This window comes from Haliotis rufescens, unplaced genomic scaffold (genome assembly GCF_023055435.1).
Source record: "Haliotis rufescens isolate VD_foot unplaced genomic scaffold, xgHalRufe1.0.p SCAF_24, whole genome shotgun sequence".
Classification (NCBI taxonomy): domain Eukaryota; kingdom Metazoa; phylum Mollusca; class Gastropoda; order Lepetellida; family Haliotidae; genus Haliotis; species Haliotis rufescens.
Genome location: NW_025963935.1, coordinates 8,940,022 through 9,012,110, shown reverse-complemented (window position 1 = coordinate 9,012,110; position 72,089 = coordinate 8,940,022). Strand labels below are relative to the sequence as shown.

General features: G+C 38.8%; 3 protein-coding genes and 1 long non-coding RNA gene across 5 annotated transcripts in view; 2 read left to right on the top strand and 2 right to left on the bottom strand.

Annotated features, from left to right (window-relative positions):
* LOC124120447 overlaps positions 1 to 5,185 on the bottom strand; it is an 8,279-nt gene extending 3,094 nt beyond the window's left edge. Inside the window, exons 1-4 of the mRNA XM_048402150.1 lie at positions 4,677 to 5,185; positions 3,804 to 3,888; positions 2,942 to 3,141; positions 2,285 to 2,370 (exon numbers count right to left, since the gene is read on the bottom strand). Coding sequence (XP_048258107.1) covers positions 2,285 to 2,370; positions 2,942 to 3,141; positions 3,804 to 3,888; positions 4,677 to 4,982 — 677 coding nt within the window. The 5' untranslated portion in view covers positions 4,983 to 5,185. The remainder of the gene's footprint in view (positions 1 to 2,284; positions 2,371 to 2,941; positions 3,142 to 3,803; positions 3,889 to 4,676) is intronic.
* Positions 5,186 to 15,032: 9,847 nt separating this feature from the next.
* LOC124120446 lies at positions 15,033 to 31,327 on the bottom strand. Its single transcript, XM_046483270.2, has 6 exons — positions 30,895 to 31,327; positions 25,652 to 25,736; positions 24,017 to 24,222; positions 22,605 to 22,690; positions 17,876 to 18,065; positions 15,033 to 16,904 (listed from the first exon to the last, which is right to left on the bottom strand). Exons 1-6 carry the CDS (start codon positions 31,195 to 31,197, stop codon positions 16,791 to 16,793), a joined length of 984 nt encoding a protein of 327 aa, XP_046339226.1. The 5' UTR covers positions 31,198 to 31,327; the 3' UTR covers positions 15,033 to 16,790.
* A 13,135-nt stretch (positions 31,328 to 44,462) lies between these two features.
* On the top strand, positions 44,463 to 46,826 carry LOC125383586. 2 transcript variants are annotated; one of them, XR_007222832.1, is made up of 3 exons: positions 44,463 to 44,612; positions 46,316 to 46,417; positions 46,724 to 46,826. It is a non-coding gene; the product is annotated as an uncharacterized LOC125383586 (long non-coding RNA). The 2 variants fall into 2 exon arrangements; XR_007222831.1 differs by lacking the exon at positions 44,463 to 44,612 and having other exon boundaries at positions 45,694 to 46,417.
* Positions 46,827 to 63,057: 16,231 nt separating this feature from the next.
* On the top strand, positions 63,058 to 68,714 carry LOC125383536. The gene is made up of 3 exons (XM_048401884.1): positions 63,058 to 66,370; positions 67,233 to 67,309; positions 68,658 to 68,714. The coding sequence occupies exons 1-3, from the start codon at positions 63,058 to 63,060 to the stop codon at positions 68,712 to 68,714; spliced, it is 3,447 nt and encodes a 1,148-aa protein (XP_048257841.1).
* Positions 68,715 to 72,089: the final 3,375 nt, after the last annotated feature.

Below are 72,089 nucleotides of genomic sequence, written 5' to 3'. Positions count from 1 at the left end.
ACCTGCATCACTTCGGGCTTTCCTCCCACATTAAGTTGACACACCACGACATAACTGGAATAATGTTAAAAGCGGCTTTAAACTCAACTCATTCACTAATGACTCGCAACATGTATGGTCTTGAGACTCTTTTAACACAGATGCCAGATTATGTTACAACTACGCCTGAAGTGCAGCAGGTGTGTGTCCTACTGTTAGCGGAGAAACCGTCATTTAGTGAGTGAGTGAGTGAGTTAAAATGTTCTCACATCTGCAATATTTCAGCCATATCGTGACTATCAAGGGGTAAACATATAAATATATTGGACTTACATAAAAAAAACTGCCAACGAGAGAGTAAAATAACTAGACTTATCCCAGAAATATATTTAAAAGTAGTATGTAATCATAAAATCAATAGCACTATACATAACATTACATTATAAAAACGGGCTATAGATCGCCAGCAACTGAAGGTAGATCACCATACTAGGGACTATGGGGTCTTACAGCGCTTAAGCTTCCTGCATGGACCCCAGCCGGATTTACATCACCCCTTCAGGTGTTGGCGATTGTTGGCAATTTAAGCCAAATTAAAAGAACACATATTCTACGATTAAAACTGTTGTTGGAATAACATACTTGAATGATATGGACTTAGGATGCCCCCTAAGGGGGACAATTTTACACTACTTTAACCCCCTTTGAGAATACAGCCACGATCAATCACAGATATTGATTTATTCCACTGATGCTAAAACGTCATTTACTTAATACAAAGCAAATTAACAAAATTTACTAAACAACTCTATTTGTTTGAAAAAAACAATAAGTAAATGAGAACTAATAGTGCTAAAAAGACCCTTCATAGATTTAACCTTGAAATATTTCTCCCTTGTGATGGAAAAATCAACACAGTCAAGCAGGACAAGCGGGTGGGGGATAAAGTCACCATGTGTAACAGGATATATAGTTTTAGCTCTTTTCATTTCAAGTAGTTGTATACATCTTCCTTAGTTGTAGTACAAAATGTATATGCTTGTGTTAAGAGTCCAAACGGTTGGTCCAATTTTATTGAAGGGTGGACAGGTTAGTCTATTCCTGTCCCTTTGTCACCAACTCTCTAGCTTGTCAATACAATAGCTTTCAGCTTCCTAGCTGATTAACATTATCTAACTACAGCTTTCCTCCCTAACATTTGCACACTTTTTATTCACTCTGCTTATAACTCTTCACAGACAGGACATGGACTACATATAGTTCAGGTTAGTTATTTACATTATCTTTCCTAAATAGAATTCTAACTTATCAATTAAATATGTTATCAATAATGTAAAATATTGTAAATGCTTACCTATGATATCAAATAATCAAGACATCTTCTATTTTATCAGTATTAAGTGTTTAACATGTAAGTATGTGTGAGAGCATGATTTGATTGGGAGTTTTGAATGTAAGGATTGAATTGGAAGTTGGTTTTCTATAATTTAAGGAAATGGTTGTCATGATGTATATACGTATGTATGTATGTATATATTCAGGCATGATAGTTATGTTATTTACTTTTTATAGGAATGTCATAATCCTATATGATGTGGGTTTATAGACACACCCAGGTGTCACCCACAGGGTATGTATAAATCCTTTATTTTATCACTCACTCATGAATGAATTTATATGTATTAACTATGTGTTATAATTTAACACAACATGGTAGCATTTCATATATATTCCTACTCTTAGAGATAATAAGTATATATTTATGACGCCACACGGCTACTAGTATTCTTCTAACTATATGGTGTGTAACTGATATATTCAGTTATGATAAGAGACATTTAATATATGTATTACTATTTGAAAGTTCGGTAAATTGTATTTTATAGAAGTTATCTACAACGAACTAGTGATGTGTAACTGTATGCGTTGCATGTATGGATGTATGTGACTGCTCAAACTAGGAAATAATTAATATGCAGCCGTATCTTTGAATGCTGTTCTATGTACAGTATATAATGTTATATATATTTTTACAGGGTGATTGATCAATTGAAGTGATTGATAATGGAATAAATGTCACCTCAACAAACACAACCGCAGCTTGTCATTTTTCATAATGAACCACCCCTGCTACACATGCCTGACACTCGAACAGTTGCGTGGCAAGCATGTTGCTGGGGAACAACTCTAACCTGGAATTCCCACGGAGCCAATTACGCACTTAATACATGTGACAACATTCTCTAAGTGGTCACGCTTATTGTTTTCTAAACCATAATTATGTATACGAATATCTATCATTTACCGATTAACGGCCGTTGGAGTGATGTTCATTGCCACTTTGAAACTCATTGAATTCCCACAAGGCACGACCATGAGGAAGTTCATCACCTATGTAATCAAAGAAAGGGTACTAAAAAAATGTCTCACAAGCTCGATAATTTCTGAATCCTTTGCAAACACTTACAACATGTCTCAGAATAACATGTCTCTGTCTCAGCAGCATCCGTGTAATGTGATGTTCTTATATGCTGTTAATCGAAAACAGTAGCACACATTTGTATTGCCAACGCAAATGTTTTCAGTTTCATATGCATTTTATTGTACGACTGCCTTCGTTGTTTCTGACACATGCTTTTGTTCAGTGCATATCAAATGCCCATTACACATTCACTTCCACATACTGTTCCTTCCCTCTCTTGCACAGTCACAAGAATTGTTAAATTTTACACAAGGGCAGACCGAACCGGATCAAGTTGCAAAGACCAGTTCTGCTGGTACTGACATTGCCTATCTAAGTGTGTAATGCCATATACACAACATGTCATTGTGGTCTCTTTTTATACTTACAGGGGTTTTATTTGGTTGATATTATTGAGTCCATCTCACCTATCCATCTTGTCACAATTATTAATGATACCTTTATACTAAACGTTCATTCTGTACCACATTACCATCTTACCGGGTTGTCCCAACTGTACTGTGCGCACGGGCCGACAGAACCGTTCCAATTTCCTGTCAACTGACAAACTCTCTGGTTTCTATCTGTGCACATCATGAAGTTGTCCTTGCAAGTGTATTCTGCAACTGCTCCTTCATACACACCGGCATAATGAAGCTCAGCATTGGCAACAGAAGGTGGTGCGTCACAACCCTGAAACTCTGTATATTAAAACTCAATCATATAACATATTGGTTTATTTTAATCTCAAAGTAAGTACATGTATGTTTAACCAATCTGTCATTATTGGGATCTTCGAGTTGGATCTTGCCACCGATTGCCAAAGATAAATGGGTCCGCTCAACTACTGATATATTTCAGAGGTCACTGTCAGTTACGAAAGCATACACGTACGTTGAAACCCTATTTCTTGTTTCAGTGATTGTTCTTGGGTTAGGTCGGGTCGATATCAACATGATCAATATACTTTACACGATTATTATTGTACTAATTGCAAGTGTGTTTGTTTGTTTGTGCGTGCGTGCAACTGCGGGCACCAGTCATGAATAATAACTTATTCTTTGCTGGCCGACTGAAATGCCATTTTGCAGTTTAACATGTGTGCCCCACTCTGACTAGTCCTTGCTTTATCCCCTTAATGCCCAGCGCCAGACAGAGAAACAACAAATACCAGGTTTTGACATCTTTTGATGTTACACAGTCGGGATCGAAACACCGACCTCCAGGCAGATGCTTTGTCCTGGAAAAAGTCATTCGTGACAAACACTTTCTCTTCTGGCTTATCATGTCAGTCCAAGCCAAATGATTTCAATAAAAGATAACGTACAATAGAATTAACTTTTTTTTACCAGTAAAAATTTACCTGTTTCACATGATGCCCGTCCGAGTCGATCTAATTGGCACCTGGACGTAGGACAAGGTGTCGCCGAACAGGCGCCAGCGAGTGACTATTTATAAACAATACATTCATATGGTGTTCAGTGTGCTTCCAATACTCATGATTCAGATAGATATTTAGCACAGCCCAATCAGCTAGTCTCAAATTGTCAAAACAAGTATCTCTCAGCTGAGGCTGTTCGGGAGTGTTTCGCTTTTATGCAGACAACGTCCCACATAAGGCCAAATCCTGAAGAGACTCTGGAAAGTCTTTTCGTTATATAAGACAACTGTGGGACTGTAAGCAGGCATCTAGTATGATTTCAAAACGCTAATGTCAACGTCAGAGAATAATCACTCTCGATTATCTGTCGAAATAGATCCCATCAGGCATAAAAGGCAATGACAGTTATGTGAACGGATCACTAAAAATCAGTGATGACACCAGGTAAGCGTGTTTTTCTCATTGGTGCTGTTTACACATATTGAACACTTAAAACTAACCCCCATGTCATTAAGCCCAATCACTTTTGCCCGAGATGTTCAGAGTGATTGAGTTAAAATTTAACATCACATCGGCAATATTTCGGCAATATCGTGACGAGATTGGTAGGTTGGTCCGTTGCTCTGTTGTATAACGCTGCAATATTCCAGCTATATGAAGGCGGTCTGTAAATTATCGAGTCTGGACCATAAGGTTTCAGTGGCGAAAGTTATTGTAGACCAATGACAACTTTCATTTTTCGCAAATACAAGACAAATGTGTAATGAATGTAAAGAAAATTACATCTACTGTGGTTTTGACATTTTGAGCTCAAAACGAAAAATGAGATAAATTAAGGATTGATAATATAACTACCTTAGGCCAGTGGTTGATGTCACTGAAGAGAAATCCTGGCTGTGTTGTGACGGCCACCTGGTTACTGCTGTTGCTGTTGAGTTCACAGATGCGAGTCTTGGTCTCAAAGTTGAAGGACATGCAGACTGAAGACATCAGACATGCCGATGCACAGGAATAGAGAGACTGTGACCTTACTTTCCTAAATATGTAATGTTCAATATGCGCATCTACCTCCACAACAGAAGTTGTGTTGAAGCAAGTGCCACAACCACCTAATCCTCCCCCAGTCAGGACTAGGACTACGGTAAAAAGACAAAATTGCATTTTCCTCTTTTGTGAGAAAAGAAATAAGTAAGGGAGGGGTATTATTAACGACAGTTGAATCTCATGCTTCACCTGTAAAGTTGGATCCACCTACTACAGTTGCTGACACAAACATTATTAAACAGATACATATCCATCCATCTATCCTTCCTCAGTGAAGTAAAGCCATGTGTGCTTGCTCAGTGGATTTTCTTTGTGATCTAACTGTCTTTGCTTTCAACTGAAGCAACGCCCATATGAGGAACAGGAATGAATGTAACTGCATCATTCCTTTGAAATGAATGGAAACATACCAGGCCACAGTTAAAAATCTTTGATCTCAACCTCGAAAGCAAGTAACAAAGAATTGATTGAGGTCGAAATACAGTCGGGAAAACCACTCACACCCTGTGCCAGCGACATGCTTCACAGTTGAAAGATCAATATAACTAAATAACTGAGTGTGTAAGTGTGCAAATCGATCATAAGTCTATTGAACTGGTTATGTGTACAGTGATACAGCGCTAAAGGTTTTCAGTTCGAATTGAGAAATTTGCCATCACTAAAACTTGTAATTGAAACTGACTAGCATTAAGCTGCTAAACCAAGATTAATAAAGGGTATTAAACCCACGATCATGGGATCCTGACACATCGGGCACAGTAAATGATGCCCCTTTGGATAGTTCGGGAATAAGACCGAAGACGTTTCCTTTCACATTGATATGGTGATGCCTTACCTAAGATCCAAATCGATGAAAAATGTGATATTTAGCGGATCCTTGTACTACTAAGGGACGCGTATCTCAAATAAAATTGATGTGCTTTAAGTCCACTGGGTCACCAGTTAACTTAGTTTCAGTCAAAACTACTCATGAATGTACTTGTAAATTTATATGTTGTTCTTTTGGGTTGTTGTTTAACTTCGCACTCAACAATATTCTAGCTATATATGACGGCGATTTGTAAATAATCGGGTCTGGGCGAGGCAATCCAGTGATCAACATCATGAGCATCGATTTACGCAACTGGTATACGATAACATGCATCAACCATGTCAGTGAGCCTCACCACCCGATCCCGTCTGTCGCCTTTTACAACAAATATAGTCGCCTTTAGCGGTAAGCATTGGTTGCTGAAGATAATTTCTAACAATTTATATATAAAATGAACAATGCCCAATGAGAGCTTAACAAATTATAATAATTGCTCGGGCGGTGGGGTATCCTAGTGGTCAGGGTGTTAGCGCTGAAGACCCAGGTTCGATTCCATTGCTGGAATATTTATATAAGCAGCGTATCAACTCAATCACACACTCTAATACTTCTAATACATTGTTTCGTGAGCGAAATCTTCTGAGTAGGACTCATAGCTTTGCGTGAACTCTGTATGCAACAGAGAACCCATTAATATTTAAGAGAAATAGAAATGTATGATAAATGTATGATTTGATAAACAAAGCTATTTCTTAAATTGGTAGTATATAATTATTGAGATGTGCCATCGATGGGGGTTAAAGTAGAACTTTAGAAGCGTTTCCTGTCGTACTGGTAGCACCTGCCATAATTTTTAAACAAAAGTAAGTTGTCTGACAACCGCACCCAGCAGTATCAGCAGTAACAACAGCATGTAAACAATTGAGTATGAACCATCCAATCGATTATTGATCAGTGTGACAAACAATGATCTACGTCGTTGTGTTGAAACACTCTTCTGTCAACCATGTCATCCAGTGCGACCATCCAATCAATTAAGGCAAAACACCAGTTAGTTGCCAATGGCCCAGGTCTCTCCTGTGTTTGACAACATGAGCATTGATTCACACAATTGAGATACGATGAACCAAGTCATCAAACCTGACTACACGATCCTCTTTGGACAAGCTGAGAGCGGCATAAAACAACCCCTTTCATGTTTTGTGATTATGCTGGCTACGTCTTTCGAATTGAATGAAAAGTATGTTGGAGAGGATAAGATACTTAGTAAACTTTGAAATATTGGTTAATATCAATTTTCACGAATTGTATTGAAGGAGATCTTTTAAAAAGATGACGTTAAAGACATGTTAATGACTCTTACAATGTACATATTTACAATGTACCAAAAAGAGTTCCAGTTTATGTATTTCTTATCTAAAAAGCAACAAACAAATGCCATGATCCCATAATCAGCGCGAATTCAGATTGTACCTCTAACGTCATTGTGGAGAGACGACTGCCATTTTTTATCGTTAACAGTATAGAATTCTACATGACAATGAAGTTATTTTCAGTTATACTCGGCATATTGAAGACGCACATTTGGATATTGGGTGTACTAGTGCATCAAACAAAAGTACCAAATGTCAGTTCTTTTTGCCAAGCAAAAAGGTCGATTTAGCGAGGAGGAAAGTTTGGCTAAAGCAATATCAGCAAAGAGGAAAATGAAAACCGACTGGACCTGCCACTTTATGTTTCTTGAATCTGACTATGAGAACATCCACACAAACTAAATGAATTTGGTTACGAAAATATAATTAGCATTTATTGTTACATACAATCCATGACTGACTTCCCACGTAAACAATTACAAAGGACCATGCACTTTTTGATCAGATTACATGCTAAGGTTATATATTTGGCACAGGTTTGGTGTATATAAATTCACATATTCAGTTCATGGTCTAGTGTACTTAAACCCTTCTCTGATTCTGCAAGTCAAGGTCTCTCTTATTATATTCGGGGGCACGGGTGGCCCAGTCGTCTAAGGTGCCACCGATTCGCTATGCAGAGTTGCGGCCCTTGGGCACGCCAGAAACCTATGATTGTGGGTTCGAATCCCGGTTCGCTCCGATTATGTTTCTAGGTTTGTCAGCACCATACCCGTGCTCGTGGGTTTCACCGAAGTGGTAAACGTCTGAGACCTGCATCACTTCGGGCTTTCCTCCCACATTAAGCTGACACGCCGTGATATGACTGGAATACTGTTAAAAGCGGCGTTAAACCCAACTCACTCACTCACTTATTATATAAAAAAAACATGCAGAATGAAGTTTTCTACATATTTGAAGGTGCCAACCCCTTCCTCCCATGAATCCCTTATACCATCTTTACTTTCACTTGTTTGTGTCTCTCCGTAATAATTGGTCGTCCACGTTATACTGATGTATGTTTGTGGACAAGACGAGTAAAGTCACTGTGCATGTAAAAGGTTCAATGCCTGCCACAAGTATTCCCCTATTCATCAATGAAATACATGTTATTTTCTACATCGAGATTGAAGTATGCTTGTTACTGAGTGGGTAAAAGAGATTTCCTTTTTGATACGGAAAACCCTTTTAAATATTTTAAGCCTTTTCACACAATAAAACGTGCGTATGAGTACATTTTGATTTTGATTTTAAGAAAAATAGGTGTCAGTCCATAACCCGTAGGAACTGTAAAACGTATTGACATTTTCACTATTATACGCTTGGTCTCCAATACACGCCGGGTAAACGGCTCTTGCAATATTAACAGACGGCATAATGTTTATGAAACTGTTAGGGACATGTTCGATGTTGATTAGACTTGGAACAGACAATTTCATCCTGAAAATAACCGACAATGAAAGTACATTGTAAACCTATAGAAATTGTGTTCGGTGTTGGGATTGGCTAATTTGGGTCACATGACCAAATGTCAAAGGGTGAAAATATGATTTGCATTCCCTGAAGCAAGCGACCGAATCACTGTGTAGGAAATAAAGATTACTACACGAGTGTCTTACAACGAGTTGTTTCAAAAACGTATCTAACGAGCAACGAGTTGTAAGATCAATGGTATCTGACAGGCACGAATGCAGTAATCTGTTTCTTACACACACCCAAATCGCACCTTTTTAGCTTAGGATTTGTCTATTCCCATGATTACAGTTGCGCATTAATACATGACACCACAGTCATAAGTGACGTCATCCTACGTGCTGCTTACTACTCATAATGTGACCCTACACAAAATGGTTTCCGTCATATCTGGATTATCAAGGCGATGATGAAAATGCAAACTAGACAAAAACAAAGAACATGCTGGGTGCCAAGTTGAAAGTTTACACCTCAAAGAAATTACCAAATATGTACAACAATGTTTACTTCCGTATGACATCACTACCGGTGACCGGCTTTTACAAAATGGCATGTTCACTGACAACAGTACGCGGGATTTCCAGAAGAGGATTTTCGTTGATTGAGGGATTGTATACACATTAATGGGTCACTTAATTAGTAATCAGAAGCATTCTGACAATCTGCGTACTGTTATTTGTTTACCATGTTTTCCAATGTAACAAAGAGAATTAGTCAGAAATGCAGATAACTACCGTCATCGTTGTGCGTGATTTAGCGTCAGTCATGGCGCCACACAGGACGGAAACTTTTGTAAACGGCTTCTGTTGAATTTACCACATCATTGTAATGTAAATATGTTTATTTCCATAATTAGTGCAATGATACTCTTCCCATGAATATTCTCAAATGCGTGATCGAGCCAATGTATGCAACGATTAGACGAAAGTATCTCTAAAAATGCAACACAGTGTTAAGTCTGAATTTTCCTCTGTTTACATTTCAGCAAGTGCAGTTTTCCGAGCACAGTTTTCGTTTCCATACCTAATTTATTTCGCATAATTTCATATAGATTATTTGCATTGGTGACAAAGACCATTTGTCCATTGTTTCGAAAATGTATGCGGAATTCAGGGATGCATGTATAGCAGCTGAGTTTGAAATATACCTGATCATATGGGCGTCTCATAACCGGCATTTTGTATACACAATCAAATATGGCGGAACGTACACTTCGGCGTTCGTGTATGCGTATTTTCCAAAACATTCTAAACGATTCTAGGCTTATCAGCGACGTTTCAGAATTATCAGTAGTGATTTGTTACCCGTGATCGCTAATATGCTATTTTTCTACTTTAATTATTCGAGTAAATATTCGATATTTAGATAAACACACAGTAAATATTTATATAACGCTGTGAATTGTGATTTAGCGAGATTTACAATGTACCTAATTTTCAGAAGTCACTTTCAGTAATTTTGAATGGCCTATATTGACAGTAAATGATAAACAGAAGGGGGGATTCAAAACTGTGAAGTGTATAAATCTGCGTGATGTATTTTGAATTATATTTGATTTCGAAGTCAGGGTTGAAGAGGAGGGACATATGTGTCGCTGTGGCAGCCAGGGGGTTTACACTCTGAAAAAACGATTATGTTGACATAACAGATAATATAACTGATAATAATAACAAACTCGCAGACGATTTCGAGTTTGTTTATTTTTATTATTAATTACACGGTCCTGTTGTTCAATACAGACGTAGGTGAGCATTCGACTGAAGCACGAGCAACTTATGAAAGACTTACACTTAGGAAAGTAGTCCGTCATCATCTGACCCCAGGTCATTACCAAAATCACAATCACCATAGCAACAACAGAACGTTCGATGTTGACGCCTCACAACCAAGTAAGTACGAGGTGTTAAAGAGTGGGCATGTTTTTTTTTTCTAAATAAAACAATAGGTTTACAATATCGATAAATACTATGTGTGTGTCTATTTCCTGGATTTTATCGAGTATTTGCATCTTGGAAATTCATCTCGAGACCCAAAAGCGTTAGCTTGAGGGGCTCGAATGTAAATTTCCAATATCGAACCCGGGTCTTCGGCGTGACGAGAGAACGCTTTAACCACTAGGCTACCCGACCGCTCCACATGTGACAAAGAACCAATAAGCTTGGTGCCAAACCTGAGTGCAGAGTCAATTTCAACTCTTATAATGTTATAATGAAACATCTTTACTCCATGCATTGCACATTGCAGGAGCTGACAACATTCACTATCACCTCCTGTTACACTTGCCCGACTTAAGTGTGGTAAGTATACTTAATAAATACTGAACCGCAAAAGAAACGTCACCCCAAGTAACATTGCATGAAAAGTTGTCATTCAAATATCTTGGTTATTTTTTGTTAAATTTAACATTACCTTGTCCGAGAAAATGAAATTTGATGATAATAAAACAACGCAGATGAGAATAAAACTGATCACCCAAAAGCATCACGGCAACGGCCATGGTAACCCGATGCACGTGAGTTCCGAGCAAATTGAAAGGCGTACAGCGTCCGGCCGGAGAGCGGAAGGTCCGGCGTTCGATCCCCAGCCGCGTCATACCACAAGACGTTAAAAGATGTCACTTGTTGTTGCTCTGTCTGGCGCTCGGCATTAAGGGGCTAAAACGAGGACTGGTCGGCTCGGAGTCAGTACACTGTGTCTGAGTGGGGTATTCATGTTAAATTGCGGCATGTTATCTCAGTGTGCTAGCACTATAAATCGGCCTCAGTCAGGACTAGTACAAGCAGCCACACAAACACACACACGTCACGTACATGCACGTCGCTATATAAGTGCAATGATCTTGGACGCGACGTTAAACCCCATTTCACCTCACCTCACCTCACAATGTGTGAAGCTCATTTCTGGTGTACCCCGCCATAATATAGCATGAATATTGCTAAAAGCGGTGTTAAAAAACATACTCACTCACTATGACATTGTCAGTTATTGCTGCCAAGTCAAATGACAAAGGACACAACTTCTGAACGACTGCATATGTTGTTGGGAGTATTTTTGCTCTGACTGCTCTCTGTCATGTCATTTTTCTCGTGGTGCTGACAATGAAACATCTCTCCATGAAAGGTAAGCTTGGCACATATTGAAAAATTATAAACCCTAAAACAGTATCATTTATTAAAAGTGACGCTCAAAGATTTATTTCCCACACAAGTTTGTTATATGTAGTAACTGTTTTGTATCAGATGTGTTTGAGAAACAGCTTAAATCGTTATCTCATTTTGTTTTTCAAAAGAATTGTAAGAAACTTTATTCATGTATTGGTTTATGTACATCTTAAAATAGTATGTATGTCTAGCGTTTTGTAATGTACAGTACATTTTGGTTATAACGAACCGAAAGGGACCAATTAGTTTAGTTTGTAATAATTGTAGTTCGTTAAAAGCATACGGCATATATACAGTAAATGGCCGGGACCAAAAACAGTTCGTTATAACAGTGTTCGTTATAAACATAGTTTACTGTACATGAGCGATGCCCAGTGAAACAAAAGATAATAACAAAGTAGTGATAATACCCAGACCCCTGAGATAAGAAATCTGTCTTTTGCTGGAAGAAACCTTGAGCATGTTATACCTTCTTTCTCTCTTCAAATTAAGGAAGAAGACACCCTTCAATAAGGTTTGTTTGTTTGTTGTTTGACGCCACACTCAGCAATATTCCAGCTATACGGCGGTCTGTAAATAATCGAGTCTGGACCAGACACTCCAGTAACTGACATCATGAGCATCGTTCCACGCAATTGGGATCAATGACATGCATCAAGCAAGTCAGCGAGCCTGGCCACCCGATCCCGTAAGTCGCCTCTTACGACAAGCGGAGTCGCCTTTTACAGCAAGTATGGGTTGCTGAAGACCTATTCTACCCCAGATCCTGAAATAAGGTATACCTTGGTGACTACATATTCGAACTCTTATCCGGAACATATTTGACAATATGGAAATCTTAAACATGTCCCTTGTGCAAGAGTTGTAACAGATGCCAAAAGCGTTGTTGTCAACTTATCATGCATTGTTCTGAAGTAAAACGTCCACTGATTATATAGTTAAATGGAAGCCAGAAGATTTTATGTCCGCTTCACAAAATTATATGATTCGTTTCGAATGTATCTAATTTTGCCTTGAATGTACATACCAACGTATGGCTTAGCGATGGGAGGTGTGCGTCACGACACCTTTATTGGAACATAAGAAGAACAACATCTACAGTACTGAAGTTCTTGTTACTACATTTCCAGAGCATGCCTACGAAGCGCTGTCAATTCGCCTGGAGGGGAAGGAATAAACCAGGCCATATTGCAAGTTAGTGTTTGTTTAATTGTTGTTTAACGCCACACTCAGCCTATCGCTCAAAATATATCCATTCTTACTATACAAGAAATCAATGTTTAGCCCCAAATTACCATACATAACAGATCAAACTGGTTGTTATGTACACAATACGCATTCTACGTAACACGATACAATCGATATAATACATTTTGTTTCAACCCGCTTCAGGTGTGTGTGTGTGTGTGTGTGTGGGGGGGGGGGGGGGGGGGTTGGCACGAGGGGGCTAATAACCAATGCTATTACCGTGTGCAGAAATCGGATGACATCACTTTAAATCATTGTAATGAGAGCAGAACTTTTAAACCTTTGTAACCTATCTCTCAAAATATATCCATTCTTATTATACAAGAAATCAATGTTGAGGGGCAGTCGTATAAGACGCCCCTTTTCGCTGTGCAGAGTTTCCTCCCACATTAAGCTGACTCGCTGTAATATAACTAGAATATTGTTAAAAGCGGTTTTAAACCCAACTCACTCACTTACTCAACCCGCTTCGTCTTTTTTTTTAAACAGGTAAACAGCAGTTATTAGACAACGCAGGTATAGTCAGGGATGAGTAACTTTGCCATTTTACACGAAATTAAAAGAAAAAGAAAAACCTCCGTGCATTGTTTACTTAACTATCTCAGCACTTAAGATGAGCCACAAGCATAATGTCAACAAATATACGACAGAGATACTTCACTGTTCACAATTATTCCACATAGACACTTTAACGTTTATGACAAGCATACGATTCAACAATTATTCCACATGGACACTTCACTGTTCACGACAAGTTAAAAAAATAACTTGATCAAGTGTTTCACACACATTTGCTATTAAAATATCAAGTAACTTCCGATCTACCTGCATTTGGTTATTATTTGCTATTGATCTCTGAGACGTCAAACTATGTTATTTCACTTACATCTACATTTCTTGATTGAAATCAAACCTTTAATTTATCGTATTCCATTACTAAGAATTTGAATATCTACACTGCTTTATTAATCTCCCGCTCAAGTTGTCCCTACCCAAACACCTCTATGCCCACTGAAAGTCTCTCCCAAACAGATCATACGGGTCAGTGACTGCACGGATTACGCTGAGACATGGAGAAACCACTCATGCAGGTGAGAACGTGCTGTCTCACGGTAATTTTTCCTTAAAATAGAATGGATGAATTGAGAATAAATGATGACATCAGAGCTGCTAGCGTTCCAAGATTTATTTAGCATTTTAGACTGACCGCCGACTTGTCACGGGGATTACTGTTATTGGTCAGCGTGTCAATCTAGAATTGACACGCAGCCGGTGACTGTAATGCGAACGGACATCTATTGTCTAAATTATGTCTCGCGGCGTGCTTTTACAACCTAAGTGAGTTACTGCCATATATGTGAGATGTCCGAGATTTGACTGTAAAGATACGTGAGTTAATTTTATAAATTTTGAATATTATTTTTATATTTTGATATGAATTATTAAGCAAGTTTGCGCACTATAACACAGGGTTAGACAACCCAGGCACAGTAAAGCTCTAAACTTAGACGACCTGGGTTGTAATCGTTCATTTCGAGTTTGTCGGAGGTACTTCCAATTACCAAAAGAGTTTATGAGGGGTGCTCGGGAGAGAGTGTTCGCTGTTACATCGTCCACACCTTCAATATGAAGGGGGTATCCTTGCAACAAACTCCATCGCACACTGGTAAGTGGCGTCTTGGACGTGGGCGAATAATGGTCAGTGTACACAAACACTTGACCAGACGCTGATTGCACGTATACCTCAGTGTTTAAGGGTATTGTTTGATAGGCATTACATAGAAGTTGGCGGGTGACAAAGTAGACACAATGTATGGATAACAATTTCTTTATTTTACTTATGAGCGAGGTTGGTGTTATGTGTACAGACCACTAAGTGTATGGTTGACCTTAGGGATTTGATGGCGAAAGTTATTGTATTCTTTTTTCGCAAATACAATACCAGTGTGTATGAATGATGTTTATTCTCGTAAATCACGGCAGTGATACAAAGATGTAATTAGATACAATAGGAGAAAACATGTCAGTGGAACATTTCCATACATGATCTTATATAACTCGCCAGTTTTAATAGAATTGGCTTATAAGTAATGGACATCAAATGAGAGAATTTTATGGAAGAAGGATACATACAGTAGTATTGAGGCAAAAACTTGTTTCTAATTTCTGAGAGTTGTGGACATTCCAATAAAAAGTGCATTTCATCACATATCAAATTTTTACACAATGTACATTTTCTTTCCTCTCTCACAATATTATGTAAGGAATGTAAAGAACGTGAGAGAATCCTTAAGGACCTGTGCTCATTACCACCCCTCAGTGCAAGATACATATCTAAACTTATACTTGAAGTGTACTACTCCTTTTAATTGTGGAATCAACTACTCATAAATGTACAATTAAAACTAACACGGTGCAGACAAGGATGTTCATAGTAGGTGGATGGGATGAAATAACGTTATCTCTGTTGACTGATTGCTCATGGCGGCGAATGTGGACTGCTTCTGTTAGTTAATTTCGTAAAGTCATAGAGATATTTTAAGAGGATTGGGAATTCAATAACGTGAGAGAGAGAGAGAGAGGAGAGAGAGAGACAGAGAGAGAGAGAGAGAGAGAGAGAGAGATTAGTGGGTCCATGAACATCCTTAAGGACCTGTGCTCATTACCAACCCTCAGCACAATATATTCTACACATATACTTGAAGTGGACTCCTTTTAAATGTGGAATGTACAATTAAAACTAACACTGTGCAGACAAGGATGTTCAAACATTGTTGTACATGGTGGAATAGAGCTAAAGTTCATGGATGAGCTGAAAGAATCTTATTAAAATCAGGCCTTAGTGATCGCTACTGCAACACAAAAATCTGACGACATCCCATTACAGGTTACAGGTCGAGTCAAAACAATGTAATTGTGCAACTACGAACAGTGGCACCATTACAAACACATGCAAAGCTAAACCAAGTGTTCATCTGAAAAGAGCATCAGAGTCAAAATAGGAAATTGCATCGGACATAACTGTTGTCACTGATGCGTCAAATGTGCTACACATGTCAACTATAAAAACCTTTTTTTTGAAAGCTTTACTGGGGCATTGAATATTGAAAACCTTGAACAAACAATGTGGATCTAAATATGAAACGGACGATGCTGTCTCACTGGTCTCAAGGGGTATTCCATACGACAGTTAGGAGCTGAACGATCGCGACAGATTTGAAATGCTTAATAGCGTCTTATCTCTCAAAACAATTGCATAAGCTTTTAAAATGGAAGAGACTATCCACAGCCCAAGGATGGCATAAGGGACATTCCATAGGCAGTAGGAACTACTGCAAAACGTGTCACCATCTCTTATGACATTCCAGAGGTTTGTTGTGATTTTTATTAAGATTAATGAACAAGAGCATATTATCAGCAATACATAGAACATGTGGATGCTTCCATTCTCTCGAAAAGGAGGAAAGAATACACAGCAAATACCAGATAACCAGTTTTTAAGTCAACAAATACCGTCCAAAAGATTATCAAGCAAGTGTGCATGGTTTCATTGTGTCACAAATATAAGATCACTTAATATTTTTTATACAATGAATACGTTATATAATATACGTTTTTGAAACCGCAATGTCATCTAAAAGCGACTTGAGGAGTGACTACCTAATGTGTCATCCATAGTTTTGAAAGAAACGTCTGATACTCCGCTGACTGATACAATGTTCACATTGCTTTGTATGTCCAGAAACTGTTTAGCTCTGCTGTGGGATGTTTTCGTTTTGCAGGTTTTGTGACCGAGAGTCAGTTGATCATGACAACAACGTTACATGGTGATGTACACTGCTGTGAGGATGGCGTCGCCATTGAAGATGTATTCCGGAATCGCATTCGGGTATCTGTCTGTGAAGTTATGTATGCTTGATCCATCTATAGCTAGCTGCAAGGAATCAAATGGAACATCCTAGATTATCCAGTGTATCATATTTACTTTCTTTACCCTGGACACATTCCCTACCACAGCCTCTTTTAGAGACGCTAACAATAACTATCAGAGCACATTTCTATCATTATCGAAAGACATTCTTTGCAAAGTTATTGATAGGAGACATGGATATGGTGACGTCACATAAGAAACAAGGCTACCATGGCGAAATCATTCAAGTGTATTGATAATAGTAGAATGGAGATATAATACAATAGGTAATCGAGGATGAAGGTTGAACAGAATGAAAAAAAAGTTGCATCTTGATTTTACAATGCAAAGTCTCATTCTTATGTTTGAGGTGACTAAATAAATATCCACTGAAAGTTACGGACAAAAGCATTAACTTATATATAATATTTGATTCTCAAAAATGGTAGCATTTTTATTTGGCTTTCTTAAATTAGGACGAAAAATGAAAAAAAAAGAAGATTTAGAATAGTTAACATTGTTGTGTATAGTTACATCCAATGACTTTGCCAATTCAAATTTGTCCGCATTATTGTTCTTGCTTTGTCAACCCTATCCCCCTGCTGTTAGGTTTCTCCAAAGTGGTAAACTTTGTGGACGTGCCCTGATATGACTTAAATACACTTCACAGAGGCCTAAACCTACTTCACACACTCCTATGTCTATGGGATACCAAAGAAAACAAACCTGCTGCTCAACAGGACAATGGTTTCATGACACTGAATGGGACCGTTACAATTTAATGTGTGATGTTTTTTAGTGCAGACTATCACGATCGGGAACACCTACAAGTCTGCTGGACATTTTGGATGGCATACAGTGGGTAATTACCTTTACTGCTTCAAAAGCGTATATTGTCTTATTAACTGTTGATCAGACCCAGACACAGTAATAACTACCTGTTTGTGATCGTGTCAAAGCTCACGTAGAGGATGTTTGAAGAAACAACAACATACCATGTACATGCCTTGATCCAGTCGTATCTCCACCAGAGACTCGATACCTATTGCCAATGGGACCGGCGATAGCTTAATCTCTGCTCCCCACACACCGGAGAATTGTGAGTTGAATACTAGCTTGTTTTCATTCAGTCGGAAGACCATATGATACAGAATATTTCCTCCTCCGTAAAAATTTGTAGTTAGTCTAAAAAACGACAACATATTGTAGGTATATTATATACTTTTTAAAATGTTTTCAGCTCGAATACAAAACAGGCATTAATTTTGGGAAACACGATGGTGGTTCTACCAGTTTTTCTTTGCGATTTAGAATCCTCATTCGAAGTTTGATTAACAAAGGTGTATGGAATTGGAGCAAAGTGATTACATACTTGACGAGATTGGTATAAAGGCTGTTTGTTAGTATTTGTAGCCAATCAAATATGTTTATTTTTTAACAACTACATGCTTTCTAAAAGGTTGGTCTGTAGCCCCCAGAACTGACATATGGAAAAATTGCCCATGTTAAATGGTGGACGGTGGATGTGATATGGTAACAAATGCTAGTGGCCATAATGTTTTGTCTCAAACTTATTTTTTGTGATAATAAATGTAATGTAAAACTGTCGTCCCCATATATGATTGTTGAAGGGAGTTCATTATTGATCACTACATAAGCATTGTATTTCTTATAATATATATCTATATCTATATATCTATATATATATATATATATATATATATATATATATATATAGATAGATAGATATATATATATATACTGGCAAAAGTCAAGATGTGGAGGCTGCAGTCATGCTGCACTAAATGTTCCCACTGTCCACGGTAAAGGTTGCCTAGTTTTTATTCAAGCAATAAAAAGTATTAATTCTATGTCTAAATATGTTTGACGGATTTTTTAAAGACAACACATGTCATGTGAGTATGGTTTTAGCAACATTTCAGCAATATCACGACGGGTGACACCAGGAATGGGCTTCACACATTGTATGCATGTAGGGAATCGAATCCGTGTCTTCGGCAAGACGAGCGAACGCTCCCCGACCGGCCCACAAATGTCATGTATTCCTACAACTTTCTAAACTCTGTAACCTGAAACGGGGCGGATATGACATGTAAGTTTAATTAAAATGCTCGTAACTGCGATAATGGAATCACTGAAGCGGAGATGGTGAGTGAGTTAATATTTAACGTCGCATCAGAAATAAATAGGGGATAACTCCAAACAATTAGGGGAGACAACTTTCAAAAAGTCATACTTCTTTCAAAAGATTGCACATTTGTATGGACATGCAGTTCACTTTACCCAATAATAAAAATCAAACAAATACCACAAGAAACATTTTCAAATCAGTAATGTCATACGATCCCAGTCACTTTGACAGAGGTCCGACCAAAGCATAATTACCCATGGGCAAATAGACCAGCAGCTTTCTCAAACATGCGGCAAAGGGATCACATGACAAAGATTAGAAACACATATTACTCATGTTAAAGATTAATCCTTCTCATTTCATCATGTTGTCGCTCTGATAGGCATTAGTAGTTGAGGGCCCCGATCTGGGACCGCCAAGGATTCTGGGGACCACCCGAGATTCTGGGACCGGAAGTCATGTGACCTGCTCATCCAAGATGGCGGCACTTCCGGTCCCGGGGGTGCCTCCAAGATGACGGCACTTCCGGTTCCGGGAAGGGCGTTCGCATCCAAGATGGAGGCACGTCCTGTTTCGAAGGGGGCATCCCCCCATCCAAGATGGCGGCGACGGGAAGGCTGGAAGGAGGAAGGAGGGAGGAGGAGGGGAGGAAGGAGGGAGGAGGAGGGGAGGAGGGAGGGAGGAGGGAGGGAGGAGAGGAGGAGGAGAAGGGAGGGAGAAAGGGGCGAGAGGAGGGAGGGAGAGAGGAGGGAGAGAGGATGGAGAGGGGGGAGGGAGAGAGGATGGAGAGGAGGGAGGGAGAGAGGAGGGAGAGAGGAGGGAGAGGGAGGGAGGGAGAAGGGAGGGAGGGAGAAGGGAGAAGGGAGGGAGAGAGGAGGGAGAGAGGAGAGAGGAGGGAGGAGGGAGAGAGGGGGAGGAGGGAGGGTGGAGGAAGAATGAGAGAGGGAGGGAGGGAGGAGGAGGAGGGAGGAGGAAGAGTGAGGGAGGAGGAGGAGGAGGAGGAGGGTGTGCTTATTGCGTGTGGTCAGATGTTTTGACGAATCAGAGACCAGAACAGACCCTGGGCGAACTACTGATGGGTCGACAACCCAACTTCTGATTGGTCAGATTGGGGAAGGTTTGTATATATATAGGAGGGCAGACTTTCACCAGGCACTCATAGCCATCATGACTGGCAAACAGAGTACACCGTACCGTTTGGAGAAGGCAGAGACGTCTCGATCCCTACGGTTAAGAAGCGCTAAACATACTTATAGTTTGACATTGAACCTAAACTACTTGGAAACCGTACCACCAGGCCGCCTGCCCCTAGAGCTACCACCTTTATTTGACACGGGGATCGAGGACTTCTATCAACAGATGTCAGGCCAGAAAGGGGGTCGCATTGGTCTAGGTATCCGACACCCCGCTTTGGACACCACCAATTCCAATTCGCCACTTTGAAGATCTCCATGGCCAAGATATCTTGCATGCCATTGAAAAATTCTAACAGTCCAACCAAGACCTTGCCATTGATGCCCCCATGGTTGTGACCTTAGTACACGTAGCAGATCCCGATGGGCTAGGATCAGGCAGTGGCTGACGTCTGAAAAACGTACTGGGAGTGAAATCATTTTTAGAACGCAAAAAGTGCCTTGTACGGATCATGAACGAAGATCAATCCTGTTTGGGAAGGGCCATTGTGGTGGCACAGCATTATGCCCAGAAGCCCAACCCTCCGGCCAAACAATGGTCAAGGCTGAGAAAGGGACTGACGAGAACAGATCGAGCCGACGAGCCGATGGGGATTGATTCACCACCTTGGCATTCCTGAAGGCCCCTGTCAGGGCCTGGACGACCTAGAACGCGTGGGACGTGTCTTGGCCCAAATCAACTATCAACTGAAAGTCTACAGTAAAGATGTGTTCAATAGTCTGTTGTACAAGTGTGAAGAGGCACCACCCGACGCCACCGTGCTGCATTTATACCATCATCATGACCACTATGATGTTATCTCTTCCATGGCAGCACTTTATGGGTCTAAGCATTACTGTGAACTCTGCGACCACAGTTATGATCATCCCGGAAAACATCCATGCTGCAACAATACCGCTGCCACCGCTGCCTCCACTCTACCCCTTGCAGACCCAAGGAAGATCATGGGATGTTGTGCTTGGCATGTCAATGATGGTTCCGAAATCAACACTGTTACACCCGACATCTCGAGTCACCGTCAGAGGGAGGACCCAGCGCCTGTCAATCGATTCACACGTGCCCGACCTGTTTTCAGCTTGTTCGCGTCTTGGAGACACCCATGGACCACCACAAGTGCTCAGATGAGCGAGCTCCATGCTTAGTGGGTCGAGAACCTGTGACCCCAGACGATCGATGCTACGTCACCCCCCTACGTGAAGCCAATGATGCAGAGGGGAGGGAGGAGGGATGCTACAACCAAGTCCGACGAGACAACGTCAAATTCCTCTACTATGATTTTGAATGTACGCAAGAGACGGGGGTGTTCATCCCGAATTTGTGCGTGGTGCATTTATGATGTGGACGGTGTATCGGTTAAGCGACTGAGTGTTGTGCAAATACTGTCCATAGAGAGAAGAAGGTTATGGTCCCAGCCGCAAGAAAGTGTTTCAAGGCCCCACTACGCTAGACGATGTGTGTGCATTGTTGATGACCCTGTCTGAAAAACCCAAGAAGAGGAACCAAGAGGAGGACGCACGCAAGGGGATAGCAGCACGTCTAGGCAAAAGTAAACATGACATAACCCTCTCAAGCCAGCCCCCCACAAAGCGTCGGCGTCGTCAACTGTCCAAGGAGGAGGGGGAGGATGCCATAGAGGTGGACGTGCCCACCCTGTTTGACGAGGAGGAGATGAAGGAGACGAAGAACACCCCCGTCCAGCCGCCTGAGAAGGATGACGTCATTTATGCGATTGCTCATAACGCGGGGGGTATGATCTACACTTGAGCATGAAGGGCATGCTCCCACATCTGGTGAAACCCCCAGCTGAGATTCGGAGAGGGCTACAGATTTTACAGACGAACGTGGGACGATTGTGTTTCAAAGACAGTTTGAATTTCTTGCCCTAGCGGCTGAAAACGTTTCCAGAGACCTTTGAACTGAATGAACTGAAGAAAGGGCATTTTCCTCACTTGTTCAATACCGAGGCCAACCAGACCTACAGAGGTCCCTATCCACCAACGCATGTGGGAGCATGCCCTTCATGATCAAGTGTAGATCATAACCCCGCACGTTATGAGCAATGTGTTTGCTATTGAACCCCGCAGTCCGTCATATTCAAGCAGTATATTTGTAGCCTGTGAATAATCGAGTCTGGGGCGGACCAACCAGGGATTGATTTTGTGAGCACCGTCGGGGGCTAAAGTGACACGCTGTCAATCAAGTCACCGTGCCCGACCACTCGAACCGTTGCTTGGCAAGCATATGTTGCTGGGGACCAACTCTTACCTGGAATTCCCACGGGGCAAAATACACATTCAATACATGTAGCTACATTCTCTGAGCGCTCACGCTTGCTCTTTTGTGTACCATAATTATGAATGCAAATATCTATCCTTTACGGTTTATCGGCCGTTGGAGTGATGTACATTGCCACTTTGAAACTCCTTGAATTCCCACAAGGCACGACGAAGCGGGAGTTCATCACCTGTGATAACAAAAAAAGTATGAAATATTTTTCACAAACTTGATAGTTTCTGTATCATTTTGTCAACAGTTTACGTACGACTCGCAAACATCCACGTAATAAAGAAATATTCATGATAAGTCGTAAAAAAACAAACATAATTCAGACAATTAAACATGTTTGAAGGCAACATACAGGAACTCAGGTCTTTTATGTTTAATTTCCGCCTTTGATTTCTTAACTTCTTTCGGGATATTGTGAAATCATTTTTGCTTATTTATGACATCAAACAATCCACCTTAATTTGCGGATTATTAAAAAGAACTGGTATGGCAAGGACGTGTTCATTGTACAATAACTATCTCTGTCTCGGCAAAATCCGAATAATTACATGCTCTTATATGCTGTTTATGGAACAGTTGTGCACACATCTGCATTGCCAAAGCAAATGAATGACGCTTCTGAGATGTGCTTTATTGTACGAATTTCTTTGTTGTTGCGTCGCTATATGGCTGAAATAATGACGTTAAAATTTAACTCACTCACTTTGATGTTGCTGATACCTGCCTTTGTGCGATGAACATCGAATCGAATTCCCATTATACATTTATTCCCACATACTTTTCCTTCCCTCTCTTACGCAGCTACAAGAATCGTCTTATGAGTAATATTTCACACAAGGGCAGACGGAACCGGAACAAGTTCCAAAGACGAAACAAGCCCAAGATCTGTCACTTCTTCAATGGCCTATATTCAAGAGTATATTGATAAGTGCACTACGTGTCGTTGTTGTTTCTGAATAAATTCTTAAAGCGGTTTTATTTGGTCGATATTTTTCCATCTTGTCACAATCCTTAATTACACCCGGAGAAGGGAAGGTCAATATTCGGTCCCCGACCGCGTCATACCAAAATACGTTAAAACATGGTACTTGTTGTTGCCCTGCCTAGCGCGGTGCATTATGGACCTAAAACAAGGACTGGTCGGTTCGGAGCCAGTACACTGTGTCTGAGTGGGGAATTGATGTTAAACTGCGGCATGGTATCTCTGTGAGCTGGCACTATAGAATCAGCATTAGGTCAAGCTGGTACGAGCAGACACAGACACACAGACACACACACACACACACACACAGACACACACACACACACACACACACACACACACACACACACACACACACACACACACACACACACACACACAAACACACACACACACACACACACACACACATGCATGAACGTCGCTGTAAAAGTGTAATAATCTTGGACGCGACGTTACACCCCATTTCATATCACCTTCATACTCAACGTTCATTTTACCACAATGTCATAACAATCTTACCGGGTTGTCCCAACTGTACTGTGCGCACGGGCCGACAGAACCGTTCCAATTTCCTGTCAACTGGCAAACTCTGCTGTGTCTTGCAGTGCACATCATAAAGTTGTCCCTGCAAGTGTATTCTGCAACTGCTCCTTCGTACACTCCCTCATAATGCATTTCAGCATTGGCAACAGCAGGTGGTGCCGCACAGCCTTGAAACTCTGTAACTTAAATAACAACGAAAGCGATATAGATTTTACTTAACAAATCGGTCATTATCAGGATCTTGGATTTTAACCCACCAATAACATCAGATAAATGTGTTGGCTACTGGTATATACTGAACGGCAAAAGAAACGTCACCCCAAGTAACATTGCATGAAAAGTTGTCATTTAAATATCTGGGTAATTTTTGTATAAGTTTCTAAAATTTAACATTACCTTGTCAGGAAATATGAAATTTGATGAAACAAACCCAAAGCAGACAGACCATAGGGACACACCAGAGACGCATTAGTGTGGACACCATGCGTCGACGATTGACGAGCAGACACCTCCACTGTCACAGGCCACACAGAGGACCCATTCTGAAACCACGTTATCGTCGGGACCGTCTTCAGTGGGCAACACAGCACCAGCATTTGAGATGAGTCCTCTTCTCAGACGAGAGCCGTTACTGTATCTCAACAGCAGATGGCAGAGAGAGAGAGAGAGAAAGAGTATGGCGACGCCATGGGGAACGTTATTCGGATGCTTGTGTTGATGAGATAGAATCGTGGCGTGGTCTGAGCATCATGGAATAGGGTGGAATTGATCTTGCACAGAGGGTCGGCCCTGTGCTCTTCCAGAACATCGGTCCAGGGAGAGGCAATGGTGTCACAGCAGCTCGGCACATTGATCAAGTCTTGAGACCACACTCCATACTTCATTTGGCACGTCGGCGCAATCACAAGTTTCAGCATGATAACGCCAGTGCCCATACTGCGAGAGAAACAAGAGACTTCCTCTAGCAGAATTGCATCAGAAACATGCAGTGGCCTGCCCTCAGTCCCAATTTAATTCCCATTGAGCACCTGTGGGACGAGATTCAAAGACGGCTGAATGACGTCCGACCAAGGCCGGCAACTGCAGCTGAACTGCGTCAGGCGTTCCTCAGGGTGTTGGCTCAAGTGCCTATGGCCTTCATCAACCTGCTTATCCATTCCATGTATCGACGTTGCACGGCAGTCATTAATGCACATGGCGGACACACGAGATACTGACTTGTGATGCTATTTTCTCAGAGACTAGTGTTGTGTTTCACTTTAAGAACATTTGACTCTTTAATTTCAACCTTGATTATCAGTTTTGTCAAGTTTCATCTTTTTAATATGTCTCAAAGTATGTTTAGTGTGTTTGGACAAATGAGGTTTCTCATATATCTATCCATGGTGACGTTGCTTTTGCGGTTCAGTATATTTTAGAGGTCACTGTCAGTAAAGAATCATTAATACCCTCTTTTATGTCCTTTCGTATGACGCGGCCCGGGGTCGAACCATCAGCCTCTCAAGCGAGACACACTTTTACAGTATGCTTCCTCACCCCAGCCCAAGCCAAATGATTCCAATGAGAGATAACGTAAAATAGTGTTAATGTTCTGTTACATCAATAGCTTACCTGTCTCACATGATGCCCGACCCAGTCGATCTAGATAACATCTGGACATTGGACAAAGTTTCCCCGAGCAGGCGCCAGCGAGTGACTATGTAAAACAATACATGCATATGGCGTTACGTGTGCTTCCAATACACAAAACGACTCAGCTGGACTTTTAGCCAGCCGAAATGGGAAATGTAAAATGTTTCAAAACCAGTAATTCTACCAGCTGTTTTGATATAGATGAAATGCGACTGTTAACATCCAAGCGCCTCACAGGGCAGCTTGCATTGTATACCCCCCAGGGAGCTGATAATGAAAAGCGAGTACCCACAGGTCAAATGACCGGGATGATAATGTTGGCGCTTTGAGCATGCACCGAGTGTATGGAGGCTAGCACAATATAACTAGCCACATTATGATAATGATAATGATGATGATGTCCAGATAAAAATACAAAATGCATCAAATAGGGTTTGGGTGATCCTGGCACAATCAGGCTGGTTAGACTCTTGTCCCCTCGACATGCAGCCCAGACAGCGAATGGGACTTCTCCCTGGAAGCGCTGCCTAGTCGAACACAGACAGAACTTTTCGGAGAATGTGACGACTCCCCAACACTGCAGCCTTCTGCATTACCCAGATTGTCAGAAGGGTTGTATTCGTGGCAGCAAACCTGGGTACTCTAGGATTTTGTTTAAGAATGACATTTGTTTTTTTTATCTATATGGGACTTGTAATCTTTGGTTTTGGTTTGGTTTGTTGTTTAAGGCAATATTTCAGCTACATGACGGCGGTCGGTAAATAATCGAGTCTGGACCAGGCAATCCTTAATAAACCCACAGCATTTACCGATGTCGAAAAGGCTGATGTACTCAATAATCATTTTGTTTCTATTTGTGATGTAGGTGACAGCAATCATCCAGTTCCGGATTTCAGTCAACGTTGTGAAACCTCTCTCTCGGATATCACAGTTACTGTATCAGAAATAAGCGTTGTCATAAAAAGACACTACCATGTTATAAATCAAGCGGACAAGATAATATAAACCCTAGACTTTTACAACCCTAGGCTGACAGTATTGCCATCCCATTATGTATAATTCTCAATCGATCTTTAAAAGAAGCAATCTTTCCAGAAAACTGGAAACTTGCTCACGTCATGCAATTATACAAGAAAGGTGACAAAGCACTACCCTCAAACTACAGACCAATTAGCTTGTTATCTATTCTTGGAAAATTACAGGAGAGATTAATTTATAATGATATCGTCTCATCTGTTGACAAGCATGAATACTATTATATGGTATTCTGTGATATATCGAAAGCATTTGACAGAGTTTGGCATAAAGGACTACTTCATAAATTACAAAAATACGGTGTAACGGGCAAGCTATTACTATGGTTAGAAGACTATATTAGTCGGAGGAGACAAAATGCTTTTCATCTTTGAAATTCACCAGAGCCAGTGTCCCCCAGGGCTCGGTATTAGGTCCATTTTGGTTTTTAGTCTACATCAATGATCTCACTGATAATCTAGTGAATTCTACTAGCCTTTTTGCAGACGATACAGACGATACCATTGGTACATTATCTCTTCACTTACAAATGATAGAACACAGATTAAACAGTGATCTAGAGCTTCTCAATACCTGTGCCAATAGATGGCTAGTTAAGTTTAACCGGGACAAAACAACATGTATTCTGTTCACTCATTGTGAGAACCTCACTGCAGATATTATTTATAACAATACCGCACTTAGCGCATCTATCTCGCACAAACATCTGGGCGTTACTCTCTCTCATGACATGAAGTGGACAACTTACGTTGATAACATTTGCCGCTCAGCTTCCAAAATGATTTGTTCGTTAAGAACCGTTAAATATTTACTTGACAGACCAACCCTGTCCCAAGTCTATATTGTTTTCGTAAGGCCTATATTAGAATATGCTTCAGAGGTATGGGATAACTGCAGACAAGAACATTCCGAAAAACTTTAAATGATTCAACTCGAAGTCGCTCGCATAGTAACAGGTCTTCCTAAATTATCCTCAAGATCGAGTTTATGTTTTGAGACAGGATAGGAATCACTATCTTATAGAAGGAAAAATAAAAAAATCTTTGTACAATCTGCAGTATTGTTAATAACCTATGACCATCATATTTACATAACACGTTACCACCCAAAGTATTAACTATTAGTAGATATGAGTTACGAAATCAGAACAACATGAATTTGCCGCATGCAAGAACAGTTACGTACCAACACTCATGTATACCTTCTTCAATATAACTGTTACCCCCGGAATGCAGAAGTGCAACATCATTATCAAATTTTAAACATAATAGTAAAACAACCATTGCGGCTCCACCTCCATACTTCTCAACCAGCAACCGAAGAGCTAATATTTTACATACACGCCTAAGGCATTCTTGCAGTTCACTCAATGCAGACCTCTTTAAAGTAAATTAATCTGACACTTTGTCCTGCTCATGTGGAAACCCATGTGAAAACAACATACACTTTTTTCTTGAATGTCCCATTACACTATTCCCAGAAATATCATGTTCGCTAACGTTATAAAAGCTTGATCTACATGCACAATACAAAATATACTCTACGATGATGTATCCCTAGCTGAAAGTCACAATACCTCATCTTCAACAGCCTTCCAAAATAGATACTGTCGACTAATAGATTCGAGTAACCCTTTATCATAGATATAGAATATCGCTCTGGGACCACTTATTATGAATTACGACATTAGTGTATAAACTTCATGCATGTACATGAATACATGGGTATCTCTGCCTCCTTCTGTAAGCATAATGTTTACGGGTATGTATATCCTGATGTATGTGTGTAAATATGGGTATGTGTATGTATATATATGTATCCATGCATATACAAGGGTATATGTGTATGTATGTAGTGTGTGTATGCGTGCATATATATGTACATGTATATCAGTATATTTATGCTTGTGTAATTATATATGTAGTCTTGCATGTATTTTGGATTAATGTGTATATACAAGTAAATTGTGTTTATATAGGCATTTCTTATGTATGTCTATGTTATTCTTGCAAACATTATGTTTGTGATCTTGTGTAAATATAATTCTCTTTGTTACTATAAATGTAATACGTGCATATGTATATGAGTATGTGTATGTATGTATGAGTATATATGATTATGTGTATGTAAGATTATGTGCATATGTATTTATACTCACACGCGAAAGAAACGCAAGTGGTTTTAAACAAATAGGCAACAAACACGGAACCATAAATTGATACGAGTTTTAGCCTGTAGTGAAGCCTGATCGTGTTATCAATATGTTTGGTTGCATTTTGGAAGCCCCGTGTAAAAACGCAACATAAAAAAAGAATCGCCAAAACGCACCATTTTAATGAATATGTGGGTATCATGCACCCATTTCTCGCGAAATCGAAAATGCACGAACTGTCACGAACTGTAGTGGGTATAAAACTGTGGCCGATTCTTGGACCTACCACTCCTTGGTCAACAATGCCATGCCTAACTCAAATTCAGAGAAACCAGGCTATCGGACGTTTGGAAGCTGGAGAGTCTGTCGGAGATGTTGCCCATCATTTCAACGTTAACATAACCACCATTTACCGTCTCCTGCATCGATACAATGCTACACAGACCACAGATGACCTTCTTCGGAGCTGTCGTCCTACAGTCACCACACCTCGACAAGATCGGCAGATTACCCGTCAACACCAGCGACATCCGTTCCTAACTGCAAGTGAAAGTGCTCGACAGACCATAGGAACACATAATTGACACATTAGCCGGGACACTGTGATCCGACGTCGCCGTTCCAACAACCTCAGATGTCGCCGACCAGCATGTCCTCCTGTTCTCCAACCACGGCATCGACAAGCACGACTCCAGTGGGCACAGGGTCATAACATCGTGAGTGGAGGCGTTTCATCTTCTCTGATGAAAGTCGCTTTTGTGTCTCCCATGCAGACGGAAGAGTCAGAATTTGGCGGCGTCCAGGTGATCGTTTCGCTGACAGAAACGATGTGGAAAGGGATCCATGGGGTGGACCTAGCGTCATGATATGGGCAGGGATTAGACTTAATGCGAGACTTGGACCCATGTGATTTCCGAATGTTGGTCAAGTTCGGGGACACGGTGTCACTGCTCAGCGGTATACCGACCAAGTGATCAGACCCTACGTTGTTCCATTTTTTGCACAACATCAACAACACATTTTCCAGCAGGACAACGCTCGTCCCCATGTTGCCAGAGCTACCATGGCCTTTCTGCAAGAACACAACATCCGTGTTCTACCGTGGCCAGCCCTCAGCCCTGACCGGAACCCCATCGAACACTTGTGGGATGAGGTTCAAAGGCGTCTGCACAATGTGCGCCCAGTCCCTACAACTGCCGATGAACTACGCACAGCTGCTCTTGATGTGTCCAGGAGGATCCCTAGGGCCTTCACAAATCGTCTGATCATCTCAATGTACAGGAGTTGTGTGGCAGTTATCAATGCTAATGGTGGTCACACCAGGTATTGACTTACATTTTGGGTATTGACCCGAAACTGTGTAAGCTCTTAACATTTGCAAAAAAAAACAATCATGTCATCTGCCTTTTAATCGATTAAACTTCTTCAGTCAAACTTGTGTCAATCTTGCCCTATTAGTACTTCTTGTCTTTACTGTTGAAAATAAATAACATTTATACTGCATACTTGACTTGTGTTTCTTTTGCGTGTGAGTATATTTCTGTATACGTATGTATAAGTATGTGTGTATGCATATGTGTATATATATATGTATAATCAATGTCTCTAGATATAGAGTACGGAAAGGGCCACCTAAATTGGATAACCTTTGCCCAATCCCGTTGACCATATATGTTAATAAAGTATGTTTAAAACAAATCAAACACTATATCTCCCTGTAGAGGGGATTAAAATCTAGTTTAACATGTTTTCTATAAATGTAATGATGATCATCATGATCAACACGACCATCATCATCAGTAACATCATCATCTCAAAATATTTGTTTTACTCTGACGAATGTCGACAATACACGCAGTGAACTCTGGCATATTTTGTCACTTGCGACAGTATATGCCTGGCGACAACATGTGACGTGAACGTTGGCATACATGTATATTGACCGGCGACAATATATGGGTAACAAAGCCTCATTGCACATGAAATAATTATTGCACGCGAAAAATAATAGCTATAATTAATAATATAACAATACCTTAGGCCAGTGGTTGATGTCACTGTAGAGAAATCCTGGCTGCGTTGTGACGGCCACCTGGTCACTGCTGTTGCTGTTGAGTTCACAGATGCGAGTCTTGGTCTCAAAGTTGAAGGACATGCAGACTGAAGACATCAGACATGCCGATGCACAGGAATAGAGAGACTGTGACCTTACTTTCCTAAATATGTAACGTTCAATATGCGCATCTAACGCCACAACAGAAGAGGCATTGAAGCAAGTGCAACATCCTGATCCTACACCAGTCAGGAATAGGACTATGGTAAAAAGTCTTAAATGCATTTCTGTTTTCTCAGAAACGAGATCGGTAAGAGAGAAGAGAAGTATTGATGAAGTTTGCTGACGAAAACGTAGTTATTATAGATATATTGTCCATCTACCCGTCCTCAGTTATGGAAAGCCATACACAATTCCTGAGTGGAATATTCTTTGTGAGCTTACTGTGTTTGGCTTCAAAGATAAGACCGCCCCTTTTAGAAACAGTACTCGAGTTTGGCGTCACTTCTACATTAATTATTATACAATAGGAGATCTTAGATATAATCGTTAGCAAATACGTAAGAATTGATTGAGTAAGGGATATAGTCGACAAATCACCATTGTCAAAGAATCAATATAACTAAATTTGCAATGGATGTCCATGAATGTGTTCTTTTGTACCAAACGATACAGGGAAACAGACAGAATAATCGATTGCAACTCTGTTTCTCAGTGATATAGAGTTTGTTAAGCTGCTGAGTTCAGATTGAGAATTGAATTCCGTTATTTGATTTCACGAGCATGTACAATGAGCTCACAAACCAAGATTCATTATCCAAGGAATTTAATCAGGAATTTTCATCAACGATCGTAGAATTCTGGCTCGCATAAAGGACAGCCTAGAGAATTCGTCCATTGTAGATATGGATAGTTTTTTCAGTAAAAATGTCGGAGGCGTTTTCCAACACATTGGCATGGTGCTGACATACGAAGGAACAAACTCAAGGGAAATGTTGAATTTGGTCACAATTTAGCAGATCTTGACACACCTAATGGGCAGGCTTCTACTCAATCAAAACTGTGTCTTGTCTTTTTGAATAATTTGTGTGTGTGTTTGTGTGTGTGTGTTTGTGTGTGTGTGTGTGTGTGTGTGTGTGTGTGTGTGTGTGTGTGTGCGTGCGTGCGTGTGTGTGTGCGTGTGTGTGTGCGTGTGTGCGTGTGTGTGTGCGTATGTGTGTGTGATCTTCCGCCCGAAGGGCAGACGCGCTCGACCACTTGACCATGGAGGCGGTCTACTTAAAAAGGGTTATGACGATATATAAATTAGATAATGACTAAGGGAGCTAAACAAATTCTAATAATAGTCAATAAAATGAGACAAAACTGATCATGATCACTAACTTTTGTGTTCAAGAGATATGAAACCATACGTTGATAGGAAAAGAGACTCATGATGTGGACAAAACACATCTGAACACCTCAGCTGCATAGAATGCTGTCCGCCAGTTTCTTTCTTTGCCTTTGATTCGGTACTTTTATCATTTTTATCAGGGACTTAATAATAATATCCATTTTAAAATACATTAACCTTTGATGTTATAATTAGCGCCTGTTAAAACAATGGCCAAAATAGTAAGAATAAGTATCTAATTCTATGGTGGATTGCAGACATAGTGGTTAACAAACCACGTCAATTCACGCTGACCTTAAAGGTTGAAAACAAAAACATCCACTTCGTCAATCAGCAATCAAGCCTCTCTGAGGTTACCGGCTATTGCACTCTTCAAACAAGCTGGGAATCAGGACATGTTTATGCCATCTATTAGAACACAGATAAATTATAACAACAAACATCCCAATCAAGAACATTTATGTTGGTTACCTATAATACCAAAATACAGCCTATGGTTTCCACGTACCTCACGCACACAGCAAAAAAAATGCAGTTTCCAGTATCCGGATACCTGCCGGATACCACCGGACACTTACCCAAAACGCGTCCGGGTATCCGGTGGCAGATACCTTGCCGGATACCAGATCTGTGGTATCTGGCATGGACACCTCACCGGAAAGTATGCCACCTGGAATCCGGGTATCCGGCACCGGATACCTCACCGGTTACCTCAATCTGGGTGTCCAGGGATCCGGCACCGGATACCTCATTCTGAGTTTTCAAAAACATGTCACAATTTGGGGGGTGCATTTTGTTCAATTAAGTGTAAAACACCTAAATATATATTGGAAACTAACCATGAAAATTGAACATTGCTGAAGGTATCCGGCAGGAATCCGGCAGGTATCCGGATGCAATTTTAGAGATGTCTTTCTCCTAGTAAATAATGTTAGCCTGGGCATAGCAGATAGCTGTAGTAATATTCTGTGTTATTTTAGTTGTAAATATCCCATTAAAGTTGAGATCTATGAGCATGTACTTTTGGTGAAAACATTTTTCAAGTTCATATATATTTCATTTTAGATGTTAAGCGTATTAAATGAAAAGCATTCAGTCCTGGTATGATGGTATCCTTACATTTCATCTTCATATTCCCAGTTTGTTCTAGCCTAGTGGTTGAAGCGTTCGATTCACCACATCGGTACATTGCTTGGTGTCACCCATCATGATATTGTTGGAATTTTGTAAAGTGGCATAACACCATACTCACTCTGACAAAAAAAATGAGAGTCATTGGCTATGTGCTCACTTGGGCCTTTGTTCCTGGTGAGATTAAAAGATTATTTTGGAACTGTATCAGTACTTGTTACATCTTGACAGACGAGTTTCGTTGAAGTTTGAAACAGAATATCATTAACCCAAATTTGTGCATAAGACTAATGGCATCCACAGAAAACACCTAATAAAGTACTGGTACATAAAAATATCAATGTAATTTTTCTACTGACATGGAACTAAAAACTTCGTTCAGTGAGCTGTATTAATTGTAGGAAAACATTCAGGGCATTAGTATATTTGATATATGTTAGCACCTTTGTTATGAATGATCAATATCATATTTCTTTAAAGAAGCAAAACAAAAAAATTGTTCAGATAAAAAATCATATTTATTGATTTAATGACATTTCATTGGTTCAGTAACCAGAGGTGCAAGAACATTCAAAATCTGAAACAGATGCTTCAATGCCATTTTCTAAATAAACAAATTAGTCAAATCTCAGAAGAATTTCAAGGTAGAAGAATATCTAAAGTCAATTATGTTTGTGCAGTAAACCACAAAAGTCATTCAGATTTGTATAGTCAGCGTCAGTGCACACCACATAAACATAGTCTCACTGCTGTGGTATTAATTCCTTTAGACTTGATTAATGTCGTAATAAAACAACCTACAGAATCACACTGATGTGGCATTATTCATTCAGAATCATCACTTTCTGAGGTGAACCTGTTAGTTGTTCTGGGGAGGATTATTCATCATCCGGAGAGTCCTTTGTATGACTTGTCTGATCTGGTGTCATTATGAAATCCAGGTGCCTGAAACAATTTATAACATCTTTAAAAGCTTGTTATTAAAAATATAAGAAACACACATATATTGACAAAGGGTAAAAAGTTGGTTTCACAATGAGTAAGGTAATGACAATTTATCAAGCAACTGTTAACCAAACCATGTTAACCAATGTAAAAAAGCTATAGCAAACAGTAAATTTTACAGAAAATACAAAATTGTAATTGATCTTCTGAAAACAATTCCTGTAGTGCCATTAGGCAGGCTCACCTGAATTTTTCTCAAATGTTTGCATTACATCAAAACATAAGGAAGGGTAAACAAGGCAATGCAAATTGCATAAAATAGGTTCTTATACATAAAAACAGAACTACCGTATTTGACGTAATAAGCGCCTCGCTCTAATAAGCGCCCACGGGAATATTTGCTAATATATTGGCTAGTGAACAATCCCAATTAGCACCCTTTCCCATTGATCAATGTATACAAGACTTATTTATTTGTGTATAATACACACTCGTGTGTGATATGCACCCTTAATTATGGGGAATTTCATTCTGGAAAAATATATTTGTCATACATAAACATTTCAGGCTGCCAGCATAAACCACGAAATTTTGAGAGCGTCCTGGATGCTTATTACGTCGAATACGGTATTCATAACTATCAAAACTTTCAGTCACACAAGTCATGTAAGTGATATCAAAATACTATATAATGAGTGTGCAAGTTAGTATAGTTCCGCACAGCTTTTAGCAATATTCCAGCAATATATCTGCGGGGACACCAGAAATGGGCTTTTCACACAGTACCCATGTGAGGAACAGAACCCAGTGCTTCGGAGAACGCATTACCCACTAGGCTACCAAATACAAATATCATCTCAAATACAAAAGTAAGTAACATTAGGATTTCATACAACAGATATTTTCACCAAATATCAAGTCACTATACAACTGATTGAATTACTGATTAGAGGAGCAAATACATTTCAATGTAGCAGCTGAATCAGGCTTAATTTGAATCGTTCCTTGCTTTAGTTGCAATGGGAGCCACACTGAAAATAATTATCTCACTTATTATTGATATTTAATATCTACCATTAATTGGTAGGCCAAAATAGACACTGATACAAAAAATCAACTGAAAAGAACCGCCTGAACAATCGACTACAAACTATGTATATTACATTTAAGGGACCCAGGGTGGGGCTGGGGTGCGCACCCCCCTTTTTATTTCGAAAAAAATCTTTATTTCTGTATAAATTACCACCAAAGACAATAAAGAGATCTTAATTGTGCTCCCACACTTTTAAAAAAAAGCTGTATCGGCCCATGAATAGTCATGAGTAAAATCATTATCATATTTTTATCATTTATCCTATCGTTAATTAAGATTAACAATAACGGGAAAAACTGCCAAATATATTGGTCAAGTGTAATCATAATATAAGTAGTTCTATTTGGTTTTGGAACTTTTCAAGGGTAATTGTAAATATATGTGTATTCCTATTTGAATACTCATTTGATTGTTATACAGTTACACAGTATTGCATCTATCGTCTGTTTCTAAATACAGTGGAACCCGTCTTTGACTTGTGTGACATAATTGAATCATACCCCAAGTTCATTATGCATTGTTATGCATCTGCACAGAGTGGTCAAAGTCCTTGTCACACACATAGTTTGCAAAAAGGCAGAATCCAATAAGTACAGCTGAGACATCAGGTTGTATCCAGACAAACTGTCTGATAATCTCAAGTATGGTCTTGGTAGCATCAAGGGATGTAGCTAATCCTAAATAAACATTAAACAAGTGACATAATCTCTTCTACAGAACACTTGATCAAAGCCTGCCCCACCTTTGATGTTTATCATCTCGTTACGCTCACAACAGCTCATTAGCAAGATGAACTCAATGTCAACTCATGGTGGATTAGGGATTAACAGGGCAATTAGTGTCAGGTGGGTATTATCACTTGCAATTATCTGTTAATTACTTAACTGAGTAGTGACGGCTTAGTTAGTTTCCAACCACACTGACTGTTATGCTACTTATCAAGTCAGTTTACTGGTAACATGTTTCTGTGGACCAAGGAAATGTATCATGCCAGATACTTAAAAAGTTCTACTCATAAGTAATAAAATAATGACAGTTCTGATATGCAATTCTCCCTACAAAGACATTTAACATTTCATATACATAAACTGTCTGTTGAAACTGTGATGATGCTAATATACAAGTCGCACAAAACAACTCATTCATATACTGGTACCTAGCCAAACATACATAATTTTTATATGCGTATGCACATGCTTGTACATATATACCTCTACTGGCATATCACACATACAAACAATCATTAGATGGATGTAATCGTTCAAAAATATTTTACATACAAAAACAAGTGAACAGATTCTGTAATAGCATGGTTAATATTGGGAGATGTTTTAGCATTTCCGTTTAGCTTTGTTAGCTTTGTTTGATGTTTAACGCCACACTCAGGAATATCGCAGCTATGTGGCAGGAATCAAAACTGCATGGGTCTTCAGCACGAAGAGGGAACGCTTAAACCACTAGGCTACCCCACCACCAAAAATTCCCCCATGATAAAGTTGTCATCATGGTTATTGTTCAGCTAGTTCAAGTGAAAATGTTCATACCCTTAAAATGTCTTATCTTCCACTTCACAATGATCTCTGATGCAAAACTTCCCTGTCATTAAAGCTGTTCTTGATTCTTCACATCTGGAAAAATATGTTGAGGCTATTAATCATCTCACAGAGTGAAGGGAGTATATGAAATAAGAGAGTGAGTCACATTAGCATACACATTATCCAGTTAAAGTAAACATATTTCTACATTATATACATAAGCAAATACTAACATATGATAGACAGGCTACTTGTTATATCAAAATATAATTTTACATTTACTTACATGTTGGCTATAAAAGTTAATGTGTCACATGTGACAGGCTTATATGTGGTAGAAAACTTTAATACGTGATCATTTTAATATTATCATATTCCTTACCTTAATGTGTCACTTCAGCTGCCAGCATGACCTCAGCTGCAATCTCAATATTTGGCCAATTTTGACGAAATGACCGATCGTGTTCAGTGTATAAGCTGGGCCTCGTCTCTGATATAACTTGGCGCAAGTTGACGACGCGCATAGAGAGCCGGGAACCAGCTTATGTCGTATTAACCTGGTTCCCGGCTCTCTATGCGCGTCGTCAAAACCCTCAGAGTGAGGCATATTGTGTTTCAAACTTAAATGAAGCTGGTGTGCTCGTAACAAGTACTTGTACCTTTACAAATAATCATATTATAATCTCACTAGGACCAAAGGCCCAAGTGAGCACACAGTCGATGAGTTTATACTTTCACTTAGAACAATCTGGAAGTCTGAACATGAAATTTAAGGATATCATCACACATGTATTAGAACTGATGTTCGTTCATTAAAAAGAATTATAGATGAAATTGAAAAAAGTGTCTTATCCAAAAGTACATCCCCATAGATCTCAACTTTAAGGGGATATTTACAACTAAAATGACACAGAATATTACTACAGCTATCTGATATGCCCAGGCTAACATTATTTACCAGAAATAAGACATCTCGAAAAATTGCATCCGGATACCTGCCGGATACCTTCCGGATACCTTCAGCAATGTTCAATTTTCTTGGTTAGTTTCCAATATATATTTAGGTGTTTCACACTTAATTGAACAAAATGCACCCCCAAATTGTGACATGTTTTTGGAAACTCAGAATGAGGTATCCGGTGCCGGATCCTTGGTATCCATGCCGGATCCTTGGACACCCAGATTGAGGTATCCGGTGAGGTATCCGTGCCGGATACCCGGATTCCAGGTGGCATACTTTCCGGTGAGGTGTCCATGCCAGATACCACAGATCTGGTATCCGGCAAGGTATCTGCCACCGGATACCCGGACGCGTTTTGGGTAAGTGTCCGGTGGTATCCGACAGGTATCCGGATTCCGGAAACTGCATTTTTTTTGCTGTGGCAGTACGCACAAGCGTAGGGTGTCATTCTTGATTTTGATACATTCAAGGATTAATCAATGTTGACCATTATTTCTCTCAGACTTAGTTCTGTTCTTAATACAGTTGTGATTTACTTTATTTCATTCATTGTTAGTGATTAGGCGTCTGCAAAGCACGGAGCGTCTACAAAGCACGGAGCATCTACGTGCTATCGACACGCTGGTAGTAGTCTGCAGAATCGATTGATCCCAAACCAGTGGTGTGCCGCATCTTATAAATCATCATACTGCCAACGGAAGTCAATGGCGTGCACAACGTCGAAACTGTGGAAAACGTTGCCAGTCGCGTGTGATGTTTTCAGATGAGTCCCGAGTCACTTTGCTCTCTCTTGGTAGCCGTGATCGTGCCTGGCGACCCCGAAATGAACTTCAAGTCAACAGGAGGTCATACCAGATTTGGCTTTGGATCGGTTATAGTGAGGGATGGCTTCACCATGGCTGGCGCAACCCCACACCATTAGTGCAAGGAAGGGTCACTGGACAGTATTATTGGGATAACACACTGGCACCCTTGTTGTCCCGTTTGCAAGGCGTGTGGATCGAAGTTTTGTCTCATCGTGCTGCACAACATCCACATAATCCCATGGCCAGAAATCAACCCGGAACTTTCCCCAACATGTCTGGGACATGATGGAAGATGTGTGCGTCAAAGTCATAGGCCGTTACTATATTGACTTGTACAATATGCGTTTTTGGACTTGAAAAAAATTGCCTTGCCTTAGCATGAGTTTCTGACGATGCTACTGACGGGGCAAGCTTTTCGGTAACACTTTGTGTTATTATTATGTGACAGTGATTTATAAATTTATGCTCAAGATATAACAGAATACAATTAACTCTGTTTTTAGCCGAGATCATGAAAGTGATTTTGAAGATTTTATTATTTGATTTTATTTATCCATTGTATCCGATATGAACACATATACAAGCAAAGCCCTAGCATGTTGTCATTGCGGTCAGGTCAACTGGATCTGTGTGTAGTCAGATAACAATCCTGGGGAGCTTAATACTTCACTTGTCGCAGCATGCAAGTATAATACATGATTCGTAACACTACAGAATTGCAAACATTGCAACAACCACGACAACCATTGTCTGAAGAACATTTGATTTAAAAGGCTAATTACCCTATTAATCCCCGTTGTTTATCCTCATATAGCCAGCCAGCCTGGGCTACTATATCACTTTCCGTTAATTACTGGTATCTATACTATGACATTTATTGCCTTAAGTGTTCATCCCCTGAGCAATGTCGGTTCATCACCCCCAGAAGTTCCATGTCCAGAGCAACGTCATTGTCTGTCCATTGTTGTTCATAACTATATATGTGTTACCATTACACTGTTAGGAAGCTGTGTATTCCTAGTGTTTGTGTGGGGACGACCTCGAGCAGGATGTGCTGCTCGTAGGAAACGTCCTGAGGTTTGAGGTTGAGATTGAGCTCCGCTCACCTCATGTATGCCTGAGCTGGAAGGTCCGTGTTTGTGTTGGGTGTGTTTGTGTTGTCAGAGCAGGTATTCCGCGCATTGTGCAATTGTTGTTTATTGTTTACATGTTGTGCATAAAGCGTTCCGGGCTAGTGATGTCAATTTTGTCCTTTACTCCCCCAAGAGCTAATTCCCCATCAACATCCACGTTGACAGTACCAATACTTACGCATCCAGTTCTTGCTCCCTCGTAAAATATTGTGGGTGGGGATATCTAATGAAGAGCCACACTATCATTTATTAAACAGTCTATTATAGTAAAACAAGTGGTAATCCTCTGTGGCTTTGGTTGTGTGCGTTTGTCTTTGAACTATTCATGATTAGCAGCATATAAACACGTCTTGTACATTATATATTTATACCTGAATAGCCTCATACTGGAACTTGTTTTCAACTTCAACAACGGTATCCACAACACAAACTATACATAAGACTCACATTGCTGATGTCAGCTTGAAATGATGTAACATTAATTATGCACATATTTTTAGTGTCATTGTCACATAAGAGCTCGTGAGTTCCACTACAACATACTTAGGTGGCACATACAGTTGGGGCAGTGCAGATTACTTCAGTGATCAAAACATACCAAAACGATATGACAGATCTCAAATAAATTGAACACTAACTTGGCATTGAACTTGCGCATAACATAATTTCAAGTTCCAGAAATCTAAGTCAGTACTCAGAAAACACATTCAACATTTATGAAAACAACCATTGAAGCAACGCCAGATGTCAGTGCTGTGGCCTGTACTCTTTCAAGTACATACAATGAGACTTCTGACTCGATTACCATGTTGCCAAGTTACTGTGCATGGTGTCCAATCTCAAGGGGGTCGGTTTGAAAAGCTGCAATATCAAATATTTAAGCTGTTGTGGTCGACCTTATACATATAGTCAGCTTACTGAAGTACATGGTTTGCTTCAGTTAGTCCCATCATAATAATTTCTTCCCATTATGACAAACGTTTCAATATGCGGACAGCCTCAGTGGTCCAGTGGAAGAGCGTCGAAGTCCGTATACTGTGTCTGAGTCGGGACATACACACAAGTGCATGCACATCGCTATACATGTTCAATAATCTTGCACGCGACGTTAAACCCCATTTCACCTCATGTTTCACAACACATACTTCTTTTACTGGTTATTCTTACACTACTCTATACTGGTTAGACCTGTGAAGATCCGGGATAGAATAGGGCTTCTGCAACCCATGCTTGCTGTAAAAAGCGACTCTGTCGTCGTAAGAGGCGACCAACGGGATCGGGTGGTCAGGCCCGCTGACTTGATGCATGTCATTGATCCCAATTGCATCGATCCATGCTCATGATGTCAATCTCTGGATTGTCTGGTCCAGACTCGAATATTAACAGACCGTCGTCATTTAGCTGGAATATTGCTGAGTGCGGCGTGTTTAAACAAACAAACAAACATTCTTCATGGTTAAGTGACTGCTCATTACTACATTAGCCGTGTTTGTAATTGGAGTTGGATGCGGATGTCAAAATGGACAAAAGGGGAAAAAAGACATCCCTCGTAGTATTCATCAGTGTTACTCAGCAAGGTCTGAAGTGTGGCTTCCGGTGAAGGTACTTCTTCCATTTCATGATAAGGGTTTGCTGTTGTTGTTTAAGATATTGCCTGCTGTCCGCAGCAATTTCGGCTAACCAGTGTCTTTTCATAACATTTAAAACACAGCAGGTATCCTCAGTGTCTTTTCATGACATTTGATACACAGCAGGTATCCCCGGTGTCTATTTATAACATTTGATACACAGGAGGTATCCCCGGTGTCTATTTATAACATTTGATACACAGGAGGTATCCCCAGTGTCTTTGCATAACATTTGATACACAAGGGAATCCCGAGTGTCTTTTCATAACATTTGATAAACAGGAGGTATCCCCAGTGTTCTCAGACGTGCATTGTCCACACATGTTCTCTCGAACTGTGACAAAATCTAACTTAGATAAGCCGGACCCTCCCCAACCAAACAACATACATAAGGAGATGATTAAAGCACAACGTTATAATAGCAACTAAACGGACTTATTCCCCCAACTTAAAGATGCTGAACAAATATTTAAATTTCAGCAGTCACCCAACTGCATGTTGACCTATGATTTTCTAGCTTAATTTTATAAATACGAGTAATAGGGCATATGAAGAATAACATATACCAAAATTAAAGCTGCAAGCAGCAATGGCGGGCTCCAAGTATTACTGTGCACAAACGTCCATGTTCGAATCCTCAAAGGGTTTCCTTGTACCACATTCGTCAAATGTAGGCACCACTTGCAGGGAATCGCTGCTTCGAAATTGTCGTGTGAAGAAATCTGTTCTAAACCCATTTCCGACGACGTCAAAAGATAGTCACCGCACATCGTCCCTACTAAATTGGCGTGTTCCAGGGGTGTCCCAAATATTAATCAAATATTACCACCAAGCAGTGTTACTTTTAGCATGCAACCAAGAACAATAGGATGCATCAACAATAAGATGAATATGGCACACCAACTTCATGCAAACTTACAATAGTTTCTGTCAACAACCTTACAAGATATGATCTTTAAAGTAAAGTTTCGGTGAAAATGAATATCAAAACCAAAATCCATTATGGCCGCAACTAAAACAGATATGACAAACGGCTATTAGAGTTTGTTGTGTTGTGTGTGGGGACACTTCTCCGAAAGTTTGGAAGTATTTCATGCAGTGGATTCAGGGGAGTATGCATTTGAAGACAGGTACCCCAAAGGCACTTTGAAAACTCTGAATCGAATATGGCCTCAAATAACAAAGATATCCAAAATCGGCAAACGGGGTTTGATGTGTTATGCATGGAGACAATTCTCAGAAAGTTTGAAAGCATTTCTTGCAGTTGTTTGAGAGGATTTGAAGACATATATCAAAAGAAAAACTTTGAATCCAATATGGTTGCAAAACCACGGGACCAATGACCAAAGACAAAGAACAAAAGGTGTCAAGCACCATAGGCAGCAGATACATGCAAAGTATTAAAGTAATGGGACCAGTGGTTGCGGAGCAATAGAGCAAACTATACCTTAAAAATTACTTGTTTTTCAGTTATCTGCCCTTGGTCATTGGGCCCACGGCCTAGGAATTTGTGTGGTATCTAGTACTTAACTATCTGCAAACGCATTCAAAATTTCAACACAATCGAGCCAGTGCTTTTTTCTGCTAGCCCTTGAACAAAAAACGGCGGAATAATAAATAATTATAAAGATGCAAGCCGCAATGTCGGGCTACGAGTGGCACGCACGCACAAACGTACGGAAAAAACGAATGCACTACCTTGGCATTTAAATAGTATCTGGAACTCAACTGTCTCCATACGCATACAGAATTTAAACATAATCGAGGAACTGAGCGAACGATAAATGGTGCTTTCACAATGCTGTGGCCTTATAGGACACAAAAACGACAGTTTTCATACCACCTAGCGCAAAGCGAATGAGCCTCAGTGACTGAATGAAGGGAGTTTACTGCCGCAGGGCCCACTTGCGGACAATCAAACGCAGCCAAAGACCCAGGCCCGGTCAGGACGGGCGCGCCGACTCGGCTTGGGTTGAGACGGGATCGCATCGGTTGAGTAACATCGGCATTATTACAGGCGGGAAGCCCAGAGTAAATATCTTGCAAATTACTTTAAAATATTATGACACATGAAAAAACTCTATTAATTAATGAATGTGCTGTATCGGTGTTCATAATTACTTGTAATTGACTAAACTATAGTCTTTATTTTCAATCTGGTAGTTCACTGGTCCGTTTTGACTAACAGTTTTCGTCAGAATTATGGTCCGTTTTGCTGCTGGCCGGTTTGGGTCTCTCAAAAGGGAGGTAACTCCCCAGCTAACACACGACGTTGTCACAACGTTGTGGAAAGGTTGTGGATTGGTAACGTCGTGAAATAACGTTGTCACAACGTTATTATAACGTCAACGTGCAACATTATTTCACAACGTTATAACAACGTTGCACATTCACGTTGTGAAAACGTTGTGCATCGGACATCGCACAACGTTTTGTAACTACGTTTGTGAAACGTCTGTGAAACGTTATAAAGTTTGCTTCTTGATAGTCATAAATGAATAGAACTGCTTTATCAAAATCAACATGAATTTGTCAGAATACCAAGGCAGTAATGCATTACCTTTCTGTATATTCGGCATTTCAATTTTCATCTCTTAATACTAAAATTTCCAGAACGTAATTGCGTATCTCTATTACAACGTTAGTATTACGTTACATTGTAACGTTATTCCACAACGTAACAACAACGTTGCAAATTAACGTTGTTATAACGTTATGCTTTGGACATTACAACACTTTTGGTAAATGATGTTTAGGAAACCACTTGTAGATCTACCATCTCGTAGTTTTATTTTTTTTAACATATATATCTATGAACGAAGTTATCTGTCTACTAAATGTTGTCTAAAGCAAAATTACAGTTAAAAACACATTGGCGCGCATTTTTAGCGGCGTGAGAGCGACAGCTGAAAAGTTTGGCCTGTTGCCTCGTGAAGTGACGTCAAAATGACGTCACATTGTCGCGGAAGATTTGTTGTCACCAGCCATCTTAGTTCAAACTCACTCTGGATATATTACAACCAAGTGATTGAGCAGCAACGGGAACTGGACAGATGATCTGTGAATTCGGATAAGGTAAGTTATTTTTCAAAAGCAGTCTCCGCTCGTTGATATGTTTCTGTACATGCAGATAGTCAAATGATTTAAATGTATCGTATTATTCAGAAGTGGCGGGGTTTAGAATGCCGTTTGCCGGTCACTTTCACTGAGCTGAGCGTCAGTGTTGATAGTAATATTTGATACACAGAACGTGATGTATATAGAGGTGAAGGAAGCCCATGACTTTTTACCATATTATTATTTTATGGATACCAAGGGTAATTACCAAGGGCAAGCAGTAGGTATATGTTTGACCAGAATTCAGTCTGGCGGCGTTTTGTGGTCGTCATATTATGTTCGGGTTTCGATCGTAAGCGTATAAGGTCTGTAGGCCTAAATAGGCCTAACGTATGCATCGCCTACTGACCACTGACAGTTATCGCCATTTCTTCCGTGTTATTTCTGAAATCTGAAAGTTTACATGTACTAATATTCTGACTTTGATTTTTGTGAAACAATGTGGCTCATTCAGGCCATGGGAAAGGTTGAGTAGATTTCTCTTATACAGCGAAGAGAGGGAATCAAAACAATGGAAGTATAGATCGACTCTCTGTAGGCTGCTAGTTATAGCCCTAGTCTAAAGCGCTCAATGATGTTATGAAAAATTGTATTTTCGGGAAGAGACAGAAACATACATGTTGTTCCCGAAAAGGCCCAATCAGCACTGACTGAAGTAGCCTAAATGTGGACCATCAGGTTGTTGGTGCTGTCTATAAAGTTTATTTGAGCAAGGCGCTTATCATGTGTATTTTTAATATTTCAAAAAAAAAGAATCAATTCATTATTTTCCGATAACTAGATCTATGTCCGACTCCCTTCTAATGAAAACGAGCAAAAGTAAAACGAGTCTCGTCGCGCGCTATAACGGGGTGTTTGCGGTATTGTTCTCGCTGGTGATGATAAGCTAGTCGATAATCAAAAGTTAAATATCACCATGCATTGTCAGTGATTTGGTCATCGTTTGTTGATTATTAAGGTGAGATGGGTGTAGATCTAGTCAATGTGCACCAATGGAAAATACAATGGAATTGATAGCAGCCATATTCGTTCGGTAGGCTACCATACTACAGAATTATATTTAACGATATTGAACTGTATTATGTTAATAAACGTAGTAAGTATATGATACTTGGTTCTCTGAAACGTTTTGTCAATGAGAGAGAATAAAATGGTGATCGAAAACTGAACGAGTAAGTTCCAGTGCTAGCTACGAAATCGTACTGTAGCTAGATCTATATAAACAGCGCTGCGATGAAGATGTGAGTCGTAATTAGCTACAATGCCTGTCAAATATATCTGTTCCCGTTTGGATTCCGGTTTAGAAAAGGTCCCCAACAAACCATGTTTGTACTAACATGATTGTGTGTCATTGTACTCTGACAGAGGTTGTGAGACGTGGCTCACTATAACAATCACTGGTTTGTCAGACCGGTGTATATGTAAAACCAAATTACATTAGGTATTTTTTTTATGATGGTACTCATAATTTTGTTACTTATATCTGTAGCCTGAGTTTATTTCCGATCGGACCTTATACAGGAAGACTTTAGATTTACAGTTTTCCTAAATTTTAGGCAATTATACAATGTATGTTATCTTTTTGTTTAGACTACAGATGTAAATGTATGCTTATTGAATATAGTTTTAGTTTTGACTTTTTTAATATGTTTTCGTTGCAGCAAGGGGGAAAATGTTACACGACAATTCCAGGAGATAAAATCAAGAATGTTGAATCATTGAGGAACACACCAAATAAACCCTGGGCTGTGAATTATGTTAACGTAAGTACAATTGTTTACGGTTACATTCCATTGTCTTTATCCATGTTAATTGGTGGGGTTTTTTTTTGCTTGAAATGAATGCTAAGAATGTAGATCTATTTATATAAATCTATGCTCGTACCACGTTTTGTATTCAACCTGATTCTTGATGTCTCTGAATGAATGTTAAAATTTGTTTCCATCAGTCACTTGAATTATACATTATAGTTTGAATATTGATAAAACCTTATCTCCAAATGAATGTTTCTCGTCATATGATCCCTATTATATACCTGCTCGAGATTTATTAAGCTGTTTGTATTTCAGGGAATTTGAAGTGAACACCAAAGAAAGAAGATTCTGGCATTCAATAATTTCGAAAAGTGTTTACATTTTCTATAATCTAAAAATAATAAAATATCAACGCAAATGTGTCTTGGAGTTCTTTGTTGAATGGTGACTTCGCATGACTGAAAGTTGAAGTATACTATATGGACTTGATTAGAGACCGACCATTTAATATTCAAGGAGGTGGGGACCTGGAACTTTTCTATGGAGATTACATATGTTTTCGGTCATAGCTACCAAAGCAGATATATGATTTTCTTTAACTCTATGAGCCTGAAGATAAGCACCTTGCATCTAGATCTATGTCATTTTTTTGTGGCAGGCATTTTTTTCACCAGTCTGAACCGTAATTATTTTTGTCAAGAATTTTTCGATAATATTCCAGGACCCGACCCTCCCCAGAAAAAATATCACATGGTCAACCCCTTACAATGTCTGCCATTCTTTTCTTTTTTGTTTCTTTCAGTACAAGCCTAAAGGGTAATGGTGTCTGACTTTGTTATAGTCAAATCATGTATCTACATGTCGTTAACAGCTCAGTGGTGTTTTTACATTTTGAACATTGTTAGCAAAACACGATCTAACTCACTGTTAACCGGGCTATTCGACGCCCTGGTTTTAAAATATTGGTAAAAGGTATCTCGAATCATGCACATTCACGTGACTAAAGCATATTCTAAAACATTTCCGGATCAAGCTTTGGGGTTGTTTTTACAACATTTTAGTGTGGAATGGTCACAACCGTATTTCATCCTTGTAACACAAAGTTATTTCACGTCGTTGTGACAACGTCCATGGTAGTACACAGAAAAAACGTTGTAGGGACGCATTATTATAACATTGCCACAACGTAAAATACAACATAACCACAACGTCAAATACAACGTTCCCTCCACGTCAAATACAACGTCATCACAACGTTGTGACGACGTGAATATGACGTAACACAACGTTAGGCCATGACGTTGTGACAACATAAATGGGAGTCCACAGAATAACGTTATATGGACGTAACATCCGCAACGTTACCGCAACGTAAACACGACGTTATCACAACGTTCCCACAACGTAAAATACAACGTCATCACAACGTTGTGACGACGTGAATATGACGTAACACAACGTTAGGCCATGACGTTGTGACAACATAAATGGGAGTCCACAAAATAACGTTATATGGACGTAACATCCGCAACGTTGCCACAACGTAAACACAACGTTGTCACGACGTTGTCACAACGTGAAATTGTTAGCTGGGTCTCTTCGTCCCATGCCTCATTTTCGACCGACATTTTCAGCAGGTGAGGACAGGTCATATTTGTGCATGATTGAAATTGACATAATACGGCAAATAAGTATTATGCCATCATTGTTTTCCTGTAAATATGTTTACAAACGGATATTTGATGTTCATGTTGACTTACATGTAGCCATAATGTAGGAGACATGTGAGTTTTTTAAAAATTACATCGTAGCCTTGGGTCATATCGCGGCTCTCGGCTAATCGTAGCGTGAAGCATGCATTCTCGGTTATCGCAGTACGTGTCATGTAAGTTGAACGGAATAAACCGCGCTCACTAACCTTTATGGTTATTCGCGTTCTCTGTAGCTGATGCAATTTTGTAATCCATTTCATCAAACTTTTCATATTAAACATAGAAGTTCATTGTTTACATTTGTCGCGCGGCCTCGTGCTGGACTTGACAAGGAAGCGAACTCCACCAAATCGCGGAACTGGGAAAAGTTTTGTATGGATGCTCGAATAGGACCAAATAGACGACACAATGCCACCAACCACAAAGTAGGATGATGCCAGACTTCAGTGATTTATTTGGACAAGTATCTGTTATAATTAATAGGTATTCAATGCGTATTTCCCAAAAAAAATTGAATTTTTTAAGAATCAAGATAATTTCATTTAGATTCTATTTCAATGTTTGATTGAACAAATGGGGGGGGGGGGGGGGGGGTTAGTTTTGAAGATTAGATATTTTACAGCCACACCTTTGTTTATTTAAAACTTTGAGGTTGATTTTTTTGTAAAAGCAAAATACATTGCAACAATGACAAATGATCTTTTGTCCCATGGGGGCGGTTGGGTAGCCTAGTGGTTAAAGCGTTTGCTCGAAACACCGAAGACCCAGGTTCGATTCCCAACATGGGTATAATGTGTGAAGCCCATTTCTGGTGTCCCCAGACATGATATTGCTGGAATATTGCTAAAGCGGCGTAAAACCATACTCACCCACTTTTGTCCGTTGATGGAGGCTGGGATTTTGTATTGAACATTAGATATTTTTGCAGCCACAGCTTATTTTATTTATAACTTTGAGCTTGATTTTTTTGTTAAACAAAAGTACATTTGATAAGATAATTTTACAGACACAGCTTTATTAATTTAAAACTTTCAGCTTGTATAATTTTTAAAGAAAAATACATTGCAACAATGACAATCACATCACTTGTAAAGACATCACCTGTAAAGTCCAGTATCTGTTATAATTAATAGGTATTCAATGCATATTTCCAAAAAATTAAGAATATCTTAGAATCAAGATAATTTCATTTATTGCAATGTTTGATTGAACAAATGGGGGTAGTGTTTTGAAGATTAGATATTTTACAGCCACACCTTTATTTATTTCAAACTTTGAGGTTGATTTTTTTGTAAACGAAAAATACATTGCAACAATGACAATTTATCTTTTGTCCATTGACAGGAGGCTGGGATTTTGTATTGAAGATAACACATTTTTATGACCCGTGAAGATCCAGGGTAGAATAGGTCTTCAGCAACCCATACTTGGGTTAATAGGTGACTAACAGGGTTGGCGTTATAGAGTGCGGCGTTATAGAACAAACAAACAAACAGATATTTTTACAGCTTTATTTATTTTAGACTTTGAGCTTGATTTTTTTTATGTAAAAGAAAAATACATTGCAGCAATGACAATTATTTTTTGGGATATAAACCCAGCTTCGTCTTCAGAAAAAGCATTGCCTGTGTTTGCAAATTTCAGTATTGATGGCTACAGCTGAATTCAATTCTCATTTTATAATACATAAAAACAGAAATGATAATTAAATCTTGGTATTCACCTTTAAGCTGAGTTAAACAACAAACAAACAACCTTTCAAGCTACAAACAAAACATGCTAATGTGTGGTTAAGAATAATAATCAAGAGAGATTATTGGAGATACATTGGACTTATCAGCTCTTGTATATCCTGGAACCTAAACAACAACGGTATCATTTAACACTGGGTTTCGACTCCGTTCTGTGACCGATCATTGGATTGTCTGGTCCATTATCAATTATAACAGACTGCTATCACAGGGCTGAAATATTGTTGAATCTGGCGTTAAACAACAATCAAAACTTTACATCGAGCTGAATTTTCAAGTTGGATCGAGATTTGACCTATTGTGCAAGAATTTTAAAGTTATGGTAAAGAGTGAAGAAAAGTGTTGTCAGTTTTTACATTTTGAAGTTGTTAAAGATCAATGAAGAATCATGTGGGAATATTTGCGATTTATTAAAGTGTGAAGAAAACAAGGTGTTGTGTTGTCAATTTCTAGATTTTGAAGTGACAGGATGTTTAAACTTTAGTAATTGGTTTCAAAAACCAACATGGTAATTTCTAAAACAATACTAGATAAGATAGATTAACATTTGGTCTCAGAATAAACTTTTGTTCTTTAATAATATATATCTATAAAATAAGTAAAATATGATTTCACGGTTATGGTAAAGAGAGTGAGGAAAAGTGTGTGTTGTCAGTTTTTGCATTTTGAAATTGTTGAAGATCAATAAAGAATCATGCAGGATATTTGCAATTTATGAAAGTGTGAAGAAAACAAGGTGTTGTGTCAATTTCTCAATTCTTCGATGTTTAAACTTTAGTATATGGTTTCAAAACCAACATTGTAATTTCTAAAACAATATTAGGTAACAGATTAACATTTAGTCTCAGAAATAAACTTATGATATTTAATAATATATATCTACAAAATAAGTAAAATATGATTTCACGGTTATGGTAAAGTGTGTGTTGTCAGTTTTTGCATTTTTTAAGTTGTTGAAGATCAATGAAGAATCATGCGGGATATTTTGCAATTTATTAAAGTGTGAAGAAAACACGGTGTTGTGTCAATTTCTCAATTCTTCGATGTTTAAACTTTAGTATATGGTTTCAAAACCAACATTGTAATTTCTAAAACAATATTAGGTAACAGAGATTAACATTTAGTCACAGAAATAAACTTTTGATATTTAATAATATATATCTACAAAATAAGTAAAATATGATTTCGCGGTTATGGTAAAGAGTGAAGAAAGGTGTGTGTTGTCAGTTTTTGCATTCTTTAAGTTGTTGAAGTTCAATGAAGAATCATGCGGGATATTTTGCAATTTATTAAAGTGTGAAGAAAACACGGTGTTGTGTCAATTTCTCAATTCCTCAATTCTTCGATGTTTCAACTTGAGTAAATGGTTGCAAAACCAACATTGTAATTTCTAAAACAATATTAGGTAACAGATTAACATTTAGTCACAGAAATAAACTTATGTGATTTAAAAATATATCTCTACAAAATAAGCAAATATGATTTCCCGGTTATGGTAAAGAGTGAAGAAAAGTTTGTGTTGTCAATTTTTACATTTTGAAGTTGAAGATCAATGAAGAATTATGCAGGATATTTGCAATTTATTCAAGTGTGAAGAAAACAAGGTGTTGTGTTGTCAATTTCTAGATTTTGAAGTGACAGGTTGTTTAAACTTTAGTAATTGGTTTCAAAAACCAACGTGGTAATTTCTAAAACAATACTAGATAAGATAGATTAACATTTGGTCTCAAAAATAAACTTATGTTATTTAATTATATATATCTACAAAATAAGTCAAATATGATTTCACAGTTATGGTTGGTTGGTTGGTTGGTTTGTTGATTTACGCCGCACTCAGCAATATTCCAGTTATATGACGGCGGTCTGTAAATAATCGAGTCTGGACCAGACAATCCAGTGATTGATATCATGAGCATCGATCCACGCAATTGGGATCGATGACATGCATCAACCAAGTCAGCGAGCCTGACCTCCCGATCCCGTTAGTCGCAGTTATGGTAAAGAGTGAAGAAAAGTGTTGTCAGTTTTTGCATTTGGAAGTTGTTGAAGATCAATGAAGAATCATGCTGGATATTTGTAATTTATTAAAAGGTTGAAGAAAACAAGGTGTTGTGTCAATTTCTAGATTTTGAAGTGACAGTATGTTTAAACTTTAGTATATTGTTTAAAAACCAACATGGTCATTTCTAACACAATACTAGGTAAGATAGATTAACATTTAGTCTCGGGAATAAAGTTGTTATTTAAAAATATATATCTTCAAAATAAGTATAATATAATCCAAATGGAGCCAAGACTCTTAATTTCACTGCTCAGGCAATCTAGTCTTGCCAAATCATTGTAGACGTGAGTAGGACTCCTCAATTAATGTATTCCCTATGGTCTGGGAGACTGACATATCCAAGACTATTGGTTTATAAAATACCTGTATTCTTCACAATTAATATTCATAAAATAAGATCTATACTTGCCGTAAAAGGCGACTAATGGGATCTGGCGGTCAGGCTCGCTGACTGGGTTTGAAGCATATCATCGATGCTCATGATGTTAATCACTGGATTGTCTGGTCCGGACTCGATAATTTACAGACTGCCGCCATATAGCTAGAATATTGCTGAGTGCGGCGCAAAACAACAAACCAACCCACCAACCGTTCTGTGACCGATCACTGGATTGTCTGGTCCATTATCGATTATTTACAGACTGCTATCACAGAACTGAAATATTGTTGAATCTGTCGTTAAACAACAATCAAAACTTCACATCAAGCTGAATCTTCAAGTTTGAGATTTGACCTATTGTGCAAGAATTTCACAGTTATAGTAAAGAGTGAATAAAAAAGTGTGTGTGGTCGGTTTTTGCATTTTGAAGTTGTTGAAGATTAATGAAGAATCATGCGTGATATTTGCAATTTATTAAAGTGTGAAGAAAACACGGTGTTGTGTCAATTTCTCAATTCCTCAATTCTTTGATGTTTCAACTTGAGTAAATGGTTGCAAAACCAACATTGTAATTTCTAAAACAATATTAGGTAACAGAGATTAACATTTAGTCACGGAAATAAACTTATGTGATTTAATAATATATATCTACAAAATAAGTAAAATATGATTTCACGGTTATGGTAAAGAGTGTAGAAAACTATGTGTTGTCAGTTTTTACATTTTGAAGTTGAAGATCAATGAAGAATCATGCAGGATATTTGCAATTTATTAAAGTGTGAAGAAAACAAGATGTTGTGTCAATTTCTCAATTCTTCGATGTTTAAACTTGAGTAAATGGTTGCAAAACCAACATTGTAATTTCTAAAACAATATTAGGTAACAGAGATTAACATTTAGTCACGGAAATAAACTTATGTGATTTAATAATATATATCTACAAAATAAGTAAAATATGATTTCACGGTTATGGTAAAGAGTGTAGAAAACTATGTGTTGTCAGTTTTTACATTTTGAAGTTGAAGATCAATGAAGAATCATGCGGGATATTTGCAATTTATTAAAGTGTGAAGAAAACAAGGTGTTGTGTTGTCAATTTCTAGATTTTGAAGTGACAGGATGTTTAAACTTTAGTAATTGGTTTCAAAAACCAACATGGTAATTTCTAAAACAATACTAGATAAGATAGATTAACATTTGGTCTCAAACATAAACTTATGTTATTTAATTATATATATCTACAAAATAAGTCAAAGATGATTTCACAGTTATGGTTGGTTGGTTGGTTTGTTGATTTACGCCGCACTCAGCAATATTCCAGTTATATGACGGCGGTCTGTAAATAATCGAGTCTGGACCAGACAATCCAGTGATTGATATCATGAGCATCGATCCACGCAATTGGGATTGATGAAATGCATCAACCAAATCAGCGAGCCTGACCACCCGATCCCGTTAGTCGCAGTTATGGTAAAGAGTGAAGAAAAGTGTTGTCAGTTTTTGCATTTGGAAGTTGTTGAAGATCAATGAAGAATCATGCCGGATATTTGTAATTTATTAAAAGGTTGAAGAAAACAAGGTGTTGTGTCAATTTCTAGATTTTGAAGTGACAGTATGTTTAAACTTTAGTATATTGTTTAAAAACCAACATGGTCATTTCTAACACAATACTAGGTAAGATAGATTATCATTTAGTCTCGGGAATAAAGTTGTTATTTAAAAATATATATCTTCAAAATAAGTATAATATAATCCAAATGGAGCCAAGACTCTTAATTTCACTGCTCAGGCAATCTAGTCTTGCCAAATCATTGTAGACGTGAGTAGGACTCCTCAATTAATGTATTCCCTATGGTCTGGGAGACTGACATATCCAAGACTATTGGTTTATAAAATACCTGTATTCTTCACAATTAATATTCACAAATAAGATCTATACTTGCCGTAAAAGGCGACTAATGGGATCTGGCGGTCAGGCTCGCTGACTGGGTTTGAAGCATATCATCGATGCTCATGATGTTAATCACTGGATTGTCTGGTCCGGACTCGATAATTTACAGACTGCCGCCATATAGCTAGAATATTGCTGAGTGCGGCGCAAAACAACAAACCAACCCACCAACCGTTCTGTGACCGATCACTGGATTGTCTGGTCCATTATCGATTATTTACAGACTGCTATCACAGAACTGAAATATTGTTGAATCTGTCGTTAAACAACAATCAAAACTTCACATCAAGCTGAATCTTCAAGTTTGAGATTTGACCTATTGTGCAAGAATTTCACAGTTATAGTAAAGAGTGAATAAAAAAGTGTGTGTGGTCGGTTTTTGCATTTTGAAGTTGTTGAAGATTAATGAAGAATCATGCGTGATATTTGCAATTTATTAAAGTGTGAAGAAAACACGGTGTTGTGTCAATTTCTCAATTCCTCAATTCTTCGATGTTTCAACTTGAGTAAATGGTTGCAAAACCAACATTGTAATTTCTAAAACAATATTAGGTAACAGAGATAAACATTTAGTCACGGAAATAAACGTATGTGATTTAATAATATATATCTACAAAATAAGTAAAATATGATTTCACGGTTATGGTAAATGGTGTAGAAAACTATGTGTTGTCAGTTTTTACATTTTGAAGTTGAAGATCAATGAAGAATCATGCGGGATATTTGCAATTTATTAAAGTGTGAAGAAAACAAGGTGTTGTGTCAATTCATCAATTCTTCGATGTTTCAACTTGAGTAAATGGTTTCAAAACCAACATTGTAATTTCTAAAACAATATTAGGTAACAGAGATTAACATTTAGTCACGGAAATAAACTTATGTGATTTAATAATATATATCTACAAAATAAGTAATATATGATTTCACGGTTATGGTAAAGAGTGTAGAAAACTATGTGTTGTCAGTTTTTACATTTTGAAGTTGAAGATCAATGAAGAATCATGCAGGATATTTGCAATTTATTAAAGTGTGAAGAAAACAAGATGTTGTGTCAATTTCTCAATTCTTCGATGTTTAAACTTGAGTAAATGGTTGCAAAACCAACATTGTAATTTCTAAAACAATATTAGGTAACAGAGATTAACATTTAGTCACGGAAATAAACTTATGTGATTTAATAATATATATCTACAAAATAAGTAAAATATGATTTCACGGTTATGGTAAAGAGTGTAGAAAACTATGTGTTGTCAGTTTTTACATTTTGAAGTTGAAGATCAATGAAGAATCATGCGGGATATTTGCAATTTATTAAAGTGTGAAGAAAACAAGGTGTTGTGTTGTCAATTCCTAGATTTTGAAGTGACAGGATGTTTAAACTTTAGTAATTGGTTTCAAAAACCAACATGGTAATTTCTAAAACAATATTAGGTAACAGAGATTAACATTTAGTCACAGAAATAAACTTATGTGATTTAATAATATATATCTACAAAATAAGTAAAATATGATTTCACGGTTATAGTAAAGAGTGTAGAAAACTATGTGTTGTCAGTTTTTACATTTTGAAGTTGAAGATCAATGAAGAATCATGCGGGATATTTGCAATTTATTAAAGTGTGAAGAAAACAAGGTGTTGTGTTGTCAATTTCTAGATTTTGAAGTGACAGGATGTTTAAACTTTAGTAATTGGTTTCAAAAACCAACATGGTAATTTCTAAAACAATACTAGATAAGATAGATTAACATTTGGTCTAAAAAATAAACTGATGTTATTTAATTATATATATCTACAAAATAAGTCAAATATGATTTCACAGTTATGGTTGGTTGGTTGGTTTGTTGATTTACGCCGCACTCCGCAATATTCCAGTTATATGACGGCGGTCTGTAAATAATTGGGTCTGGACCAGACAATCCAGTGATTGATATCATGAGCATCGATCCACGCAATTGGGATTGATGAAATGCATCAACCAAATCAGCGAGCCTGACCACCCGATCCCGTTAGTCGCAGTTATGGTAAAGAGTGAAGAAAAGTGTTGTCAGTTTTTGCATTTGGAAGTTGTTGAAGATCAATGAAGAATCATGCCGGATATTTGTAATTTATTAAAAGGTTGAAGAAAACAAGGTGTTGTGTCAATTTCTAGATTTTGAAGTGACAGTATGTTTAAACTTTAGTATATTGTTTAAAAACCAACATGGTCATTTCTAAAACAATACTAGGTAAGATAGATTAACATTTAGTCTCGGGAATAAAGTTGTTATTTAAAAATATATAAATTCAAAATAAGTAAAATATGATTTCACGGTTATGGTAAAGAGTGAAGAAAAGTTTGTGTTGTCAGTTTTTACATTTTGAAGTTGAAGATCAATGAAGAATCATGCAGGATATTTGCAATTTATTAAAGTGTGAAGAAAACAAGGTGTTGTGTTGTCAATTTCTAGATTTTGAAGTGACAGGATGTTTAAACTTTAGTAATTGGTTTCAAAAACCAACGTGGTAATTTCTAAAACAATACTAGATAAGATAGATTAACATTTGGTCTCAGAATAAACTTTTGTGATTTAATTATATATATCTACAAAATAAGTCAAATATGATTTCACAGTTATGGTTGGTTGGTTTGTTGATTTACGCCGCACTCAGCAATATTCCAGTTATATGACGGCGGTCTGTAAATAATTGAGTCTGGACCAGACAATCCAGTGATTGATATCATAAGGATCGATCCACGCAATTGGGATTGATGACATGCATCAACCAAGTCAGCGAGCCTGACCACCCGATCCCGTTAGTCGCAGTTATGGTAAAGAGTGAAGAAAAGTGTTGTCAGTTTTTGCATTTGGAAGTTGTTGAAGATCAATGAAGAATCATGCCGGATATTTGTATACCGATATTTATTAAAAGGTTGAAGAAAACAAGGTGTTGTGTCAATTTCTAGATTTTGAAGTGACAGTATGTTTATACTTTGGTATATTGTTTAAAAACCAACATGGTCATTTCTAAAACAATACTAGGTAAGATAGATTATCATTTAGTCTCGGGAATAAAGTTGTTATTTAAAAATATATATCTTCAAAATAAGTATAATATAATCCAAATGGAGCCAAGACTCTTAATTTCACTGCTCAGGCAATCTAGTCTTGCCAAATCATTGTAGACGTGAGTAGGACTCCTCAATTAATGTTTTCCCTATGATCTGGGAGACTGACATATCCAAGACTATTGGTTTGTAAAATACCTGTATTCTTCACAATTAATATTCACAAATAAGATCTATGCTTGCCGTAAAAGGCGACTAATGGGATCTGGCGGTCAGGCTCGCTGACTGGGTTTGAAGCATATCATCGATGCTCATGATGTTAATCACTGGATTGTCTGGTCCGGACTCGATAATTTACAGACTGCCGCCATATAGCTAGGATATTGCTGAGTGCGGCGCAAAACAACAAACCAACCCACCAACCGTTCATTGACCGATCATTGGATTGTCTGGTCCATTATCAGTTATTTACAGACTGCTATCACAGAACTGAAATATTGTTGAATCTGGCCTTAAATAACAATCAAAACTTTACCACAAGCTGAATCTTCAAGTTTGAGATTTGACCTATTGTGCAAGAATTTCACAGTTATAGTAAAGAGTGAATAAAAGTGTGTGTGGTCAGGTTTTGTATATTGAAGTTGTCTATCAATGGAGAATCATGCGGGATATTTGCAATTTATTAAAGGGTAAAGAAAACAAGGTGTTGTGTCAATTTCTACACTCAGCAATATTCCAGCTATATGGAAGATTCCGGGGTAGAATAGGTCTTCAGCAACCCATGCTTGCGTAAAAGGTGACTATGCTTGTCGTAATGGGATCGGATGGTCTGGCTCGCTGACTTGGTTGATGCACAGTTGCTTTCATTTTTCTTATCTTTGTGGTTCGATGCATGTCGAGTCTGGACCAGACAATCCACTTGTTGACATAATGAGCATCGATCCACGTAATTGGGATATGATGACATGCATCAACCAAGTCAGTCAACCTGACCACTCGATCCCTGTTAAGGGCTTCATACTGAATACAGATAACACATATTTCCTTTAATTGGAATTAACTTGAGGGAAGTTTGAAAATGTAGAAGTTGGTTGGTTGGTTGGTTTGTTGTTTAACGCCGCACTCAGCAATATTCCAGCTATATGACGGCGGTCTGTAAATAATCGAGTCTGGACCAGACAATCCAGTGATTGATATCATGAGCATCAATCCTCGCAATGTGGGATCGATGACATGCATCTACCAAGTCAGCAAGCCTGACCACCCGATCCCGTTAGTCGCCTTTTACGGCAAGCATGGGTTAAGGGATAGAGCTTAACATTTTTAGGTGTCAGCAGTGGAGATCTGGGGTAGTAAGTCTTCAGCAACCGATGATGTCAATCACTGGATTGTCTGGTTCAGACTCGATTATTTTCAGACCGCCGTCATATAGCTGGAATTTTCCTGAGTGTGGCGTCAAAAAACAAACAAACAAAAGGTGTAAACATTATTCCAGGTGCATATTTGTATATCTGTTGGGCGGGGGGAATTTCATTACTCTCGTTTTGTTTCAGATATGCCACGGAGGAAGGATTGGAGGAAGGTGCAGGCGATGCAGCAGCGGATGGAGGAGTATCACCTCCCTAAAAAAGATACCGGGGAACGAAACCCCGTTAACAAATCACACAAAAATTTGCCTACAAGCAATCAAATGAATGAGCAATTGAGCAATCAAACAAATGAAACCAGTCTCGATACAAATTATCATCAGGGGGAAGCTTACCCTGAACATATCCTTGAACATGATACTGAGGAAGTCAGCCTCGTTAAAACTTGTCATCAAACCGCAAACACTGAACATGTTCTTGAACAAATGCCTGTAAGGGATATTGCAAACCCCAAAGATAAGATAAATGAAAGCAACTGTGCATCTACAAGCACCGCAAAAAGTCATGAACAATCCACTGGTAATGCCCAAACATCAAAGGACTTGCGTGTAAATAGAAAACCACTCTGTGTACAAGGAACTTTTCATCAAGGTCACCCTAGATTTGGACAAAACAGTGGTAGACAATGTGTTGCTAACAGCGCATCTGCAATGTTGTTTAACCAGATTTTGGACATTTCCTCATGGGATCGCTATGATCTTGATAACGTTCTATGCATAGGAAATAAACTCTATGGCGATTCATTAGATGAGAGATCATTAACAACTCATAATCCATACCTTCTGGTTTCTGAGATTCCTTCAAACGTGAACATCTTTGATAGAGAATACACATTCAGCCGTGGTGAATCTTTCAGTGGCTTTGTGCTTAAGGATATTGTTGAAAGTGTAGATACTCCACAAATCAAGTGTCTCGATACTGCACTTCGCACAGTGTTTTCAGAACATAACTCTACATTTGTGACATTTGGAGGAGCAACCTTTGCCGTTACAAAAAGAAACGAGAAATATTATGTGTTTGATTCCCATTCTCGGAACACTGCAGGGTTACAAGTCCCTAATGGGACAAGTATTCTTATGCAGTACACAACCCTCCTTCAGGTCCAGCAACACTGTATGAATCTTGCACGTTCAATGAACCTAAATGCAGACACGCAATTTGAAGTGACTGGCATGACAATCACCTCTGATGTTGAGGCACATGTGAATGATCATGATTTGAGCAACTCTGGAAATCAGCCTGATGATACTGCCAGTGAAACAAATGAAAGTGAACATGATGTGGTACACATTGATGAACACGAGAATTCACAAGATGGTAGTGTGGAAATAATTAACATTGACCAAAATGCGATGCTTTTCTGCCCAATATCTTCAGATGTATGTGAACAGTTGTGCGAACAACTCAATATTCAACATCACTGTTTACCAAAATGTCAAGACCATGAGTTTGGTGTGGAAATTGGTGAACCATGCAGAACAGTACATATTGAAGGTGATGGCAATTGTTTCTTTAGAAGTTTGTCCTTTGCAATCTCTGGCAAAGAAAACAATCACAGAAAAGTCCGACTGGCTGTTGTGGCACACATAAGGGAACATGCTGAAAGCTTCCATCCATTCTTAAGAGCAGGTTATGACTCTGTTGAACAATACATCTCTCAATCAAGAATGTGGTATGTTGGAACATGGGCAACAGAACTAGAAATGTTTGCAGCTGCAAATCTGCTCGGTATTGACATATGCACATTCACTGATAACAGATGGTTGAGATATCCAAGCAGTCAGATAAACACAGACGTACCAAACACTGGCAGATGCATATATCTAAATCATGTTTGTGGTTCACATTACGAAGTGGTGGTTTGTGTGAACGCTCTTGGTGCCTTGAGAAACTCCTGTACGGACAAATATTGTGAGAAACATTTGAACAGCAGTGTTCGAACAATGAGGAAGAGAAAAGCTAACCATTTACATGTAGATGACAGACAATCAGTTTTGAAAAAACACAAACTTGATAGCGAAGTATCTATTCATTCTTATGAAGCGACACCTGCCGAGGGACAAAAAAACAAAAAAAAGTATGCAAAAGCCAAAAGAGAGTATATCCAGGCCAAAAGAAAATCTGAGAAAGATATGTCTGAAACATCGAATTTGAATGTGAAACAGAGTAAACTGACTAAAGAGAAACAAAAGTACAACACTGTACGTGAATTCAGAAACAGAAAGAAAGAGGCCAGTTCAAGTAGATACAGAGATGATGAAGCACACAGGGAATCTGTCAAAAACTACAGCACAAAGCAATACGCTGAAGATGCAAAACATAAGGCAACACTAAAAATGTACAGCAGTGAGAAATATGCCACAGATTCTGAGCACAGGGCAGCAATTAATACATATAGCAGTGAGAAATATGCCACAGATTCTGAGCACAGGGCAGCATTTAAAACATATAGCAGTCTGCAATATGCCAAAGATCCTAAGCACAAGGACAAATTGAAATCTCTCAGTACTGAGAAATATGCTAAAGATCCAACACACAGGGAAACTGTAAAAACCTATAGCATTGACAAATATGCAAAAGATGCCAAACACAGGGAAACTGTAAAAACCTATAGCACTGACAAATATGCAAAAGATGCCAAACACAGGGAAACTGTAAAAACCTATAGCACTGACAAATATGCAAAAGATGCCAAACACAGGGAAACTGTAAAAACCTATAGCACTGACAAATATGCAAAAGATGCTAAACACAGGGAAACTGTAAAAACCTATAGCACTGACAAATATGCAAAAGATGCCAAACACAGGGAAACTGTAAAAACCTATAGCACTGACAAATATGACAAAGATACAGTCCACAGGGAATCCGTTAAATCAGCAAGCATTGCAAAGTACAAAACTAGTAGCGAACATAGACAGAATTTGAAAGAGAGACAGTCAGCCAGGGTTATGCAAACAGTAAAAGAAAGGAAAATAATGGCGAATGTTACACGATCATTTGTGAAGAACATTTCTGAAGGTCCAGAATTTGTGTGCTCAGTGTGTCATCGAAGACTTTTCAAAAAACAGGTTGTTCAATGCAAAAAAACTGTGTATGAAAGTAAAGGAAGCAATGTAGCAGCTGTATCTGAGAAATGCATCACTGACACTTACCTACACAAATGCACAGGCAGTTGTGATGACCAATGTCCGTTTGTCAATAGTACTGAAGGCACATTATGGATTTGCTATACTTGTCATAGGAAACTTTTGTCTGGCAAAATACCTGGAGAAGCTGTTGTTAACAACCTTGAACTGACCCCTGTTCCTATGCAACTACAATGTCTCAATGAACTAGAGCAGCACTTGATTGCCTTGAATATCCCTTTTATGAAAATGATTGCATTACCAAAAGGTGGACAAAATGGCGTACACGGACCTGTAGTATGTGTTCCTTCAAACATTGAGAAAAGCACCAGTATGTTACCGAGATGTGATGTAGACGATGAGATGATCAGAGTAAAACTAAAAAGAAAGTTAACTTACAAAGGCCATTATCAATATCAGTTTGTCAACAAAGCTCATGTTAAGAATGCCTTAGAATATCTTCAAGCAAACAATAGATGGTATGGAGATGTAAATTTCAATGAAGAATGGGTCAATCCCTTGCCAGTTATTGATGAAGAAGATGAAACTAATTACTCTGATACTGACACATTACCTGACCTTGACAAGGATAGCTCAAACACACAAATTACTGAAAAAGAGCATGGCTTACTTTTGAATACCTGTCTACAACCTCTTGATATTGGCCAAGAAGTTCTTGATCAACACTTTGAAAGGATAACCTGTGTTGCACCTGCTGAGGAAAATAATCCTGTCCGAGTATTGACAGACGAAACCAATGAAGCGAGATCATTTCCAGTATTGTTCCCTTCAGGGTCATCTACCTTCCATGATGATCGTGAAGAGAATAACACTTTCACGCTACCTGCACACACGCCTAATGAATGCTGATCGTCGATTTGCTCAAAACACTGACTACATATTTTATGCTCAGTATCTTTCAGAAATTCAACAAGTTTTGTCAAATGTTTCCATTGCAATGCGAAAGGGATCACAGTCATATTGTACAAATGTTACGGCTGAAAATCTTACAGATTCTGATTCCCTAAGGGGAATATTAAAATCTGATGAAGGATACAGGTTCTTGAAACCCATAAGAGGAACTCCACCATTTTGGCAATCTGCTCAAAAAGATTTATTTGCAATGTTGAGACAACTGGGTGTGCCAACTTGGTTCTGTTCATTCTCATCGGCTGATATGAGGTGGCCCGAAATGATCGAAACAATACTTAGAGCAGAGGGAGATAAACGCAAAGCCTATGAACTTGACTGGTCAGAAAAATGTTTTGTACTGAGAAAGAACCCTGTGACAGCAGCACGAATGTTTGACCAAAGATTTCATTGCTTCTTGAAAGAGGTTATCATGTCTCCTGCAGAACCAATTGGAAAGATAAAAGATTACTTCTATCGTGTAGAATTCCAGCACCGTGGTTCCCCACACACTCATTGCCTTTTCTGGGTTGAGAATGCGCCAAAGATTGATAAAGACACTGATGAAGCAGTAAAATCCTTCATTGACAAATACATCACATGTGAAATGCCTTCAGTTGAGATTGATGAAGAATTGTACAATATTGTCAACAGTGTGCAGAAACATAGCGCAAGACATTCAAAGACATGTAAGAAAAATGGCACAACCTGCAGGTTCAATTTCCCTCGTCCACCAAGCAGTGAAACTTTCATTTCACGACCAGGTGGTCAAGATATCAATGACAAAAATAAAGATGAGCCAAACACCTTGGAACAAACGTGTGAATCTGTCAAACTGATGACCAACATTGATGCAAAAGCAATTTTGAAACTGATTTGGCAAGCACTAACAAATGATGAGCAAACATTTGAGTCAGTCGATGCATTATTCACTGCTGTCGGTATTTCACAAGATATGTTTGAAATAGCATGTGCAACCCTAGCCACAAAAACAAATGTTGTGTTGAAACGCAAGCCAAATGATGTATGGGTCAATCAGTACAATGCAGATCTCCTCAGATGCTGGAACGCAAACATGGACATTCAGTATGTAGTTGATGCCTACTCTTGTGTTGTGTACATTATTTCGTATATCTCAAAGGCAGAAAGAGAAATGGGATTACTGTTGAATCAAGCACAAAAGGAAGCAAATAAGGATAATACTGATGCAAAATCTGCTCTGAAGAAAATTGGTGCTGTATACTTACACAATCGAGAAGTGAGTGCTCAGGAAGCTGTGTTTCGAGTTTGCAATTTGAGATTGAAGGAAGGATCACGTAAAGTACAGTTCATACCAACCGTAGACCCTGTCAGAATGAGTTTGCCTCTTGAAACTTTGAAAAACAAACAACAGAGTGGTGAACTAGATGAAGATGAAATGTGGATGACAAGCATTGTTGATCGATACAAGAGCAGACCCAAAGGTTTTGAGTTCAATAGCATGTGTCTTGCTACTTTTTGCTCAGAATACAGAGTGGTGTCAAAATCTGAAGTAACAAGGGCGTCTGATGAAAAACGGCATAGTCCACTTGTAACATTGCAAAATGGCCTTGGTCATGTGAAAAAACGCACTCGAACTGATGCAGCAATTATCAGATATGCCAGATTTTCTCGTACAAAGGATCCTGAGAAATACTATCACAGTATGCTGCAGCTATTCTTGCCATATACATTTGATACTCAGTTAAAACCAGCCGCCTTCAATTCATATGAAGAATTTTATCAAACTGGTGCTGTCCAGATTGCAAACTGTCCTGTAGAAACTGTGAAAGACATTGTTGACAGAAACAAAGCCATGTTTGAGCAGGATGCCGAAGTCATTGATGACGCAAAGGAATTGTTTGAACAATCTGGTCAATTGGAAGATGCTTGGGCTCAAATTTGTCCAGAGACTGAATCTGAAAGACTAGAATGTGAAGATGCACATACATGTATGTCCGATGAGGAAACAGAATCTGTTAGAAACATGCCTGATTTGCTCCAGACTGATAAAACACTATCTAAAACAGAGTTACTTCAGAGTACAGTGTCAAGACAAGAAGCAGAAACTATTCTGAGATCAATGAATGAGGAACAAGCTGATGTTTTCTACAAAATAAGACAATGGTGTTTGGATAAAAAGAATGGCAAAAATCCTGATGCATTTAAGCTATTTCTGACTGGTGGAGCTGGTACTGGAAAAAGCCATTTGATCAAGGCAATTTGCTATGAATCTACACGACTTCTAGCCCCCATCCAAAGCAATCCAGATGATATGTCCGTACTTTTGGTAGCTCCAACTGGTGTTGCAGCATTTAACATTAATGCATCCACAATACACAGTGCACTCTCAATTGGAATTGATGCAAAACTGCCATACCAGCCACTTGGTGAGGAAAAGGTCAATAGCCTTCGATCAAAGTTGCAAAGTATTCACATACTTATCATCGATGAAATATCAATGGTTGATCACAAGCTGTTATCATACATTCATGGTAGACTGAGACAGATCAAACAAACTTCTGATTATTCACCATTTGGAAATGTATCTGTAATTGCTGTTGGAGACTTTTATCAGTTACCACCCGTTAAGGGTAGACCTTTATATGTTGGCACAAATGGATATGACCTGTGGAATGACAATTTCACTGTCACAGAATTGACCACGATCATGAGACAAAAAGACCCTGCATTTGCACAACTTCTGAATCGGTTACGAACACGAAAAAGATCACAGCCTCTTGAAACAAGTGATATCAATATGCTGAAGCGACAAGAAACTGGTGAAGACGATGCCGATTGCATTCACATTTTTGCGACAAACGCTCAGGTTGATGAATTCAATGTCACTGCCCTTCATTCTAAATGTACAGATCCAATTTCCATTCAAGCACAAGATTTCTCAAGAAACCTAAAAACAGGAAAACTGGAAAAGAGAGAAAACCCTCATGTGAAAGTTTATAACTCAGTCTTACAAAAAAGTCTATTTGTAGCAATTGGTGCTCGTGTGATGATCACAAAAAATATTGATACATCAGATGGTCTTGTGAATGGAGTCTTTGGAACTATTAGCCACATATCTTTGACTGATGGTGAAGCATTTCCTTCAAGAATATATGTTGTGTTTGACAATGATAAAGTTAGTCACAAATTACGAAACCTGAAAGAGACTGCATCTGCATTACAAACAAACAGTACTCCTATCGCACCACTTGAAGAAACTGTTTCAAACAATGGAGGCATTAGACGACAATTTCCACTCAAACTAGCCTGGGCTTGCACTATACACAAAGTACAAGGGATAACAGTGAACAAAGCTGTCGTTTCATTGGGCAAGATCTTTGCAGCAGGACAAGCTTATGTTGCATTAAGTCGAGTATCCTCTCTTGGAGGTCTTATCATTGAGAATTTCAAAGAGTCGGTCATATACTGCAGTGAAAAAGTCGAGGCAGCAGTGTCTAGTATGCCAAAGTTTATGAATGCAAATCAGAAACTACATGATGGTCATGCTACATGTACATTCATTATGCAAAACATTGAGGGCCTTCAATCACATATTCAAGATTTGCAGAATGACCGTAGGTTTTTAGAGGCCGATTTCATTTGCTTGACAGAAACATGGTTATCTGATACACATCAACTTGAGGAACCAAAACTTGATGGATTTACATTGCATCATAAACCCAGAGCACAGTCCTATGAATCGTCTGAACCAATACTGATGGAATTAAAGAATCAAAGTCATGGTGGCGTTGGAGTTTATTGTAGTGAAGACAAAACCTGTGAATTTCCTCAGTTTCCAGTATCCAATTTGGAGTATCTGTCATTTTATGTCATGGAACTGCAAGCTCATGTTGTTATCATCTACAGGCCGACCTCATTCAAAGCTGATATTTTCAGAAAGCATTTATTGCAACTTGTTCAGGAACTTGAAAAACATTCTGCTCGATCGATTATCATGGGTGATTTCAATGAGAATGTCTTTTCGTCATCTTCCATACAGACTTTGATGGAATCGAATGGTTTCACACAAATCGTTTCAGAATCTACTACTGAAAGTGGCACGCTTATTGACCATGTATATGTCCGAGGACTTGAGAATGTATCTGTGCATATTCTTCCAACTTATTATGGTTACCATGAAGCTATTGAAATCAAACTATGAATCAAACTGTACAAATGATGAAAACAATTTGTCACGTAATAATGATAATCAAAGCCAGGCGTGTAGGGAGTGGGGGTGTGGCATTGAGCTGGAAGGGCCCCCTGTAGATACTGGTACGCCAGAAAATGTCTATCATGTATATATGTCATGTAAATGTGTACAAAACAACTGATTTATGAATAATCTGATGTCAATTAGGTGAGCTGGTTATGCCTATTGATGTACTGTTTTCCCGTTTCATGAAAGATTGACATTTTTACATGTGTCTATTTCAGTGTACGACTTGACGATTACAATTATGCCCCGCATCAACAAAGTTGGCGAGGGATATTGTAATGGATTCCGTCTGTCCGTGCGTGTGTATGTGCGCGCGCGTGCGTGCGTGCGTCCCGAAATCGTTTCCGGAGCATAACTCAGAAACAGTTTAATATTTCTCCATGAATCTTTGCATGTCTATCAGACTCATGCTGAACTGGTGCATTTACTATTTAGGAATTTTAGAGTTGTGAATTTTTAACATTGCCATGGCAACAAGTTGGACTTCTATGAGGGTGGTGTTCATTTCCGGAGCGTAACTCAAAAACTGTTTAATAGTTTCTTACAAAACTTTGCATGTCTACCAGTCACATACTTAACTGGTGCCTTTTGCTATTTAAGAATTTTAGAAAAAAAAAGTTTTTGTTTCCATGGCAACAAGTAGGACTTCAGTTTCATAGGGTAGAGTTTGTTTCCAGAGCATAACTCAAAATCCATTCAATGCTTTCTAACAAAACTTTGCATGTTTACCAGCCACATACTGAACTGGTGCCTTTTGCTATTTTTTATTTTTTTATTTTTTTATTTTTTTACGTTTCCATGGTAACAAGTTGGACTTCATTACCGAAACATAACTCAAAACTTGTTAAGTACTTTCTTACAAAACTTTGCATGTTTACCAGGCACATACTGAACTGGTGCCTTGTTTATGTTTACATGGCAACAAGATGGACTTCGGTTCTACAGGGTAGAGTTCGTTTCCGGAGCATAACTCAAAACCCATTCAATTCTTTCTAACAAATCTTTGCATGTTTACCAGACACATACTGAATTGGTGCCTTTTGCTATTTAGGAATTTTATACATTTTTTTATGTTTCCAGGGCAACAAGTTGGACTTAGGTTCTATAGGTTAGAGTTCGTTTCCAGAGCATAATTCAGAACGCATTCAATACTTACTAACAAAACTTTACCAGACACATACTGAACAGGTGCCTTTTGTTTTTAGCAATTTTAGTATTTTATTTAAGTCGGACTTAGAAAACAGTAAGGGTAGGGTTCGATTCCGGATGACATGTTCCACATCTATCAGACACATGCTGAATTGTTTCCTTTTGGTATTTAAGAATTTTCGAAATTTATATTACTGGACATTATTTCCAGAGCTTGACTCATAAGCCGTTTAATATTTTCCAATCAAACTGTTAAAATGGGTGGGGGTATGGATGACTTCGTCAGGCATACGCTTGTTATGATTGTGTAATGCTCCTCTTAGCCATGTGTTCTTGCTGTGTGATGTTCGAAAGAAATTAGGGAATACTTATCATGCTAATATTTAAAAAGAGTTCAGTAGAAGTCTTTTATCTCGGCAACAATCTCCTGTTGTATTATTGTATGAACAGGTGGTTATGAAGAAAACATCACTGATTTCTCCACATTGTTACAGGGTCGATCTGAATTGGAACTGATTGGTTTCTTCTTCAACATGTTCAATGAATGGTAAACAAAATATGTTGTAATGACAAGTGTCTGGACTGAAAACTGAATGGGTTACCTTGTATTTGAAAACATATCTCAAATACAGTATATGACAGTTGAAGAGACATCATTTTACTAGTAAATGAAGAAGATGCACAACGTTAACTGCAGACTCAATGAGAGTTTAACAGATGATGAATCACCTGAGGACGACCAGTACCTTAAATTGTAATCTGTTACCAAGTACATCTTCTATCAACGAAAACTGTTATCTTTCTGATGCAACCAGTGGACATCAGATGGTACATATGGAAACTGAACAAGAACTGTTGACTTGTGTGAGAGTAACAGAATGTCGTGACCTTTACCTTCACTGATGACAGGTGCCAGATGTATGACAACGCTTGTATTGTGTGCTCATTCAACCTCAAAAAGGATTCCTGACTGTGAACAATTGAATTTGTCTCCAATTTGATTGGACCAATGTTTGAAATTGTACTCCAAAGTCACCATGCCACATGATAAAGTGTTGTCAGTAACTAGTCCAGCACTAGTATAACAGTTGTGATTTCATGGACATCCTTCCAATTCCATCAGAGTTCATCATTTCAAGCTCCAGTTCTTCATTCATGTTATCAGCTGACCCATGATCAATTCTTATAATCAGAAATCGACCCCTTTCACAATTTTATGTAAAAGCGAAGTTTTCGTAGTTTCAGTGTTCCCTAATTTCTTCCCAAGAGGGTATATAGCGCACAGAAATACCATTGAGTATTTCATCATCTTATTTTTCAAGAGCAATTTTTGTGCAGAAACTTAAACCGTAAACCTTTATCAACCCATACTTTCCTGTTCTTAAGAGTGGGTTGTACACCAAAACATGCTACCTGCATCAACTGATCAATCTTGTGGAACAATTTATGATCAGAACAGAGCGCATTTGCTCTCCTTGGCTAAATTTGTAGCATGTAAGGGGTATGGGGCTATTTCAGTCCATCCCCTAAAATGATAGCTTTTTTTAAAATAACTTTTTTTTATGTTAAGCACAACAAAGTTACACAGTGGCTAAATGTTTTCAATAACAATGTTCCATTTTCAGTTATGTATCATGTTACTTGAAATATTAAAAAGATATGTATCATTCAGCCTGGTGTTATTTCTTTGAATAATCAATCAGAAGCAAAATCCTAATTGTTGTCCACCAAAAGACATTTTCATTATTCGTTCATTATTCAGATAATAGGTTTGGTGTCTATATAGAACATTAGAATACATTTCAATATGTACGTTCATCGGAGAACATTCTGGAAAACGGACCCTCAATCATGTGACACTTATAATGTTTAATAAAAAGTGCCTGCCACACTAGATCACCTATGACGTCAAAGAATAAAAGGTGACCGGCATCTCATGATTGTAAAAACAAAAGTTTGACAGTTATTGGATGAGCGGGTGATGAACAATAGGTTAAATAGCATGTTTGAAACAAATTGTTATATTTGAGTAGTACTCCAAGAAAGAGTCCCCTCCTCATCAGGATATCGCTCCTTTGTATCTGCACCACTCATCAAAGCCTTTGCTCAGATAGTTTGAGAGGAAAATACTTTGGCAGACAAGTAGTGAGGAAACTGCTGAAATACATGGCCAAAACCCTCAATCCAATTTGGCTGCCATACAATGGGATTTAGCGTCATGGAACGTCGAGGTGATATTGATGGACATAATGCCGGCGTCTCCTGCCAAATTTGGATGCCATTGGATAATTAGTTTCGGCGGTGATAGCTGCTAAACAAACACAAGTACACACGTACGTACGCACTTCCATACCACATGTACAAACACAAACGCACGCTCGCACTAACGCACAAACGCTCGCAAGCACTAATGTGCGCAAAGATACGGGGAAAAACAAGCCCACAAACATACGCTAAACGCACGCTCTCTAACGTGCGCATGCAGAAACAAATAACGTACCTAGGGACGCACGCACGCGCAAGCGCAAATACACACCGTACGCCAAACGCCACGTTCGCACGTACTAACGTATGCACGGAAGCGCCCATAAACGCACGGGCAAACGCAAAGTTTCTCACACTTGCACAAACTTATGCACGTAATAAACTCGGACGCGCAAAGAAACAAGCACACACAAGAAACGTAAGCAGGTAGGTGCCCACAAAAGCATGCACAAACAGACGTACACACTGATACACCGTACATACGTATGTCCACACGCATAAATGTACACACAAGCGTCCTCTCTCACAAACGGGTGTGCCCACAATTGTACGCTACACAAATGTTCGAATCCTCAAACGGTTAGCTTGTACCAACAACGTCAAAGGTTAGGCTCTGCGAAATTGGCATGTGTCTGAACCCATTTCCGACCTCAACCATGCTCGAATCAACAAATGGTTTCCTTGTACCATTGCTTTCTAAAGTAATGCTTTGCTTGCAGCGTATCACCAATACGAATGGCGTGTACCAGAGTGTTCCAAACCCATTAATGATCTTGACCATGTTTGAATCCACAAATGGTTTGCTTGTACTAACGCCGTCAAAAGCTTTCGAGATATCGCCACTACGACATTGCATGTGTTGGGGAGTGACAGCATGTTCTAAACCCATTTCAGACCGCGACCATGTTCGAATCCTCAAAGGGTTTGCTTGTAGCAACACCGTCAAAAGCAAGGAAACGCTAGCGGGATATCGCCTATTCCAAATTGATTTGTGCCGGAGTGTCCCAGAGTGTTTTAAGCCAATTTCAGACCTCAACCATGTACGAATCCACAAATGGTTTGTTTGTACTAACGCAAAAGTAAGGTAACGCTTGCGGCATATAACCTTTATTAAATCAGCGTATCCCATAGTGTCGGGGAGTGTTCTAAACCCATGTCCGAACTCGTCCATGTTCGAATGTTCAAAGGGTTTGCTTCTAACAAAGCTGTCAAAAGTAAGGAAACGCTTGCGGCACATCGCAGCTTCGAAATTGTAAGTGTCCCAGGGTGCTTAAACCCGTTTCCCAACTCGTCCATGTTCGAATCCTCAAATGGTTTGTTTGTAACAACGCCGTCAAAGCGTAGGCGTGTCCCTCATTCATGTTCGAATTCTCAAAGGGTTTGCGTGTACCAACGTCGTCAAATGTAAGGAACAGCTTGTACGACATCACCACTACGAAATTGGCATGTGTTAGGGTGTCCCAGGATGTTCTAAACCCATTTCCAACTTGTTCGACCATGTTCGAAGCCCCAAATGGTTTGGTTGTACCAACGCTGTCAAATGTAGGCAACGCTTGCGGGACATTGTCGCTAAGAAATTTGCGTGTTGAGGAGTGACGCATGGTGTTCGTAATTATTTTCTGACTACGTTCTAATTTTCAAAGGGTTTGCTTGTACCAACT

Bases quoted from the DNA above. Each gene is read 5' to 3' on its own strand.
- LOC124120446 (XM_046483270.2), bottom strand. From the start codon at position 31,197: ATGCATTTAAGACTTTTTACCATAGTCCTATTCCTGACTGGTGTAGGA. The intron at 24,223-25,651 runs GTAAGCTATTGA...TTGTTATTTAAG, and splicing joins TCGGGCATCATGTGAGACAG to TTACAGAGTTTCAAGGCTGT. The intron at 16,905-17,875 runs GTATGTTGTTGT...GATTCCTTGCAG, and splicing joins TGGATCAAGGCATGTACATG to CTAGCTATAGATGGATCAAG.
- LOC125383536 (XM_048401884.1), top strand. From the start codon at position 63,058: ATGATCGAAACAATACTTAGAGCAGAGGGAGATAAACGCAAAGCCTAT. The intron at 66,371-67,232 runs GTAGGTTTTTAG...TGTCTATTTCAG, and splicing joins TCAAGATTTGCAGAATGACC to TGTACGACTTGACGATTACA. The intron at 67,310-68,657 runs GTGCGTGTGTAT...ACATTGTTACAG, and splicing joins GTAATGGATTCCGTCTGTCC to GGTCGATCTGAATTGGAACT.